We start from the raw sequence: 72,089 nt of genomic DNA on the forward strand, positions 1-72,089 counted from the left end.
TAGTACAGATGAAAACAACATACATTGAAAACATTCAAAGAATAGTCTTACAATATTCATGACATATGCATGAAAGCGTGTTGGCTCAACGAGCTTCTGAATTAAGTAAAAGTTCCAAGATACATTAAGAAAATGAACACCACTAGCCCTAATAGTGGAGCATTAGGGAAGTCACTCACTCCTCCAAAACAACTATCTTCCTCTTGAATGCCTAGTAGGAGGAGCCAACGTGAAAAGTCATTTTTCATGTAACATGAGGGTGTATATATAACAAATGGGGTTCCCATTAAGCTCCCTTGTGACTCTTGGGCCACCCTCATGACTGCTTGACTTCTCTTTGGCCTTTTGAATTCTTACATGGCTTTTCTCATTACAAGGATGACTCTTGGACTTCCACTTTACATTACATTTATCCCATATAACATTTACATAATCCACAAATTGATGTGGCACATGATGACTCATGAAACAACATGACATGATACTGATGACATGGACTTTGTGATGACATGGAAATATCAAGTCACCCTTTGCTACTAGTTTCTTTGTGTCTTATTGAAATATGGTGCATGTTCTTCTTCTTCCTCCTCCTCATGACTTGAAGATAAGGAGTCTTCAATGTGATCTCAATATTTTTTCTTTTGTTGTACTCTTGTGTTCATTCGTCTTCTTGCCCGATGATCGTATGGTCTCTTAAGCTCCATAGGTGTCTTCTAGCATGGTCTCCTTCTCCTTTTCCTCCATCATCATCATGTCATGATAAGATAGAGTAATTACGATAGAAAACCATTCATGATAGGATGACATTAGTCTGAAAACCCCTAATCTAACATGTTCCATGAAATCACTTGTTAGGGCTAGAACTAGTGACTGGTTGAGTTACTGACTGAGGGATTATGCAGTTCTAGAGGCCAAGGTCTGGGATTGGGGCTTAAGACTCTGCAATGCACAGCTCAGGATGGCGAAGGTCAAGGGATTACCTAATTGAGGGGATTCAGAGATCAATGTTTGGGCTTGAGGCTTGAGGTTACCCACTGCGCAATTTTGGAAGAGCAGGGTAGCTGACTGCGTAGTTGAGGAGATCAAGGGCTCAAGGTTGAGGCTTGAGGCTTGGATTTTCCCAATGCGCAGTTCCAACAAGGAATAAGCTAGGAGATTGCACAGTTGAGGGGTTCAAGGGCTCAAGCTGAGGGCTTGAGCACTGAGTTTTCCCACTTCACAATACTAGAAGGATAAGAGGCCAAGTGATTGCGCTGTTCAAGAACTCAAGATTAAGTCTTGATGCCTGAGACTAGGGAATGTGAAGTTTAGGCTAAGCTAGAGACAAAACATGCATAATTCTAGGATTCGAGGGCTAGGCTTAAGCACTGCGATTGTGGAGTGCATAGTGCTAGGAGGCAGTGACTGCACATTGCACAGTTACAAGAGCTAAGGTTGTTGCTTGAGGGCTGAGACTACGCAATGTGTAGTTCATAAGGGTTGAATGAGATTGAGTGGCCTGGTCAGGGAGTTTTCCCAATTTTGAATAAGTGTTGGATCAATGAGATGAAGTTGAACAAAAAGAAGACTTGACCATGATCACACACTTAGTTCACTTGATGAGACAACATGGAACACTCATAGCACATGAACAACATACTTTTCTCAATGTGATGACATTGTGATGGCTCACTCCAAGTGCAATAGTAAAGATACACTTTGCAACGACAGTGACAACACTTGTGTGACAATGCTTAAAACTTTGGCAATGAGTGCGAAGCATATCTATATGATAAGGAAAGCTCATTGAAACAAAGATTACCCCTTGAGACTAACCAAAACCACCTTTTTATAATGTGGGACACTTCTCATTCCAAAATAAAACACTTGCGACATGAAAAGAAAAGTGCGATCGACACTTGCGATGTGTGAAAGATGATGAAAGTGACACATGGTAGAGCGAAGAAACATGAAAAAAACTAATTAAAGTTAAAGAAAGCAAAATCGAAAGTTGAAAACATGAAAATGATATTCATGAAAGCGAAGGCATGCAAAAGGGACAGTTTGAAAACTCATCGAAATAGGAAGTGAGAGACTGTCAAGGAAAGCATGCATTGACTATCAACATAGATTGATAATTGCACAAGAACGGTCATGATGGACTATGCTATGCTTTTTCAAGCTTGCATTAGAGGAAATTTCAACCCGAAAGTGTCCATGAAATTTTCGCGTAATTTCCATGTCATGATATGTAAACCAATCAAAATCCTTTAAATCTAAAACAAGGCGCAAGTCCTAAATAATTTTAAATTGTTTAATTTGGGTATCCAAGATATATTTTATTATTAATTTGGGTATGAGTGAAATATTTTATTATTAACTTGGGTATTCATGAAATATTTTATTAATGTTATATACCTACCTTACCCATATGAACTAGTATATCGAAAAAGTTATTAATGCAATGTAAATATTTATATCAGTGAAAACACATAAATTAAAATGCAGGCACATTTGACATTGATAACCATGCCAAAAAAAACAATAAAAAAAGTTAAATATAAAATAAAAATATAGACAATTATAATTATATATAAAATTATTAAATAATTAAGAATAAAATATAACTATGGTTAAATATAAATTAGTTTAATAGTTAAAAATAAAATATAGTTATAGTTAAATATAAATAAGTTAAATAGTTAAAAAAACATATTAAGAAAAAGAAAAGTAAATGGATTCTGACCAAAAATATAAAATACATAGTTAAATATAAAATACTTAAATACTTAAAAAATAGTTAAAAAAACATATTATAAAGCTGACTAACTACTAGACCAAAAATGAAAAATACATAGTTAAATATAATTAAATATAAATGGTTAAATAGTTAAAAAAACATAATCGAGAAATGACAAATTATCGTATTCTCACCAAAAAATTATATTCCAAGCAAAACTGTAGCTTCAATATACAATGTTGAAAAAAACCAAAAAAATAGTTAAATATAAAAAACATATACACAGTTAAATATTAAAAAAATCTAGATAATTGAATTTAAATATAAAATATATATAGATAGTTATTTTAATAAAAGTGTTATATATTGAGGGAGTTCGATAAAATTAAAATAATAGAAATAATATATTAATTTTTTTATTAAATCTCATGATAATACATATTGTGGAACATAGATAAAAGTAAAGTAATATTTAAAAATTGTCTACATGACATTTTTTTATTAATTTCTTGATTTTTCCTTAGAAGGCCACTTTTAGGTTGAAATTTTCTCTAATGCGGAAAAGAATGCGTTCATGAACTTGTTGCAGACTGAGTACATGCGAACACGTGACCTCAACACTTAGAATATAAGAAGAGATCTCAAAGACTCAACAAAACATCAACAGACCAAGACGTGACTACGGAATGAATGATCACAAGATCCATAGTAGGCTCCAAAATTCAAGTGTAGGCAAAATTTTGGAGGGTGTTTGTCGCAGCGACAACACTTGGTGATAAAGTTGTAGAAATCCAACTTCTTTGCCTGGGTATTTCTCCATGCAAGGTCTAGTTCTTTAGGAAGTATTGATTCTTCATTCAGGTTACTCCATCTTCCCCACTTATCATGTATGTAAACATAGCCCCCTTCTTATGCTCTTGGCCTGCAGGAAATTCCAGAATACCAAATATGCGAAGAAATACAACCTAGAACAAAAAAAAATGAGAAAAACAACAAGTATTTTATTATTCATAGATGAAAGCAATGTTCACTTGCCTCTTCAAGGGGAAAACTTCTAGCAGAGCAGAGCTCGATTACAAAATAAGACTCGATATTTCTCAATGTAGAGTATCTAGCCTCTATATAAGACTCATACATACATTACCATGGGTCATTACCATGGTTCTCTCAATAGAATAAATCTAATACAATGACCTTTTTGCAACTAACTGTGGTCCCTTTCTTAAATGGGGGTCAAGCACTTACAATTATTAATACGGGCTTTATTGCCTCTTTAACTAACTATCACTATGACTCGACCCTATTGGGTTTATTACATAAATAAAGGGGCTAGGGTTGGACCCTAACATGCCCTCCCCCATCGAAAGAAGCCTTGTCCTCAAGGCTAAAACTGCGGAAACTGCTGAAGAATAGTGGTTGGTTCCCAGGTCGCATCTTTTGGAGAGGTGTCTTTCCACTTGACGAGGACTTCCTTGATCGTGCGGTCACGCATATGTCTTTCACAAATACCGAGGACCTGTTCAGGTTGGAGCTAGAGTGAACCTTCCTCATCCAATTCTGGTAGAATGGTTTGAATTCTGCAATTGTTCCCCACCACTTTCTTGAGGCATGATACATGGAAGACTGGATGGATTTTTGAAGTTGGTGGCAAGGCCAGCTTGTAGGCTATTTCTCCAATGCGCTGAATTATTTGATAAAGTCCTAGAATTTGGGAGCTAGTTTTTGGCAGCCCTTTTCTTTGAGCGATGTTTGATTATGTTGTAGCATTTTTGGGTTTTGGTAAGTTAGAATCAATTAGTAAAAAAATGAAAATATAATTCAAAAAATGTTAAGTTAGGATATGGACAAAAAGAAAATTGATTTAAAAAAATGTTAGGGATTTTTAATAAACAAGTCCATATCAAATAAAATGTTAGAATAGATGCCCTAAAAAATGAAGGCAAAAACACAATGTTAGGTTAGAAACAAAAGAAAAAACAATAAACTCTGGAAGTATTGCAAATATAAATGCCACTACTCTTAGTCTAGTTCAATTTTGCAAATAATAGTCGTGTGCAGTTTGTTTAGATGCCACATTAATTTATTTGATCCAATTATACAATGTAATCATGATTGGATTTGATTTAAATTTGATTGTAAATAGGTAGAAAATAAAATTGGCTCAACAGTTTAATCTGAGCTAATGGAGGAAATAAGGGATAGAGGTAGATTAGTCATAAAAAGGAAATATTGAGTTGCTAGCTTAAATGCACTCGAATAAATAAATGAAAATGTTAGGAGTAAAAGGGTAGGTAGACATCTGAAATGTAATTGGAGCATAAAATTGATTTTATCCTAAGTTGTAACATTGGAAAGCTATGCACTCATTAATGGGTTTTAATTAACCGTAAGTTTTAAAAGCATCCATGTTACTTCATAAATGTCTCCATTTGTTCATTTATTTGCCATAACCAACAACTGTCACATCCACCCTCAAAGTAGTGACCCCACCATCACTTCCGCCTCAAGTATTAACACCCGCACACCTTACCTTTCATCTCGCATACTCGCACAAGATTTGAAGGCCCATGTCCCTCCTCGGCCCTCATTCACCGTCCAAACTTTATCGGCGGGGGGGTCCAAAATGGGTAGTTTCCTAAACCATAGTCATAAATAACCTTTTCCACATTTTAGTGTTTCGGGACTTAAAATACTAAAACTAATTACCGCCTCACCTTGGTCCCGAACGCGGTATATAAGTGATTGTTCACCACCTCTCCACGTCCCGCTCCATGTCACACTCCACGTCACACTCCATCTCATGTCTACTGTCCAATAAATTGTCGCATATCCGTTATCCATTCAATTCCACTCCCACGAATTTATGATTCAAAGACCCATTAATTAATCTCGTTGGATAATTAATGAAAATTTTAACTGTTCATTGCCACCTGCTCCAATTTTTCCATTATAAACCCTGTTAATTCACGAAAATAGTTACACAATCCATTTATGTAACCAAACTGATCATTGAAGGTTTCTTCCCTACAACTCGACCATTGTCTGACATTAAGCAATTATTTTTCTTGTTCAGGAAACTGACATCTAGGTCCACTTGCTTCTTTTACAGTTATACTGTTTTGACTGTGATCACTCTGTTTCAAGCCTATTTCCATCATTCTTAGTCTGCAATTCGTTTGAAAAAATTCCTCCTAAGGGAAAAGAAATTGTAGAAGTCCCAAATCTCCTGATTCATTCACAAGCCGACTTGCATCATACCCCACTGGTCGACAGAGATTGTAAACTCGTTGAGACTTCTTCTCAATTTTCTTTATATGAAATCTATTTATGGATGGAAGATCAACTAATTTATCAGACATATGAGATAGGGCTCTGGGACTCCCAACTCCCTCACTATATTTTTCCTCAGATACACAGAGCACCTGAATTTGTGAGGAAATGCCATGAATCTTATGATCCCAGTCAAAGAGCAATTATTTCACCCACAGGAGAAATCCTTTGCTTAATCAATTCTGATTCCATTGAGAAAATGTTGCAGGCCCCTTCTACTACACCAACTCATCCTTTTTCCCATGAGAACCTGATAGAAGCCTATCAAAAACTAGACTTTACTAAAAGATCCCAGACCCTTGAACTTTTTCTAGTTGTTGATAGTCCTCTACCTAAAAGAAACCCTCCTTATGATTCATCCATGTTCCCTGATAGAACCAAGAAAATCACCTTTATTTTGTCCTATTTGCTTGGTTACAACTCTGATCAATATGTTAATGAAGCCATCCTTGGTTTCTTGTCCATATTTTCTGTTGATTCTAAACCCACTATTATTTATTATTTCAATCATTTCCTAGCTGAAACAATACACGAGAAATTTGTCAAGTTTAATACTGAAGAAGTATTCAAGTATGCTTCAGTACTTGTATACCTTTTTATATATTTTCAGGGAGACAAATTCCCATTTACTTTACATAAACTAGATGAGGAAGGAAATAAAAAATTAGTGATATTTTGGACTTCAATGGGAATGAAGGAGAAGGAAGAGTTTGCATATAAACTATTCATAGAATTTTTTATTCATCTAGCTATCACTCTTATGAGCATCACTCTAGTACCAAGGATCATTGAGGAGATTGTCAAAGAATTATAGTTGGTTGATCAAGCTATAAATAGGGGATTGGTATTTCTACCAAAAATATACAAAGATCAGGGTTTATGGTTATGAGCTTCCACCCTACAAACTGCCCAAGTACTTGCCTATCAGAATCTTTGCACTGGAATACATAAGACAGAGGTTAAATGCAGATGAAGTACACTTTGTGGCTGTAAAGAAGAAATCAAAATTCAAGTTGAAAGCCCAAGTTGGTTCATTCATTTGTAACTCTAGGGCAGCAGGAGAGGAAGCAGACAAATTATTAAAGGAGATGAATTCTGGTCTCAGTTTAACATGGTCTTATGACCCAATGGGAGTGGTTTTTAAACTCAGGCTAGAAAACAAGTTCACTGCATATCACCATATAGCTAGGCAGAAATAGATCAATATAAGAATCAGTTGGAATCGACAGAGAACACCCTCCAAGAGGTTGAAGAGAAGGCATTTTCTACATCAAATGTGAAAACTCCACTTGCACAAAAAAAGTCAGCAAAAAGAGGAAGGGAAGAACAATCTTCTCCTACAACTGAAGCATCAAGCCAAGGATTCAAAATTGTGCAGAGAAGGAAGAGACCAAGGATCTCTGTGATTGTTGGTGCAACAAATGAACCTTAGAAGACAACATTAGATGGACTTGGAGAAACTATGCTTTATACACAGTCTGGTGCACAATCTACACAGTCCCCAACTCATTCTACTACTTCTCATGAACAATAGGTAATTCAGACTAGTGGAGGCATTTTGAAGGATAAGGAGGAAGACATTTTTCATGTCTTCAATGAGATTAAAAGGAGGAATGAAGAATTAAAGTTGAACACTTATACATAATTCTGGAAGCATTCTTCTAGCTCTCAAGCTAGGCTTCTCTCAGTCTTTGACTCTGAGAAGGGAAAGATGCAAATGGATTTCTTACAAGCCCAAATTCCACAGCCTAGGATTTCTACTCACTATCAAAAACAGACTTCTTTTGAGTTCAATGTGAAGGATGTGCATCTAATTGACCAAATTGAGGTTTAGAAACAAATTGGATAGATGATTTATTCCACCTTGACTAACATTGCCATGAGTTTGTAAAAAATGCAGGTTACCTTGGCCAACACTTAGTCACAACTTAAGCTGGAGAAATTCTCCTCATTAGAAAAGGACACCATGATTCAATCCTTGGAAAATCTAGTGCTAAAGATGGGATATGATCCCTCCAACATAAACGTTGTAGAAGGGATTATTAAGAAGAAGAATGTTGAAGTTGAAACATTAAAGAAGCATCTCAAATTGCCAGCCTCTAAGGGCCCAATGGCTAAAGAAATTGAAGAAACAGAAAATCAGAAGTCTGACATGATGAAGCTCATCATAGAACAAAATCTGCAAATAAAACAAATGGAGGAGTAGATGGAGAAACTGGTCAAGGAAAAAGAGGAAGTTGTTAAATGTCTCAAACTCCAATGGATATAGTCCCCCTTGCAGCAATTCCTACCACCAAGCTTTCTACTTCGGCTAAAACATCAACTACAGGTACAACATAAGGAGCTGAACAACTTGCTGAAGCTATTCAGAACCTGTCTATCCAGATAGGAGAAATTAAGAAACTGAAGGATGAACTCAAAGTGTTACAACTTATGAAGTCAATAGAAGACAGTTCACATGTAGCTGTGTTGAACAGAGTCAAAGGTTAGATTGAAGTACTACAAAGGGAACTCAAGGAATCTTTCATTGGAAACAAATTGGGTTTAGCAAAGGAAATTCTGTGGGAAGAAATTATAGAATCAATCAAGGATATTTGGCCCTATATCAAGATAGTGTTTGATTAGAAGGATCTCTTGGAGAAATCTTAGGAAGCAGTTGAAACTATTACTAAGCAGCTTGAAGACATGCCAGAAATTGCTTCCGATATCATCAAGTTCCTGAATTCCAAAGACAGTTATGAGCTTGAGGAATTAGGCATAAGTGATAGAACAACAACTCTATTGGAGGTGAAGAAGATCATCACCAAGAAAAGCCTCATCCTTTAGTTGCAAGAAAAGTGCAGCAATGCCAATACCATAGTTCAGTTATTTTTTAGCAGGATAGAACCCTTGACCAACAAGGTTTTTCCCTCCATTCTTGTGATTAATAACAAATTTATGCCAATTGAGGATTATGTACAAAATCTGATAGAGGTGGGAAAACATGCAGCTTCAGTTTCAAACATAAGAGGTTCATCAACACCAACACTTATAATAAATTCACTCAGGGATACTTTCTTTATTTTGAATGAAATTAGACACATATTTTTAGTAAAACCCACTTTTACTAAATATACATAGATGGATGAAATTTACAGAAGAGTAACTAAGATATCTATCCCAAAAAATAAATATTGGGAAGAATTGACAGATTTACTTGACTAAATGGTGAACTAACAACATTCAGCTTTTAAGGATCAACATAGCTTCAACAACTTTCAATATTTCCAGCAACAACCATCAACAATGCAGCAAAAAAATAGTGCCACATCAACTAGAAGTTTATATTTCTGATTTTGTAATCATCAATTTTTGTAAAACAGTTTGAGATATTTTCTTAGTCCTATTATTGTATAAATAAATCTCTTTCATGAGTTATTAAGGGTTGCACCCTTGAAGAAGAATTTCTAGACATTAAATGTACTTGACTTTTCTGAAACATTAATACAAAGCTGAGGATTCTAAATTCTGGTTCATACAGTTTCGTTTTTCCTGTAAGTTTTTCCAGTTATATTCACAGTGTTTTTCTTCATATTCTTATGTTTTACAAAGATAAGTAGGTAGGAATAATTGAGTTTCAATCTATTCCTATAAGCTTTTGAAGTGATCATCTATAAAGAGAATGAATTATATTAACTGTCTGTTTAATTAATTCCCTCTTAATTATTAAATCATCAACATCTTTTGTAAACTTAAGCATATTCTGTTAAACCTTCTGAACATGGTTTAAAGGTTTTCATACTTATGGTTATTTGATGTTCAATTTGAATATTGTAAAAATCATATCTTTTCTCTTTTTCTGCTCACCAACATACAATCTATATCACTTTGTGAATTTTAATACCAACCCTCTCTTTTAATATTAATATTATTCAAAAGTATAGGCATCATTTTTTATATCTATTTCATACATTGGTCCTCCTAATTAAAACAAAACTCCCATAACAATTATCTTAGATGCCATGGCATGATAGCTGACTATTATCATCTCAAAGATATAACATCAATCTGGCGCCATTGCTGGGGAATCGAATTTTATTAATTTTTTCCGGGGCAATGATAAATATCCTATTCCTTTAAGGTGACTAAAGGTCTAGATAGATCAAAATATTTCACCTAGCGACTCCATTGTGTCAAACTGGCACCTTTTAAGCACACTAGATCCTATTCTGAATCTGGCATAGTTAGTCCTCTGTCAGATCTAGAGAAATTTTTGAGAAAGACCAGTTCCAAAAGAAGACATCAATCATCTTCTTCCACTTTAGCCTTACACACTGAAGATATAATCCAATTTGATCCCTATAGTAACATTCCATCCTGGTCCTGATTTGGAAAATCCTTCTGTGTATCAACAATTGATTGGGGCACTGATGTTCTTAGTGAACACTAGACAGATCATATTTTTTTGGTCAATACTCTGAGCCAATATATGATTAAGCCATCACATGCACACTGGATTGCTGCAAAGCATCTGTTGAGATACCTACATGGGACCATCAACCTTGAATTGAGATATACTGCCAGAGATGTAAGACTACATGGGTACTCTAATGTTGATTAGGCTGGTAATTTTGCTGATAGAAAAAGAACATCTAGGTGCTACTTTAGCTTGGGGTCTGCCATGATATCTTGGATGAGCAGAAAACAAAAGTCTATAGCCCTTAGCGCGATTGAAGTTGAGTACATTGCTGCTAGCATGGCTAACTGTGAGGCAGTATGGACGAGGAAGCTCTTTGGAGAGTTGTTTGAACTCTTAGATAGGGGAGTTGACTTCAAATCAGCTTTCCTGTTTCATTCACTTGAATCTCATTCAGAGCCCCCACTTCCACCAGGATCACCTAAATCGGAGTCTGACCTAGATGTTCATTTACCTAAATACAAAACTACAGACTTTATATCTCCCACTACTTACTCATTTCATTACACCTCTGAACAACCTGAATCTTCTACCTCTAAACAACCTGAAGGGAAATTTTCCATATATTCTAATCCACTCTTTGAATCAAAAAGAAGATATTCATTCTCAGGTCCACAAGTTGGTTATTAAGACTCCTCTGAAATCATCCAGGACTTCTCCACCTTCTTTATCTCCTCCTAATTCACCCCACATAGTAGTTCACCCCCTCTTTCACCATCTTCCTCTTCTTTATCATCATCCTCACAAACATCTCATAAATCATCTTCTACTATGGCATTCCAACCCATTGTACAGGTAAGATATGTAGCTTTAGTTTTACCTCCAATCCATGATGCTTTTCCAAATGGATATTTGAAACACCTTCTTAGGTATAATGGAGAAACAACTCCCTTATCTGAGGACCATGTTCAAGCATTTCTAGACTTTGCAGATAACATGAACATAGAACAAGAGAATGTTTACATGAGCTTGTTTGTTCAGTCTCTTGAGGGAAATGTGAGAACTTGGTTTAGGCATTTACCTACAAATTCCATTAGAAATTGGGAAGAACTAACAAATATATTTAAAAATAAATGGGGAGTGAAAAATGATGCTCTTTACTTTTTGACTGAGTTTCAAAAACTTAAAAGAAATTTTGGTGAACCTATCTTTTATTTTATCAAAAGGTTCAACAAACTTTATCATAAGATGCCCCCTGATTGCAAACCCCCTCTAGTAGTAGCAAAATCTAGGTTTTCAAAAGCTTTTGAAGATGATTTTGCTGTAATGTTAAGAGAAAGAACTTCAAGGACTCTTGAAGATATGCAAACTAATGCTATAGAGGTGGAAGAAAATAGGGCCGCCTCAGCCACCTTAAAGGCTAAAGAGGAAAAAGTACAAAGAAAACTTAAAACTAGTCAAGAGGGCTCAACCTCTTCTAAAATTAAAACTGAAGATTCTAAAATAGATGAACTAACTTCTCTTCTTAGTAATCTATCCAATAGAATTTCCAAGATTGAGACTCAACCTAGAACACTTCAAAAAACAGTTACTAGACCCTAAAATCAAAATCAAGGTCAAACAAAAGAAATCCACAATTACAAATTCTTCAAAGACCTAGTAATGATCAACAGATCCCAACTCCTCTGATGATAGTACTATGATTATCACTGAAGACATTAATAATATGGACACTTCTTCTGATTAGACTACTATTATTCCCCTCTCACAAAAAAAACAAGTTTAAGAAGATCAAGATTCCTCACAGGTTTCCAAATATCATGCCTTCTCTGAATTCCTAATTGCAGAGTTGAACAAAAGATATGATATTAGGCCTAGACCTAGCCTTGGAAGACCTTCTAAGGAACTTCTAGTAATTGAACCTCGTATGAAAGCTGTTGAAACTCAAACAACTATTATTCGACCATTAAATCAGTCAACTGATACTACTCAAAATGAAAGGAATGTTTTGACTACATTTAATGTTGAAAAGGAGTTAGAGAGAGTTAAAACCCCAATTCCACTTTTAGAACTTTCCAGAAACCTTGGGTATAAAAATCAAGTCTCCAAATGGATACAAAACACCTCGGTCGATGCTGAAAGTGACATCATTAGTCTTCAAGATGAAAAACCAGTAGTTGTCTTTGGTCCTACTTCAGATATGATTGTTGAAATAGTGCCCCCTTTCTATGTAACTCTTAAGACAAATGATTCCATGTTATACAATTGTTTGCTTGATTATGGAGCATCACATAAACTAGTGCCAAAAACTATCATGGACCATTTAAATCTTGACATAACTAGATCCTATCATGATTTGTACACTTTTGATTCCAAAAGGGTTCCTTGAATAGGATTGATTAAGGATTTAGTAGTCACCCTTGTCCAAATTCTAGTGAAAAGTGTGGTGCTTGATATAGTTGTCACAGATATCCCTCCCAAATTTGGAATGCTCCTTTTTAGGTGTTGCTATGCCAAATTAGGGGGAACTCTTCAGATGGACATGTCTTATGCCACTATTCCTGTTTATGGAGGAGAGAAATTAAGGTTATATAGAGAGGTAAGGTTTGTGCACACTGTTTTCAAAACAGATCAACCAAGGAACCATCCCATTTATGCAATTGATCAAGATTTTGGTTGTTTTCAACTCTCTTCAAACCAAACACATGAAACTCAAGTAAAAATTGAAGATTTAGTTGAAAGTCCTATACCAAATCAAACTAATGAATGGAAACTAATCTATGATGGTTCTTGTACTAAGGATGGAGCAGGAGTTGGGGTAGTTTTAATCTCACTAGAAAAAGAAAATATTACACAACCATGCAAACTTGATTTTGAAGTTACAAATAACGTAGCTGAATATGAAGCTTCCCTTTTAGGACTCCAATTAACAAAGAGCTTAAAGGTTCAAAACCTGAGCGTTTTCACTGACTCAGAGCTCATTGTTAAACAAGTTATAAATCTTTGCCAAACAAAACATCCTAGGCTTATATCTTATCGAAATGAGGTTTGGGATTCAGTTGAAAATTTCTTTAATGCTTTCAATTTGACTTATATTCCAAGAGATCAGAATATTCATGCAGATTCCTTGGCTATTTCTGCTAGTTCCTTTAAAATTCTTGATTAGACTAATGTTATCTAACAAATAAAAGTCAAATACATACCATCCATCCCAGACAATCTAAAATACTGGCAGATATTTGAAGATGATGAACAAATAAAATATTTTATGCAGGTTATAGATGAATTTTCAGTTCTACAAATCGATGAAGATAGAACAGAAGAAAATGAAACCATAAATGAAAATGATAATTCAAATTTAACTCAAAAGTTACTAATCATGATATCATTCAATTATCTAACAATTTCATTCCCAAAGGTCTAATTCCTTTAGAGAAGTTGTTTGATCAAAATGATGTCCTCAGAAACCCACAGTCAATTTCTTCACTAGATGACATAGAGGAAATTAACATTGGAACAAATGATGATATTAAAAACATCAAAATTTGTGCATCTCTAGATCCTGAAATCAAAACTCAATACCTTAAGTTACTTGAAAATTACAAAGATGTTTTTTCATGGACTTATGCTGATCTAAAGACTTATGACACTTCATTGATACATCATAAGATTCCTTTAAAACCAAAAGCAAAACCTTATCAATAGAAACTTAGGAGGATTAATCCTGCTCTTCTACCAACTGTAGAAAAGGAAATTAAGAAAATGTTAGGCGCCCAGATCATTATCCCTCTTAGGTATTCTAATTGGGTTGCTAATTTAGTTCTTGTTAGAAAAAAGAATGGACAAATTAGACTGTGTGTGAACTTTAGAAATTTGAACAAAGCATCACTAAAACATAACTATCCTTTACCCAAAATGGATCAGTTACTTCAAATGGTTTCAGGAGCACAAAGACCTTCTATGCTTGATGTCTTTTTAGGTTATAATCAGGTAAATGTCGATCCAGCAGACAAAGAGAAGATAGCCTTTACTACACTTTGGGGTACATTTATGTACTCTAGAATGACCTTTGGCTTATCTAATGTTGGAGAAACATTTCAGAGAGATATGGACATAGATTTTGTGGGTCAGGTAAATAAATTTGTAGTCATTTATCTTGATGACATAACTATTTTTCTAATTCCAATTAGAAACATCTTAAGCATTTGAGTAAGGTTTTTGATATGTGTAGGAAATTCAGAATATCACTGAATCCAAAAAAGTCTCTGTTTGATATCAAAGAAGGAAAACTATTGGGCCACATGATCTCAAAGGAAGGAGTGGTGATTGATCCCAAATGTGTATATGCCATTAAAAAAATATCCTTACCTAGAAAAAAGAAGGAGATTCAAGCTTTTCTAGGCAAGATTAGTTTTTTAAGGAGATTCATCCCTAATTATGCTGAAATTGTAAAAGACATAACTGATATGCTCCGAAAGGACCATGAAGTTAAATGGACTATATCTTGCAGATATGCATTTGATCAGATCAAGAAGGCTATCTTTGAAGCTCCAACCTTGGCTAGCCCTGATTATGCCAAACCATTCAATATCTTTTCCTTTGCCTCAAAAGAAACCCTTGCTTCTATTTTATTACAAAAGAATGAAGATTCCCATGACCAACCCATAGCATTTTTTAGTAAGGTTATGAGAGATGCTGAGCTTAAGTATGACATAATTGAGAAGTAAGCCTATGCCCTTATTCAAGCCTTGAAATCATTCAGGATGTGATCCAGGAGGATCTTGTCAGATCAGTTGTACAATTTAGTGTCGTCGTCAACAATTCAGTCTGGTGTCGTTCAGCTTCGAAAATGTTGGTTATCGATCAGGTTGTTTAGGTGATGTCTATGGTTTTTCATGGTGTTCAGTTGATATGGTGTTGTACCTGGTTGTCGACAAGTGTTCATCGTCAGTTCCGCCAGGGTTGATCATCGACATGGGTGTGTCGTTCGTTGCATGGGTTTGATATGGGTTCGTTGTCATATGATGTTGTCGCAAATGTCACTTTGTGACAATTTGATGTAAGTGGTTGATGTGGTCTTCATGGTCATCATGACCTTCTTCAGGTTCTTTTGACATGGTGATGGTTTCTGGTTTTACAACATTATAATACACCTATTCTAAATGTTGGATCCTAAAACCTAAACCCTAGAACCTATGTCTAAATACCTAAGACCTAACACATTAACCTAACACCTAATACATCCAACATAAGTCCTACACCTATCAAAACCATGTTTCAAATTTATAAACCTAAGTCTAAACCTATCGAACCATATTACAACCCTAAGTGCATCAAAATACATAAAACCTATGTATATACCCTCTCGGCCTATACATTACATATTTACAATACAAAACATTATAAACAATCCTAAACTGCCATCTCTAGACCATAACGGGACTGTTGTCATGTGAACAAGTGGAGAATTTAGTCTTAACCATAGCCCTAACCACGGATTCTGACCACGTTGGAACTGCAGTCACTATGTGATGAGTGTGTAAGTATTGGAGTTAACCACATCGCAAATGTCATTCGCCTGACCGCTAACCGTAACTGCGGCGGAAACTATGCCATGTGAGTAGCTGTGGGTATTAATCGTCAGGGTTAGCGCCAGGCAGTCAGAACCATTAGCATCACCGCTGTTGGATAGCTATCACATTCAAAATACAGCCGCAATGCTAGCTGAAACCGTCAGAGGCTGACTGCGGAATTGGCAGCCTGCGGTTAGACCGTAGTTATCACATGCCAATGGTTAAGCCATCGTGCGCATTTTATTGATAGTTAGCAGAAATGTTATAACATAAGGTTTATAATTGGGTTTTATTGTTGCAGTTGTTTAAAAATTAATTGAATGACCATGTTGTTAACCCTAAGGTGTCAAGACATGGTAAGACTGAGACCTAACCAAATCCTAAAATCAACTGATTCATCCCGAACTCAACCTAAGGAGGGTAGAGTGTACTTGGTGGGTTTTAAAAGGTTGTTTTGCACATTGAAGTAAAAGGAGTGGTTTTGGTTTTTGTATGTAGGTTCTGGAGGTCATAGTCGATTTTGTTTTCAATGTAATAGGAGCATCCCGAGTCAGAATTGGGAACCGTGAAAGGCATTGGAAAGCTAGTTCAGAGAGATTCCTTATGCAAGTGATCAAAAGTGCTTGCATGCACAATTAGTCTGGTCAATTCTTTGTGTAATCGACCTCCTTGGTTTCAATCCTAATAAAGCGGTTTCCCATCTTGAAAGTGGACCCGAAGACGTAGTCCATCAAGGAAGAACTCTGTAATCAGTTTTGTTTTTTGGTATTGCTGTTGTTTTCATTACTATTTTGCATCTTATTTATGATGTCTCATCTGTCATAAAGTATTCCTCTCGAGCAATTCTCACATTTTCTGCACTTTCAATTAACATTCAATTCATTAATGGCATAATTAATTCTACATCATTTTTAACTTATGATCATTTCAGATCATATATTTTGGTATCAGAGCAGGTTGCATTTGTAGAATTTTCCATTGAATGTTAACAAGGTCAAAGTCACAATGTGGAGAAGGAATCTTTGAGTAGATTGATCCAAAGATTGGAAAGCGACAAGTCGTTCATAAGTTGACCATAACAGGATCTGATGCAGGTGAAAATAGTGAAACTAAGATGAGTGATGAACAGTTTCAACAAGAATTCTTGACTATGCAGTAAATGTTGGGAGAACTCTATGAAGATAAGAAGGTGAGAGATGCGGCTTCTTCTTCAAAGACATCGAAGAAAGGTAAGGCCGATAAACCACCTTCACCTCCATCATCTCCATCATCATCGTCATCATCATCATCATTATCTTCTTCTTCTTCTTCTTCCAGTGCAGAATCTGAAACAGAAAAGAAACCTATGAAAACATCTCTTTTGAAACTTGATGTAAAATTTGAGTTACCGATTTATGATGGCAAAATGAATCCTGAAAATCTAGATAACTCGATTAAGCAGTTAGAAGTGTATTTTCACGTTCAGAACATTTCTGTCGATAAAATGAAAATTCAGTTAGCTACACTTAGAATGGGGGAACAATTTTAATTTGGTGGAAAAGTAAAACTGAGATAGATGTAAAGCGAAAAGGAAAAGTCACCTCTTCATGGTCTAAGTTTTTAAAAGCTCTTAGGAAACAATTCTATCCTTTAGGATACATGCAGCAAGATGTTATTGATTGGCAGTGTTTGAGGCAAGGTAAAGGGAAGAGTGTTCAGGATTTCACTTAGGAATTCAGAAAGAACGCATTAATGCTTGGTATTTCATTGGATACATGTGAAACTTTATTAAAATACTTCGACAATTTACATTCATATTTGCAGCATACATTATTGATGTTTAATCCTGATGATTTTGATGAAGTGTGTGTTCAAGCCATACATATTGAATCAAGTGGCAGATCATTCAAGTTTTCAGTTCAATCATCCAAAGAGTTGGAAATCAAAGATTCCAATGACAGTAAAGGGAAGAACAATTCAAAGAGAAAGAAATCAGCGATAGCTCAGAAGGAAAGACCTACTTGTTCTCATTTCCAGAGAATCGGTCATGATGAATCTAAGTGTTGGAAACTTCATCTAGAACTTAAGCCCAAAAAGTTCCTTAAGGAGAAGGATGAAAAGAAGGCAATTGCAGCAGTCCAACAAGATCTAGGTTCAGATTTAAGTGATGAAAGTAGGATAACTGCTATGGTTATGACATGTAAAACTTGTGACGCTGGTTCACGTTCGAATACTATTGCATCTTCATCATACATAAATCCTTCAAATAAGGATAAAAAGGTTGAATTATTTAAAATAAGGATAACTTCTAAGCACACAAATATAGATACAATGTTTGACAGTGGATCACAGGAAAACTTAATATCTGAATATTTAGTTAAGAATTTGGGTTTGGAGACTGTTGGGCATGGAATCCCCCCAAGTTTGAGGCTCAAAGCCCAAGTTTTGACCTGATATTGTTGTAAAGACCTTGTGAATTGCGGGTGAGGAGCACGAAATGTATGATAGAGTCACAAGGTTGTTCGCCCTAGTCTTGTAATGTAAGGTTGGCCTACCCATGGTCCACGCACCATGGGATTATATAAATAGAGTGAGGCTCTAAGTGTAAGAAAAAGGAGGTAGTAGAGGGAAGAAAGAGTCTAAGTGACTAAGTGTGTCTTGGGTCTTAGAGTAGGAGAAGACTCTATAGATGAGTGCACAGAGGCCTAGTAGTCTGCAACTGAGTGCGCGGACCCCTGCAGCTGAGTACGCAGGGAGGAGTCAAGTCTGTAACCAAAGAAGGGATTAATAAAGAGAAGTTTGATATCAATTTGTGTGTTTGTTCTTGGATTAATTCATGTTTGATATATTGTTTCTTTACTACACACACCTGTATGAATGATTTATGTTGTTAAGTATAACTTAAAGCACGCAAGTAGGCTAAAATAATCAACTAACATTGGAATACTAGTAAAGGCTTGGGTAATAACAGCATTCAGCCTCTGAGTAGGGTTGCACGAAGGAAACATCTTAGGCTGCAAGGTACAAGAAAGTGCGCGTAGTGACGTGTGCACAGGGTCGAACCGCGAAACACTTGAACTCATCAGACATCTCTAGGGTGCAGAAACCTAGTTCTAGCACTCTCCCATACTACTTCGGGTGAGACCTCAGTCCGCGCTCCACATACTGTTGCCAAAAGGGCCAGTAGTATCAGGATTTGTTTGGCTAAATCAACTCTGAACCTGGGTCAGGCCCCCATAAGCAAACAAATGGTTCCATTGTCGGGACCGGGATCTGCATAAGAGATGTCTGGTGTCGTGTCACAAGAATCCAACAAAGAAATAAATTGAAGAGTGGCTGGACAGAAAGATTCACGAGTTCGCGGTGTAGGAAAATAGGAATTCGCGAGTATCGAAGGAAGAGTGGTTAGAGTGCTACTTATATATGGAAATCCACGAAATTTTCTTTGCATCCTTCCCCTCTGAGTTGTACGAGTGGATTGCAAAGTTAGTAGACAGTCAGGGAAGGTGTAGGCTTGAAAAACCTATTGTGTGGATTCCAGATTTGGTGCGCAGACTAGAAGCATCGAAAGATAAGATCGCGCACGTTGTGGACCATTGGCTCAATCGAATTATAGGAGGATTTATCACCGAGTTCGCGGTAGATACTACAGTCAGATATAGCGAGGCAAAATGATGCTTCCTCAAAGGACCACGAGGTAAGTACGTTAAATCTTTGATCACTTGGATTAAGATGCTACTGTGTGAAAAGTGGGTTATGTGAATAAATTGATGTTTGGGGCTATGCAAGGTGGGAGGATCTACAAAAATGAAGGTAGCATAGAGATAGAAACTAGCCCCTTGATTTCACCTCTGCGAGAAAGTGAGGAAGAGCTCGCGAAAGTTTCACCAAGAAGTGCGATCAGTTTGATAAGGCAGCGAATTCTGTGCATACCACCCCCACCTACACCACCACCAATTTCACCATCTCCACCCCCATCTTTTCCCACACCACCTCTGCCACCACCACAATTCAATATGGTGAGTGTGATAAAGTTTCTGTTGTACAAAGGAGTAGGGAACAAAGATCTAGACCAATTTTGGTTTGTTGTAAAGGCTGTATGGGAAGCACAAGGAGTCACAGATGACAATATAAAGAAGGAAACGCTGGTAAGCGCATTGTAGGATCGCGCACTGGCGTGGAACATTAAGCATTCCAATGAAAATCCAAATGTAGGGATCACAAATATCCAAGCTACGCTAAACAAGGAATTTAGCAGGCCAAAATCAGGGACACAGTCGATTATCGGATTTAAGGAAATCATAATGCTTTTAGGTGAGACCCCCTAGGAGATAGATCAAAGACTGAAGGGTATTATTCAGGAATCCAGCATGACCTTGATGAATGGGCAACACCGCACATGGTTTGTAGCATTGCTAACGCTGCATCTAAGGAACACGTTGTCACAACAAAAGCTGTCAACTTAGGCTGAGGCCTTGGAAATCGCAATGAGACTACATGAGACCCTGATACAAGATCCTAACCTGAGAGTCCAATAGATCCACGCACAATTGAAAAACTTGTGTCTTGAGATGCAAAGTTTGAAACAAGACAGGACAACTCACCCAGAAGCGCGCGAGGAGGTATGGTGCATAAAGTGCAAAGGCCAGGGACATGACAAGGACCATTGTCCAGTCTTCGTGAACTACCTGGTGGGAGGAGGGCCAATGCCATTGAGACCAGAGGCACAAGTAGGACCGAGCACATTGCCTACGTTATGGTGTGCAATTTTTTCAGATAGGAGGGAAGCATGCTACAGATAACTGCCACTTATTACAGAAGCATACGCAGACGTTCCAACAATTGTTCTGTAATTTTTGCAGGTCAGTAGGACATGATGAGCATACCTGTAGAAGTTATGAACTGCTGATGGATTGGACTCCTACCTGCAAAGTTTATACCAAAATGTGAGCCCTCGATCAAAATGCGGGGATGGCGCGCACTAGATTTCAGGGGCATAGATGAGGTCAAGGTGGAATAGGGCTAGGAAGGAGTCATAGAAAACTGATCTGTTACAATTGCGGAGGGCCAGGGAATTATGCCCACGATTGTACAAATCTTACGAGAGAATCATGCTTATATTGTACCCAGTTTGATCATGAGATAGAGGACTGTCCCATGCTGATAGCAAGGTTGTGTGATAAAGGAACACTCCAGCCTCCCCCAACTCAGAACCTACAAATGATGAGGTCTGAGCCGCACGAGGAGGACCCGAATGTAAACATCGTGCTTTGAAGCGATGTCATGACAAGAGATGACAAGGGAAAGTAGCCCGAAGAGAGTGCCTGGGTTCGCAAGGCTCCAAAAAAGGAACTAAAATTTTATTTGGAGCGTGCTAAGGAGACATTCATGGAAGCTAAGAAGAGCTTCACAGAGGCCTCCACTTTAGGTAGTAAAGACAAACTGGAACTAAAAATGGACCCATCAATGCTCACTACCTTTCTAGAGACATGCATGAAGCTACTACACGACAACAAAGAAGTGAAGGGGCTACAAGAACTCATCAATAGATGTGTTGGACCAGGAGAATCGCGCGTAGTCCGGAAGCTCAGGAAGCACACAACGTGAACAAGAAGGGAGATGAGATTGACTGCGCAAATCGGGGAATATGAAATGGATCAAGTGATTTTGGATCTAGGATCAGAAGCAAATGTCCTGCCAAAGCAGACATGGGAATGCATGGGCAGGCCTGCGTTGCAATGGTTTCCTGTTCAATTGCGAATTGCGAACCAGCAAAAGGTCCTACCGATGGGAAGATTGCTGGGAATAACAGTAGATATCGAAGGTGTGAGTGTGCTTGTAGATTTCGAAGTGATAGAGATTATTGATGAAAACAATCTCTATCTAGTGAAACTAGGAATATATTGAGTCACTGGCATGAATGGAGTGATAAATCTAAATAAGCGCAATATGATTTTTGAGAAAAAGTCACTACTTATAGTGGTACCTTTAGACCCTGCAGAAGGATCGCGTTACACATAGCCGGTGCACGGATGCGACAACAACGACGATCTAGACTGTATCTACAAAATAACCACACAAGAGTAGGACTGGGTGAATCCAATAGCAGATGGCAGGATTTCATGGGAGCACGAAAGCTCCTGCACCTTAGATTCAGACAAGGAAATAGAACAATGGCAGAACTGGTTACATGAGGTAACCACGCTCAATTGTAACATGATGATAAGCTCACTGTGCTACATGACAACAGAGGTAAGAGATATGCCTATGTATGATGGGTTGAGCAATGTGGATGATTTCTTGAAAAAATTTGAAAGAGAAGTGCTAGAACAACAACGGTTCGATGCTCGGAAATGGGTACTACGCGCTACACTCACAAGATGGTGGGGTACGCATCAAAGAAGTTTTGAGGGTTGGCGTGAATGCAAAATATGATGTTTATGCGGTTTGGAAAGTCTCAGATGCGGATGAAAGCTAGGTATGATGGATGAAACAGCCTGCGCTCCCACCTTTCCAAATTGGTACAAGCGTATGGTACACAACCTGCACGAATGCACACCGTCCTCACGTTAGCTAACAGGACCAACAAGCAAGAATGGGCAAGACAATGGTGTGAACGCCGAAGTATGATAAGACCAAGCGTGTTGCAGATTATCCGCATGGAAACCTTTGACAAAGTATACGAAGTACTGAACACGGTCCACCAGGTGAGACACACCGACTGGGACTTGCACGTACCAACGGTTCTATGGGCTTATAGGACCATGTGAAAAACCATGACCATGCAGGCACTTTCGATGTTGAAGTATGAAGTAGATGTTGTAATCCCTATGGAGCATGAAAAGCCTAGTCCGCATGGCAGCACCCGTAGATACCAAGGTTTACGAAGCCCAGAAAGAATGAATCACACAACTAGAAGAGACAGAACACATGAGACTTGAGGAAGAAATCCAATAGGGAAACCTTAGACTTCATGAACTTGAAAAAGAAAGGGTACTATTAAGAGATAAAAGTGCTTTTATGGACGTCGAGGTCAAGAAGCTGGAGGATGAGATAAAGGAAGAGTTTCTCGCTGAAAACACTAGAATGGTAAGGCAAGGTGCGTATGATCATACTAACAAGTTTGACAACTATCATCGTGAATTGGTTAGTCTAATGTCGTGGCTTGGACCGCATATCGCCAAGCGTAGTGACTAGGGTAGCGTGTTGCAAATGGTGAAGTGCGTGATGCTGAACACAAAAATAGAAGGCAGGGATTATCTAAGAACCCTGATGGAGGACAGGATGGAGCTCTACATGGGTGGTCCGACCACCTGACTAGGTAAGGGAAGGACAGTCTTAGCGCTCTAGGCAGTTGGAAGGGAGCGCGAGACTATAAACTATTCTTCCCAAGAGCTGTGCGATATTGGAGATGTGTGCAGAAGAAGAGAGTCACAAGGTCTGCAAATGCACGCGGAGGGTTGCGCTGCCATGCGAGTTGGCCAGAAAGTGATCATTGAAGTCACTATTCATGATGGGATGCTCGACTTGAGGCCAAATGGAGCAGGCGGTAGGCATTTAAGACGCGATTTATGGGCAAGATTTGGGAAAATTTGCCACCAAGAAAGAACTAATGACCCGAAATTGGTGGGAACGATCGAATTCGAACTCAAAAGTGCTATAAAACACAAAGGGATACCTAGAAAACAACACTTGGTCATTTTCGAATTGAGCGATTGAGCAGAGCCCTGAGTATTATGAGCCGAGCATTGATTAAGCCCCTAAATTCGCGAGTAACAAATTACAACCAAGATACAATGAAAGAAACTAAGGATGGTTTGGGAATAGAAAAGGTAACCGCTGGTGAGGCCACGCAAGCCCTAACTATGGAGGATGTTCAGATGGTGCTGAGGTTGTGGCAGAAATCTAGAAATCACCATGTACGATGAGACCCAAGAAGGATAAACAAGCAATGGCTCCCGTAGGCGTGTCCCTGAGGAACCCGTTGCGCAACAAACTATCGATGAAAGAGAAGGGGAAAGCTGTCACGATAGAAACAAATGAGGAAGAAGAAGATTTGCAGGCCCTTATCATTGCAGAGGAAGAAGATGAAGGCATGAAAGTGGATATTCAAGTTACACACTCTGTGACAAAACTGCCTGCATATGTCCCCCCGCGAAAAGGGAAGGCCAAAGTGCCCAAAGACCAGGACGAAACCAAGAGTTCATTCTAGACCCCGCTCCTCCCAGATGACATTATGTTTGAAGGCACGCACCTGGGCTGTGTGCCAACCATGAAATGTGAATATTGGGACCTCGTTGACCATGAGAAGTTCCCTCACCTGGAGACTGGGAACCTCATGAAGCATAACACTGCGGGGGTGGTGACAACGTTAGAGCCGTAGAAGTGGCTGCGTGGAGTGGAAAAGGATAGGCTACTAAACCTACTATGGGTGCTGCATTTCCACCATGCCCCACTAGCCATTTTCGTCATCAAGCAACTACTCTGTTTAGTGCATTATGTTTATCTATGGCTAGAGGAACCCATCCCCATCATGACAAATCTAATTCATCACATTTCCTAACTACCATACAAAGGAAATGACCCTGCGACCATATTGGAAGGGAAGGGTAGTGATTTGGCCCTCGCGGAGGCCATGGAGATGAAGTAAAAGCTGGAGAAGAAGAAGAGGGCCTACACCATCTCCAGCATCAAGGAAAAAGTGGTACGCATAGCAACCCAAATCCTGGCTGGCAAAGTTATGCAAAAGTGTCGCGCAGACGAGGTACCTGCACCAGTGTTCGCACTAGCCGAGTAGTGCGCGGAGGGGGTCCATTTTAACTGGGTTGAATTCCTCTGCACGGAATTCTCAAAGAATTGTCATGAAGCCCAGGAGCAGGGTAAAACCTTCCACTATGCATGGTTGTTGCTATCCATAGTGCTCGTAGCAAGGGAATTACTGGAGGATAGTCAATTCCGCATAATTGACAGAGATTTACTGGAGGCAGAGAAGTACGCTTCGCTCTGGGCCACGAAGGATGCGAAAAGTATATGCGATGACAAAATATTCTGGGTGCTTATGGAGATGAACATATGAATGGGGATCAACTGGAAGTCATGCTTGTCGCCCATGGTGTACAACAGTATGCAGAGTTTTACATAATTCAAAGAAGACATGCATAATATATACATCAAGGCACGAAAGGATCCAACGAAGCAGTGGACGAAGCTAACTTTTGTAGCCACTGACGATGCCATTTTCACTATCTTGGAGGCATGGCCTTCAGAATTGCGCTCCAAGGATCTTTCAGAACTCAAGAGGGTGGCAGCGCAAAATAAGAAAGATGATGCCAAGCTGCGCATCACACAGTTGGCCGAGAAAAGGCAGAAGGAAACAACAATAGCCAAGGTATGAGCAGCGCGAGAAGCAGCACAGAAATTCACCACGTAGAAAAGGGTCGCAGAAGTAGTTGCAATAGCACAGGAAGCAACCATGAAGGTGGGTGAGGGCCAAGCAATGCCCTCACAAGGGCAGGAGGCAGAGGAAGAAAAAATAGAAGAAGGAGGCGCAGACCCATGAAATGCGTCCACATAGTTGAAGCACCGATACACGACAGAGCGAGCAGGCTCGAGTAAGAAGGTTAAGGCCTCGAAATTGGCCATTGACCCAATCACCCTAACCGAGGGTGATCTGCATGACATCGGAAAGAGAGTGCGTGATGTCACCAATGACACTCTTTAGGATTTTATGCAGGAGCACCAGACTGTGTTGGGGGCCCTTAGAGTGTAGTTGCAGGAGTTACAGGTGCGCCCCCCTCAAGTTGGTACCCTTTCAACCCACCTCGTAGCAGGATCCTCGGCAGAAGAGCAAATGTTACGCGCACGGATGGCAAACACAATAGTGTTGCCAGGAGGGGCTCTAGTGACATCGAATGAGGCCGATAGATTTTTGATTAGCATGATGAAAGGCCTTGGCCTTAATCTGGCTGCCCTTCCATGTGAGACATTATATCTGGTACAGGATGGGATAATGGCAGATCTTTGTGCTAGGGAGAGCCGCGCGATCCAAGTCCTCAGCAAGAAAAAGATAAACATGGAACAAATCAGCTTGAAGCATGACGAATTGGTGTCACAAAATCAATAGTTGGTGTAGGTGGTAGACGACACTTGTCGAAGCATCTCGGAATTGGCCATCCTAGTAGATCTACCACTGGAGGTGCGGATCCATAGGTTAGCAATAGGAGTCCGCGAGGCCAGGGAAGAAACGACCAAGGTTCAGCTGGAGCTGAATCTTCAAATTGCTGAGTTGTGGTTAAAGGTGCAACCATCACTCCCCCAGAAGTCAGAGAACATATCACTAGTGCTATCACAGTGGGACTGGAGGAAATCGAAGGTGCAGTGCTAGACTGTACGAGCATGTTGGAACAAGAACTTGAGGTACTCACAACTTTGCAGGAGGACCCCAACATCCAGTGCTTGGAGACAGAAGCGCGAGAACTCCAATAGAAATTGACACTGTCCGAGGAACTACAAAGACAGTAGTCCTCACCCAGAGGATTGCGAGGATGTCGTAAGATAAAGCGTTGAAGGAGCAGGTGGATGTGGCGTGACACAAGGAGGAAGTTCTCAATCACGCATTTAGCCATAGATCGATAAGGCCTTCACTATCACGGAAAACATCGAAGGAAAGCCTGCGTGCATACAGGGGATGCACACATTAATTCAAAGAAGAACCCCAGACACAGAGGTCTTAGAACAGCGGATGCAACATATCCAACAAGCAGTAGCTCAATGTGCTACTAACCTCAGCACAGTTCGAGAACAATTGGAGGGAGTCCGTGCAAAGATCGCCGCAGTGACAGAGTGGCTCAAGGGCGAGTCACGATGTTTGTGTTGGGGGCCTGTTGGGCATGGAATCCCCCCAAGGCATGTTTTGGGGCTTGAAGACAAAGTTTTGACCCGATATTACTGTAAAGACTCTGTGAATTGAGGGCACGGAGCGAGAAATGTATGATAGAGTCACAGGGTTGTTTGCCCTAGTCTTGTAATGTAAGGTTGGCCTACCCATGGTCCATGGACCATGGGATTGTATAAATAGAGAGAGGCTCTAAGTGTAAGAAAAAGGAAGTAGTAGATGGAAGAAAGAGTCTAAGTGACTAAGTGTGTCTTTGGTCGTAGAGTAGGAGAAGGTTCTGCAGCTGAGTGCACAGAGGCCTAGTAGTTCACAGCTTAGTGCACAGATCCCTGCAGTTGAGTGCGCAGGGTGGAGTCAAGTTTGTAATCAAAGAAGGGATTAATAAAGATAAGTTTGATATCAATTTGTGTATTTGTTCTTGGATTAATGCATCTTTGAAATAATTTGTGAATACACTGTTTCTTTACTATGTGCACCTGTATGAATGATTTGTGTTGTTAAGCATAAGTTAAAGCACACAAGTAGGCTAAAATAATCAACTAACATTGGAATACTAGTAAGGACTTGGGTAATAATAGCGTTTGGCCCCCGAGTAGGGCTGCACGAAGGTAACATCTTAGGCTGCGAGGTACAGGAAAGTGCGCGTAGCGAAGTGTGCGCAGGGTTGAACCGCAAAACACTTGAACTCATCAGACATCGCCAGGGTGCGGAAACCTGGTTCTAGCACCCTCCCATACTACTTTGGGTGAGATCTCAGACTGCGCTCTACGGATTGTTGCCGAAAGGGCTAGTAGTACCGGGATTTGTTTGGTTAAATGAACTCTGAACCTGGGTCAGGCCTCAATAAGCCAACAGAGACATGGAATCATCCATGACCTTACCCATTAGGATGCCTAAATAAATAAACTCAAATAAAAGTAAAAAAAAAGTGTCGATTAAGATTTGCCATTACAGCTAATTACATTGATGAAGTGGAATTAGATGTGGTTCCAATAGACATATGTGGAGTTGTCTTAGGAAGTCCTTATCTTTATGATCGTGATGCAGTGTTTTACAGAAGAGAGCATAAATATCACCTTAAGAAAGATGGGGTTGAATTTATTGTTAGGGCACATTAAAACAAAAATCACTTGAATATTATTGCTAATCAGATGAAGTGATTAATAAATTCAAATAAAATATCTGTAACCATGTATGTAAAGGAACAACATAAGAAACAACATGATGTTTGTTCAGATTATGAGACTCAACTTAAAGATAGTTTGATCAAAGAGGTAGAAACTATTCCAGTTCTATGTAAAACCAAACATCTTACTCATAAGCAAGGAATACAACATTAATTACAGTTTATGCCTAAGCTCCTCTTCCTAATGTCAGAATGAATCAATTCAGTCCAAGTTTGGAAATTATTAGTTACAGGGATGAAAGTCAGTATTGGGGAAAGTCAGTGTTAAATTTCTCTTGTATTGTGTCACCAATTCATGTTTCAAATAGTTTGGAAACCTATTTTCAAGTGGAGAGGAAGCCTATTTGTTTTCATATCAAAGCCTTTTCTAAAGCAGTGTCAAAGTATCTAAGGGAAACTTATGCATCAGGGGAAAGTGCTAATCAATGGAAACATCATTTAATGAATAAGGAAAAAGTGATTCAAACAATTCTACAACTAATTCAATACTTTCAAAATCAAACTAAGGTGCAACAATTTTCACCTTATAGTTTGATGCGTTATTTGCAGCAAGTTCACTTAGTAATCAGGCATCAGGAAAGTATCACAAGTCAAGTAGCTGGTTTGATGTCAAAAATATATTTGATTGTCTTTGTCATTCCGAAATCTAGATTGCTAATACATATCAATAGTATTGAACAATAGACTGTAGAGATTGTTTTCAAATATGATTATGAATCACTAACTCATGGTATTTCATGGAAAGAAATCATTTTCCATGTTCATAACAGGTTATTTAACTATCTTCACAAGTTGTTCATACTGGAGATGGATGGAATAGATCACCAACTCAAAATGTGTCAGGGTCAACATCATCAGGGTCATCACTTTCAGGTGATTGATTGAATGTATTGGCACATCATCAGGGCAAGGTGGAAAGTGAGGGAGCTCTATCCTCATCGACTATTTGTTTAGTCAATTTTTTTGGTCCAAAAGCTTTCAAGTGGAGAGGATTGATCCAGGAGGATCTCGTCAGATCAGTTATACAGTTCAATATTTTCGTCAGTAATTCAGTTTGGTGTCGTTTAGTTTCAACAGTGTTCATTATGGATTAGGTTGTTCAGGTGATGTTTATGGTTTTTCATGGTGTTCAGTTGATATGGTGTTGTACCTAGTTACTGACAAGTGTAGAGCCTCTAACTTGCACTTGATTATCCATCATTACCTACAGTTTTCCCTCACTCATCTCTCTCTTTCGCCTTATTTTCCTTGTAAACCTACCCAGATCATTACATTTGATGTCTTTAAGCATGATTAAGTGAAATTTGCTAATGTGTGACTGTTTTGTTTAGATTTTGACATATTTACAGAGATTCCGCAGCTGTCTGGCAATTCCGCAGCCATTCAGCAATTCCGCAGCCATTCAGCGATTCCGCAGCCATCTGGTGATTCCGCAGCCTTTTTGTTAATCTCAAGGTTCCACGTGTCATTTTGCAAAACGAGCCACATGGGCACGTGGGAATAAAGGTGCTCAAGGTTCCTGTGCTATTGGTTCGGTCAGCCACATCATCTACACCTCCGGTCAACGAGGGTCAAGCCACGGTCAACAAAGGCAGCTTAAACGGTGTTGCGTAAGCTGTTGGGTCACGTCAATGCAACTGGTGATTTGTCCGTGTTACGTAGGTTGTGGGAAACATAATCCAACCCTGGATTCAATTCCCATAACGACCAGAACCTCCAGCTCATCCACGAGGCTCATGACGTGTTGCTGAACCTTTATTACGCATGACAGATTAGTTAATTTTCAGTTTCTAGCTTTACGCATTAGGCAATCGTTTAGATGCCTATAAAAACTAGCGTCTGTGTACGCTTAATGTTACTTTTTAGTTGCTGTGTTTTATGAACTTGTTATAATTTTAGTGCATTTCAAGTCTCTGTTTTGATAGTGCTGTTCTAGCACTCTTGACTGTAATTTTCTGCATATGGAGTAATAGAAGACAGTGCTGTTCTGACGTTTTCAAATCCTTGAGTCTTCTTTGGGTTTTATGAATGGAGGGCCCCCGTTCATGACAACCCTTGTATAGTATTTTATGTTCATATTCTTGCTATTTCCTTATTTTCCATTCAGCATTTCCTTTTCTTTGAAACATGTACAGCTTGATTCACTTTCATTGTCATTTCATTTGCAGCATTCACTTTGACTGATCAGATTTGTTTTTCTGCAGGTTTTTAACCCGGGATTGTTTTTGTCTTTATGTATTTGCTTTATATCTGATGGTATTTTCAGTTGACAGATTCAAAGTTGCTGCCTTTACTTTATTTTCATAGCTGATTTTTAGTTTAGTTTCTCAAAGTTGTCTGCTAACATATTGATGGTCGCTTTATCACAAATTGTTCATCTTTTAGAGATCAGAATACTAATAAATTACAGCTGGCTTTGAGTACTTTTTAGACTAATCTTTAACTACTTTCTAATCGTGCTTTACATAGTACCATATGTTGGAAGCAGAGAGTTAGGAAGAGCTGAACATTATAACTAGTCTTTAAAGTAGATTTTTCTCATTTTTTTGATCACTTTTTAAACTCATCTCTAACTACTTCCTAATCGTGTTTTGCACAGTACTATGTGTTAGAAGCAGAGAGTTAGGAAGAGATAAACATTATCATTGGTTTTTAAAGTGATTTTCTTACCTTTTATTTGCAGCAGCATGAATGGTGTCTAGTGCCATTAGAAAGTGGTTCTTTGCTTTCAGTTCATTTCAAGTTATTTATTTCTTTCAAGCTTTTCCTTTTCAACAAGTAGTTAGAAACCACCAATCACACACCTTCACTCATCTAGAATTCACCTTACACACACTATCACTCATCTGTTTATAAAATCATCACTCCATCTTAGGAAGATAAATTAACCACAAACAACACCCCAAACGACAAAAAGCTCTAAGAGGTTGCTTAAGTACATATAGTACACCTTCACTTCATCAGCTTACGAGCCCCGGGTTGACAATTAATGACATCAATTTAGAAACACTAAATTGACTAAACATTTTGGCACCGTTGCCGGGGAAGTGAAATTAAGTAGCCATATTCTTAGAAAAAAAAACATAAAAATTTCAAGGAAAGAAGTTGATAACCTATCAAAGTATGCTCTCCTCTTGCACTTCAAGGTGATCTGGAGGATCAGAAAAGAGAAAGTTATTGATTTGGTAGCTTCTTGAGTATGCTCTCTTCTTGCACCTAGAGTGAACTGGAAGATCAGAAAAAGAACTATTAACTTGACTTGAAGAAAATAATAAAAAATGACATGCATAGAGCTAGAGATTCTAGAGGAAGGTTTTTAGCTAGAGCTCGAAGTTCAATTTTTACAAGTCCATCTGCTTCAAGGGATAGACAAGAGACACCTCCCTTATCTCCAACTAGCACTCCTAGTCCTAGAATTCCTGGAATTCAAGAGCCAAGAGTTGACTCTCCTACACCTTCTATTGAATTTGAACCAGGAAGAGACTCTTCTCTTTCTCCTACAGAAAGACCAATTGTAATTGAGGAAGTGGAATCATCTGAAGAAGAAGGAGAAATCTCTTCTCATTCACCTTTTGTAGAGGAACCAGAAGATTTTGAAATCCCTAGGAGAACCATCATGGCAGAGGAAGAAGGAGGTGGTAGAGGTAGAGGTAGAGGTAGAGGAGGAGGAGGAAACAACAACAATAATGGAGGTAGAGGTCCCCTTGGAGGAATAAATAGAGATGGGGATAATTCATTTGGGTTTCCCATTGTTAATGAGGATTCCCGAGCCACTATGAAAAACATATCACCATCTGTGCTCCCAAATTTCCATGGGTTAAGGACTGAGGACCCTGAAACATTCTTATTTGAGTTTGAAGTGGTGTGTCGAACTTATGACTACCTAGATGACTCTCAGAAACTCAAATTGTTCCCTTCAACACTGAAGGATCAAGCCTTGAAATGGTTCATGGGGTTACTCACTCAATCCATTAGGTCTTGGGATGAAATGAAACAAACATTTTTGGATAGGTATTTGGACTATTGTATGCCTACTAATCACAAGGACGAGGTTTTTAAAATGATACAAAGAGAAGATGAGAGCTTAGAAGATTTCCTTGAAAGATTTCAATATAACTTGAAAAGAGCAAAAATGAGTAGCTTGGATGAAGAGACCTTAAAAGCCCTCTTATTAAAAGCCATTAGGGATGAATGGATAGATATCCTAAACATGATGGGGAAAGGGGATATTTCTCAACTTTCACTCAATGATATAGGAGAACTTTGTATCCATCTCTCAAGAGGCAAATCAAAAACTCAAAAAGGGCCTAGAGATCCTTCTCTCCTAAGAGCAAATAAATGTGCAACAGGATCAGTGAGTAGGGCTGAAATCGGCAATATGCTTGATGAATTTAAAACTGACATCTTAGGGAGTCTTAGTGAACAACTTGATACCCTTAAGATTCACAATAAACAAAAAGCAGAAGCTGAGGCTTTGGCTATCTTTTGCCCGAAATGTAGAAAGAAACATGCTTTAAGGGAATGTCCCTTAGATGCACACGTTGTAGAAACATGTGTAATTTGCTCAGAAACTCATGAGACCAAGGATTGTCCTTCAATTCCTGGCCTCAAAGCAGTCTTTCAAGAGGATCCAGATACACTTGAATCTCTCTGTTTTATTGCAAGGAGACCTTGGCAAGGACAACAGAATCAAGGGTTTAACAACTCTATGAATTCTCAATCCCAACCAAATTGGAATCCTTGGCAACAACCTTGGCCTTAACCTCAAAATGCTTTTCAAGCATGGATGCAAAGCATGCAAAATCCTTATGGGAGATTTGCTCAATTCTATCAATATCCTCCATCATTTCAGAATCAACAGGCTCCACAACTTCCAAATCAAGGTCAACAACTATCATTGCCATATCCTCAACAACAACAACCTCCTCCACAAAATCAAAATTCTCAATTATCGCTTCAATCCCAGCAGAAATCAAATCAACTTCCCTCTCAGCCATTACCAAATCCAAATAATAGGAACCCTCAAAATGCTTACATGATGGAAGGTCAACCATTTCCTACCTATATGGTTGTTCCTCTCAATGAAGTACAACTCAGATCAGGTAGAATCTTAGATCAACCTTCTACAAGTGTTCAACAACCAAGCATTTCTGAGGAAGAATCTCTTAAAGTCAATAAGGGTTCTGAAGTATCACTTCAAAACCAAAATATCCAAAAAGAAAAAGAAAAAGAATCAACCTCCACAACTCCCATAGTTGAGCAACCTACACCTTTAGCTACACCTCCTTTTCTTGAAAGATTACAAATTGACAAAGGGGTGGAAAAGCAGATATGGGTGCTTGACTATAGTTTCCTAGATGAATTGAAGAATGTCTGTATCAAGATTCCCTTGTTACAAGCCATTAAGGAAATTCCCATTCTAGCGAAGACAATAAAGGAGTTGAGTTTGAAGAAAACAGGAAAGAGAACCAGAGATACTAAAAGGATACATCTAGTTGGAAAAATTGCAGACATTATGATGGGTAAGATTACCATGCAAAAATATGTGGACCCTGGTAGCCCTATTGTCAAAACTCATATTAATGGGGTTGAAATCCCAAATACTTTGATTGACTTAGGAGCCGTTATCAACATCATGAGTAGACAGACCATGGATCAGTTAAAGCTTCCTAACCTTCTCTTTACACCTACTTTACTGCAACTTGCAGATAGATCAATCATTAAACCTGATGGTGTATTGGAAGATATTCCAGTCTCTCTAGATTCTTGGGAATATCCAGTTGATTTTATGATTTTAACTCCCAAGAACAATCTAGGAGGACATCCTCTTATTTTAGGAAGACCTTGGCTAGCAACAGCTGATGCTTTCATCAGTTGTAGGTCTGGGGACATGTATATATCAGATGGTAATTCCACCAAGAAATTCAACTTGTATCCTCCAGCAAAGGCAATAACAGAAATAGGAGAAGATGAGTGGGTTGATGATGAGGATACTATTCAACCTGTTCTAACCATCTCTGAAATCAGTGAGGATAGTCAAATTCTAAATACATTAGAAAATTTTGAAATACCTTTAGAATATGACTCTACACAGTTTCAGTTAGATGCAGACATTGAATATCTCTCCTCTAGACAGATGTCTCTCTTCTCAATGGAAGAGTTTGGTAGTTCTACAGTTGAAATGCTTCCAGGAAAAACATTGAACATTAACAAAAACTTGGAAAGACCACAACAAGAAGAATTAACTAAACTGTTGCAAAAACATTCCACTGCCTTTGCATGGGAATACACTGACATGAAAGGAATCGATCCTAAGACTTGTATTCATCACATCTATATTGAAGAAAACAGCAGACCTATTAGGCAACCACAAAGAAGGATGAATCCAAACCTTAGGGAAATCGTGAAACTCCAGAAATTGCTCAAGGTAAACTTCATTTACCCCATTTCAGATAGCCAATGGGTTTCTCCCTTGGTTATAGTGCCCAAAAAGAATGGTAAATGGAGAGTTTGCATTGATTATCGAGAATTGAACAAGGCAACCTTAAAGGATCATTTCCCTCTACCTTTTATTGATCAGGTACTAGACACTTTAGCAGGTAACAAGTATTTCTCATTCTTGGATGGTTTTAGTGGGTATAATCAAATTCAGGTAGCACCTGAAGATCAAGACAAAACCACATTTACTTGTCCTTGGGGAACTTTTGCCTACCGAGTACTCCCTTTTGGATTGTGCAATGCACCCGCTACATTTCAAAGGGCTGTACTAGGAATCTTTTCAGATCTGATTCATGATTGTGTAGAGGTATACATGGACGATTTCACAGTTTATGGTAATACATTTGAAGAAGCTTTGGAAAATTTGGAAAAAGTACTGGTAAGATGTAAGGAAACAAATCTTTCTTTAAGTCATGAAAAGTGTTTTATGATGTTTACTGAAGGGATTGTTTTAGGAAATCATATTTCAGGAGATGGGATTAAGGTTGATAGATCCAAAGTTGAATTCATCTCTAAGTTACCTATTCCAAATTGCCAGAAGGATGTTAGAAGTTTTCTTGGGTTTACTGGGTATTACAGAAGATTTATTGAAAACTTCACTAAGATAGCATCCCCTCTTTTCAAATTGCTTACCAAGGACTGTGAGTTCAAATGGGAGCCCGAGTGTCAATCTGCTTTTGAAGCTTTAAAGACTAGAATATCTGAAGCACCCATCTTAAGGGGGCCAAATTGGAAACTCCCTTTCCACATTTCTACTGATGCTTCAGATACAGCTCTAGGAGCTGTTTTGGGACAAAAGGATTTGATCCCTTATGCCATTTATTACACAAGTAAGAATTTGACTCCCACTGAGTTAAATTATACTGTTGCAGAAAAAGAGTTCTTAGCTGTGGTACATGCGATCAATAAGTTTAGACACTACATAACCGGCTATGAAACCTTTGTCCATACTGATCACTCTGCCATAAGATATTTAATGAACAAACCTGTTACCAATGGTAGAGTTACAAGATGGCTTTTACTCTTACAAGAATTCAACATTGCTGTGTTAGATAGACCTGGAAAACAAAACACAGTAGCTGATTTCTTGTCTAGAATTCAAAACACTAATGAAGATTCTCCAGTAGAAGATAAGTTTCCAGATGAATACTTGTTTGCAGTGACTACCAAGACTCCTTGGTATGCAGATATGGCTAATTATCTAGTTACAGGGAAGCTTCCTCTACACTTATTTCCTAATGAGAAAAGGAAAATCATTCAGGAGAGTTCACATTATTCTTGGATTTCTAATGAATTGTTCAAAACAGGGCCAGATTGTATAATCAGAAGGTGTGTTCGGGAAGATGAAATGCCTGACATCCTTAAGGCATGTCATGATGAACCATGCGGCGGGAACTTTGCTGACAAGAGGACAGCCTATAAAATCCTTTCTCTAGGATATTATTGGCCTTCTCTCTTTAAAGATGCAAAGAAGTATGTTAGAAGGTGTGACAGCTGCCAAAGAGTTGGGAAACCAACTCCTTCAAATGAAATGCCACTACAACCTCAGGTATGCATCGAACCCTTTGAGAAATGGGCTCTAGATTTCGTTGGACCAATTAATCCACCATCAAAGCAAAAGAAGTATATACTGGTTTGTACTGATTATGTTACTAAGTGGGTAGAAGCCAAGGCATTGCCTTCTACCACTGAAAATTCAGTTGTTCAATTTCTTTTTGAGGATATTTTCACTCGTTTTGGTGTCCCAAGGGAAATTGTAATAGATCAGGGTAGCCAATTTACATCTAAATTGATGGAGAAGCTGATGGAGGAATATAAGATCAAGCACAGAACATCTACTCCATACCATCCACAATCAAATGGCCAAGTGGAATCTACCAATAAAGTTCTTGAAGGCATTATCACCAAGACTGTTCATCTTCATGGAAGAGATTGGGCGGAAAGGCTCCCTGAAGCCTTATGGGCCTATAGAACTACATGGAAGAACACAACAGGACATTCTCCCTATGAACTTGTTTATGGGAAGGAAGTCCTGCTCCCCATTGAGTTCCAAATCAAGACCTTCAAGATGGCAGTCCAATTGGGAATGAGCCTCACAGAAGCCCAAAGACACAGAATGGACCAGCTAAATGAGCTAGATGAAATAAGGCAAGATGCAATTCTAAGGACCGATCTAGTTCAGCACCAAAGATCTAAATGGCATGATCGTCATATCAAAGAAAGAAAGTTTCAGAAAGGAGATTGGGCTCTATTGTTTGATTCAAAGTTCAAAGACTTCAAAGGAAAGTTTCAAACTCATTGGCTTGGGCCATATGAGATTGATGAAGTCTTTAGCAATGGAGCAGTTCGAGTGAAAACTATTGATGAATTTCATACTCCTCTTATTGTGAATGGCCATCGCTTGAAAATCTACCAAAAACCATTCTCAAAAGAAGAGTTTGTCAAGTTGTTTAAAGAAGATTCTGCAATCAGGTTGGTGGAGAAGGATTCTTCTCCTCCATCAGCCTAATCTTAGGTTTTTGAAAAAAAAAAAAAAAAAAAAAAAAAAAAAAAAAAAAAAAAGAGAAAAGAAAAAAAATAATAAATGTATAAGCCTGAAAACCAATCTCTGATTGGCAGTCTTATGCAGAAAACCTGAGGTGAAAATCAAGGTCACCTGACACCTCATGTTTTCCAAAAAAAAAAAAAAAAAAACTCTCTTTTTCCTCCTTATTCCATCTCATTTCATCATTACAACCATTTCATTCATCATCTCATTCATTTAATCACTCTCACTCCACCTCATTTCTTTCCATCCATCCATCCATTCATTACATTTCATTCCATCAATAAAGTTATTTTTTTTAGATAACTAAAGTTGTTTTGTGCAGCCGGAGGGTACCACTGCAGTTTCCGCAGCTGTCTGGCAATTCTGCAGCCATTCAGCAATTCCGCAGCTCTCTGCACCTGCATAAAAGAAACACAGTCTGTTTGAAAAGAAATTTACAGTTCAGAAGTCATCAACAATAAGTGGAAAAGAGTCATGCAACAGCAATAAAACAATGAAGGGTTAGTGGCAAATGATCAAAGGCAATCCAAGCGCGGATATGAGGTATGATCTAAATCCTAAACTTACGGTTATCTCATTTTGCAAAGTTTCCGGGTTATGTTTCTTGCCATTTAATGTAATGATTACCAGTCTTTCCCATCATGCGACCAAAAATCCACGTATCCCCCACACTTATCGGTCCTGTTCATCACGATTTTGAAACTCAATTGCGGCTGCTCCTCCATTAAGGTTTTCGTACCTAAGTGACGTAGACTACTGTACTACGTCTCTCTACGTCATAATCCCGCAGCCAAGTGTAAACCTATGACCGAAGCCTAAAGACCTAACCGTTTCTACCCATCATTTCATAACCCTCCTACTCTCGTATCATTCCATTCACGCTGTTTCATTTCCACAGTTCCCTTATTCCGCTGTGCTCACTACGCTGCTACCTTAGCCATACTCTGTTTTACTTCTTCCTCTCTGCTAATTCTGATTATCAGTGAAAGTATGTTACGGCTGTTACATTAGAGCCGTAAATTTACTGTGTTAAGGCCACTGTTGAAGCCGTGTAACCCTTTTTCCAAAAGTTTTAGAACAGAGCCGTAGAGCCAATGGGTAAACTCTTAAGAGCAGAACCAGAGGGTTCAAAATTTCTGGAGGGATATCCTCAAGTTAAAGAGGCTTTGCAGAAAGCAAACTGGCTCCAATGCATCCAAAAATTCAGAGGTTACCACAAAGAGGTTACGAAGGCCTTTGCACGTTCCTTTAGAGACAAAGACAATCAAGTGGAGATAGGGGACCTAAAGTTTACAGTCACTGAGAGCAGTATAGCACATGCCACTTCACTCCCACAAACTGGAGAAAGATGGTTTAAAAACAGATCAGTACAAGACCAACAGTGGAAGCAAATCTTAAAGAATCCAGGTATGGATACCAGCATTTTTACAAAAGGGATTCCTGTTACTTATGTCAAGGAAGAATGGACAACTTTACTTTTATTAGTGCAAAAATTCTTTACTTGTGAGGGAAGGTTTGGAGTTTTATATGTTTACCATGCCAAAGTCATGATGCATTTCTTAGGAGATGATATTAACCTTCCATATTTTCTACTCTCAAGTCTTAGAAAAATGTGTTCAATTGTCCAAAGGAACCCAAGAAACATTGAACCACATCTGTATCATCATGGTCTTGTTAAGATGCTAGTTGAGGAACAGTTGAAAGCAAAAAGAGATACCTGGGAGAGATTTCTTGTGAGAAACCATTTCGAAGAGGCAGGAGAAGCCTCTGTGCCTAGAAAGAGTAGAAGAAAAAGAGAAGAGGCTACCCCTGAAACTGCTGTCCAGGACCTTGTTGAAGAAGAAAATGTTGTCTATCATTATGAACATGAAATTGACCCTGAACCTGCTGTAGACATTGATCAAACAGCCCAAGGAATAATTACAGAGACCCTGCAAGAAATTGTACAAGAAGCTGCTCAAAAGAAAAAGGAGAGTAGAAAGAAACAAAATAAAGATAAAGGAAAAGCCATAGCCCAAGAAACCTACCTTACTCCTGAGAATTCTAGTGAAGAGGACACTCAGCCATTGGCACATAGGTTGGACCAACTTCATGAGGCTGCCCTTTCCAAAAAGATGCAAAAACAAAAACAGAAGCAACAAAAAGAAAAACAGAGCATCACCACCGTGAGAAGGAGCAGCAGGTTACAAAGAAAAATGGGGGCCACCGAGAACAAAGAGTCATTCTTTATTGACTTGAGCACACCCCAAAAGGTTGCTACAAGACTTGACTTTGAGAAAAGCCCTCCACACGCTGAGTATGTTGAGACTAGTCCTCCACGTGAGGAAAGTCCTTTTGAGCATGAACCTGAATATGAACATGGATCCGAATTTAAGTATGAGCCTAGTCCAAAGAAGTCACCAGAGGTTGACCCAGATCAGCAGAAAGTTTATAATTACCTGAAAACGTTAGAACAAGCAGCTGCTGGTCCAAGCACTGTTCAACCTTTGGAGCAGCAAGTTCAATCACTGAAGCAAGAAGTATTTGAGCTGGAGGTACTAAATCGCCACATCAAACAAGAAAATGAAAAACTGAAGGTACAGAGCAATGTGGACAAGATGGTCCAAGATAATACCATGCTTCATATGGGCCTTTGGCAAAAGGAAAACAAAAAGCTCAAGAAGAGATGCAAGAAGTTAAATAGAGCTTTGATCAATTTAAAATTCAGATGTTTGATGAAAAGACCAAGAGTCAATGTGGCCACACAGAGGAACAAGAGAAGGCTAGATGTCTTAGCAGAGGCATCTCAGCAGATGGATTGAACAATGTTTTCTTTGCATGAGGACATGCAACACCCTCGTAGTGGGGGTATGTAGAGCCTCTAACTTGCACTTGATTATCCATCATTACCTACAGTTTTCCCTCACTCATCTCTCTCTTTTGCCTTATTTTCCTTGTAAACCTACCCAGATCATTACATTTGATGTCTTTAAGCATGATTAAGTGAACTTTGCTAATGTGTGACTGTTTTGTTTAGATTTTGACATATTTATAGAGATTCCGCAGCTGTCTGGCAATTCCGCAGCCATTCAGCGATTCCGCAGCCATCTGGTGATTTCGCAGCCTTTTTGTTAATCTCAAGGTTCCACGTGTCATTTTGCAAAACGAGCCACATGGGCACGTGGGAATAAAGGTGCTCAAGGTTCCTGTGCTATTGGTTCGGTCAGCCACATCATCTACACCTCCGGTCAACGAGGGTCAAGCCACGGTCAACAAAGGCAGCTTAAACGGTGTTGCGTAAGTTGTTGGGTCACGTCAATGCAACTGGTGATTTGTCCGTGTTACGCAGGTTGTGGGAAACATAATCCAACCCTGGATTCAATTCCCATAACGACCAGAACCTCCAGCTCATCCACGAGGCTCATGACATGTTGCTGAACCTTTATTACGCATGACAGATTAGTTAATTTTCAGTTTCTAGCTTTACGCATTAGGCAATCGTTTAGATGCCTATAAAAACTAGCGTCTGTGTATGCTTAATGTTACTTTTTAGTTGCTGTGTTTTATGAACTTGTTATAATTTTAGTGCATTTCAAGACTCTGTTTTGATAGTGCTGTTCTAGCACTCTTGACTGTAATTTTCTGCATATGGAGTAATAGAAGACAGTGTTGTTCTGACGTTTTCAAATCCTTGAGTCTTCTTTGGGTTTTATGAATGGAGGGCCCCCGTTCATGACAACCCTTGTATAGTATTTTATGTTCATATTCTTGCTATTTCCTTATTTTCCATTCAGCATTTCCTTTTCTTTGAAACATGTACAGCTTGATTCACTTTCATTGTCATTTCATTTGCAACATTCACTTTGACTGATCAGATTTGTTTTTCTGCAGGTTTTTAACCCGGGATTGTTTTTGTCTTTATGTATTTTCTTTATATCTGATGGTATTTTCAGTTGACAGATTCAAAGTTGCTGCCTTTACTTTATTTTCATAGCTGATTTTTAGTTTAGTTTCTCAAAGTTGTCTGCTAACATATTGATGGTCTCTTTATCACAAATTGTTGATCTTTTAGAGATCAGAATACTAATAAATTACAGCTGGCTTTGAGTACTTTTTAGACTAATATTTAACTACTTTCTAATCGTGTTTTACATAGTACCATATGTTGGAAGCAGAGAGTTAGGAAGAGCTGAACATTATAACTAGTCTTTAAAGTAGATTTTTCTCATTTTTTTGATCACTTTTTAAACTCATCTCTAACTACTTCCTAATCGTGTTTTACACAGTACTATGTGTTAGAAGCAGAGAGTTAGGAAGAGATAAACATTATCATTGGTTTTTAAAGTGATTTTCATACCTTTTATTTGCAGCAGCATGAATGGTGTCTAGTGCCATTAGAAAGTGGTTCTTTGCTTTCAGTTCATTTCAAGTTATTTATTTCTTTCAAGCTTTTCCTTTTCAGAAAGTAGTTAGAAACCACCAATCACACACCTTCACTCATCTAGAATTCACCTTACACACACTATCACTCATCTGTTTATAAAATCATCACTCCATCTTAGGAAGATAAATTAACCACAAACAACACCCCAAACGAAAAAAAGCTCTAAGAGGTTGCTTAAGTACATATAGTACACCTTCACTTCATCAGCTTACGAGCCCCGGGTTGACAATTAATGACATCAATTTAGAAACACTAAATTGACTAAACAACAAGTGTTCATTGTCAGTTCCGCTAGGGTTGATCATCGACATGGGTGTGTCGTCTGTTGCATGGGTTTGATATGGGTTCATCGTCATATGATGTTGTCACAAATGTCACTTTCTGACAATTTGATGTAAGTGGTTGATGTGGTCTTCATGGTCGTCACCGCCTTCTTCAGGTTCTTCTGACATGGTGATGATTTCTAGTTTTACAACATTATAATACACCTATTCTAAATGTTGGATCCAAAAACCTAAACCATAGAACCTATGTATAAATACCTAATACCTAACACATTAACCTAACACCTAATACATCAAACATATGTCCTACACCTGTCAAAACCATGTATCAAATGTATAACCCTAAGCCTAAACATTTCGAACCATATTACAACCCTAAGTGTATCAAAATACATAAAACCTATGTATATACCCTCTCAGCCTATAAATTACATATTTAGAATACAAAACATTATAAACAGTCCTAAACCACCATCTCTAGATCGCAACGGGACCATTGTCATGTGAACAAGCAGAGAATTTTGTCTTAACCGTAGCCCTAACCGCATCGAACCGTAGTCACCATGTGATCAGTGTCTAAGTCTTAGAGTTAACCACCAACCGTAACCGCAGTGGAAACTACACCATGTGAGCAGCTGCGAGGATTAACCATCAAGGTTAGCGCCAGGCAGTTAGAACCGTTAGTAGCACCACTGTTGGATAGCTGTCACATTCAAACTGTCGCCACACTGCTAGCTAGAACCGCCAAAGGGTGATTGTGAAGTTGGCAGCCTACGGTTATAACATGGTTATCACATGCTAAAGGTTAAGCCAGCGTGCACATTTTATTGACATTTAGCAGAAATGTTATAACATAAGGTTTATAATTGGGTTTTGTTGTTGCATTTGTTTAAAAATTAATTGAATGACTATGTTGTTAACCCTAAGGTGTCAAGGCATGGTACGACGAAGACCTAACCAAATCCTAAAATCAATTGATTCATCCCGAACTCAGAGTAAGGAGGTTAGAGTGTACCTCGTGGGTTTTAAAAGGATGTTTTTCACAATGAATTAAAGGAGTGATTTTGGGTTTTGTATGTAGGTTCTTGAGGTGATAGTCGATTTTCAGTGTAACAGGAGCATCCAAAGCCAGAATTGGGAACCGTAAAAGGCATTGGAAAGCTGGTTCAGAGAGATTCCTTATGAAAATGATCAAAAGTGCCTATGTGCATATTTAGTCTAGTAAATTCTCTATGTAATCGACCTCCTTGGTTTCAATACTAATAAAGCGGTCGCCCATCTTGAAAGCGGACCTGGAGACGTAGTCCATCAGGGACGAACTCTGTCATCAATTTTGTTGTCTGGTATTGCTGTGTATTTTCTATTTTCATTACTTTTTTTCATCTTATTTATGATATCTCATATGTCGTAAAGTCTTCTTCTTGAGCAGTTCTCACATTTTCTACACTTTTAGTTAACATTCAATTCATTAATGGCATAATCAATTCTACATCATTTTTAACTTATGATCATTTCAGATCAGGATGTATATCCTACATTCACCCATTACTGCTTATGTTCCTAACAGTGTTGTGAAGGTTATTTTAATCCAACTTGGATTTGATGGGAAGAGAGGTAGATGGATCACTCAAATTCTGGAGTTTGATCTGACTATTAAAACCACAAAGCTAGTAAAGGGTCAAGGATTAGTTAAGCTTCTAGTTGAATCCAATTGTAAAGTGCTCGAAATCAATCCTGTTTTGGAAATACAAGGGAAGAATCCACAAGGACCTTCTCAAAGTTCAGATAAGAAGAATACATAAGAACCTTATGTTCTTGCAAAAGGGGAGAATCCTCAAGAACCTTCCTTTCATCCTGAACAAAAGAATCCACAAGAACCTTTACCTTTAGATCATATCAGCCCCATACACATTGATGACAAATTTCTATTATCAAATCGGTATCAAGCCATTGTAAATTTCTTGATCCATTTTGAATGTCAAGCATCATTCTCCAAAATTAAGTGTAAAACTCTCAAATTGAAAGCAATCAAGTACTGTATCATAAATGCAAATCTATATTGGAAAGCCCCACTTAATATTTTTCTATTGTGTTTAACGGAATCAGAAATTGAAGGAATCATTGACCAGTTTCACACAAGATTTTTTGGAGGACATTATGCTTGGAGAGAAACAACATACAAGATATTAAGGGTAGGATTTTATTGGCCCACACTATTCTTACAGGTAGTAGAAAAGGTCAGAAGTTGTGTGCCCTATCAAATGTTTGATGGTAAGCAAAATTAGCAGCTCTTCGACTGATCCCAACAATAGTTTCAACACCTTTTCTCCAATGGAGATTATATTTTATTGGAGAGATTCATCCTACTTCAAGTAATTAGCATAGATGGATCCTCACTGCAACAGACTACTTCACTAAATGGGTGGAAGCAACCCCAGTAAGAAATGATATTGATTCAGCAGTAATCAAATTCATTGAAGAAAACATCTTATCTAGATTTGGTTGGCCAACTCAAATTTTTACTGATAAAGCAAATTTTTTTTCGAGTGTCAAGATGATTGAGTGTTGCCAGAAATATCAGATTCTGTTGCATCATTCAACTCCATATTACCCTCAACGTAATGGCCTTACAGAATCCTCAAATAAAAGTCTGGTGAAGGTAATCAAAAAGACTTTGGCAAATCATTAAAAGAGCTAGGATTCTCAACTAATTTATGCAGCATGGGAAAACAGGATTACTCCAAAGAGATCTACTAGAAAATATCCTTTTTAGTTAGTCTATGGGAAAGATGCAATCTTCCCTACCAATTTGGCCTTCCCTGTTTTAAAATTCCTGTAGGATTCAACAAATGAACCTGATGATTTTTCACGGAGAATAAATCAAGTTATTGAACTAAATGAAAACAGAGATGAAGTTAAATATAAATTGAAAATGTATCAGAATAAGATGAAGAGCCTGTTTGACAGAAGAGCCAGGGAAAGAGACTTCAAGGAAGGTGATCTAGTTCTTAGATGGGATACCAGAAGAAAAGATAAGGGAAAACATGGCAAGTTTGATAACCTATGGTTTGTAACTTTAGCTATTGTTGAAGTAAAGGGAAAGAGCACTTTAGTGCTACAAAATCTTGAGGGACTATATTCCACTTATCCTGTTAATGGAAGGTTCCTCAAGCATTACATTCAGTACTGACAAGTTGAAGTAGATTTCATTACTATCACTGTAAAAACTTTGGTTTGTTTTACTTTTCAAGATGTTAGTGTGAATTTTTACAACAAAGACTCTATAGCTCGAGGAGAAGGCACATGGATCTGTAGGTTCTCTGCATTCTACAGGAGAAAGCAGTCCCCAGCTGGAGCCGATGCTGTAGCATTTTTGGGTTTTGGTAAGTTAGAATCAATTAGTCAAAAAATGAAAATATATTTCAAAAAATGTTAAGTTATGATATGGACAAAAAGAAAATTGGTTTAAAAAAATGTTAGGGATTTTTAATAAACAATTCCATATCAAATAAAATGTTAGAATAGATGCCCTAAAAAATTAAGGCAAAAACAAAATGTTAGGTTAGAAACAAAAGCAAAAAACAATAAACTATGAAAGTGTTGCAAATCTAAATGCCACTACTCTTAGTCTAGTTCAATTTTGCAAATAATAGTTGTAAGTAGTTTGTTTAGAGGCCACACTAGTTTATTTGATCCAATTATACAGTGTAATCATGATTGGATTTGATTTAATTTGATTGTAAATAGGTAGAAAATAAAATTGGCTCAACAGTTTAATCTGAGCTAATGGAGGAAATAAGGGATAGATGTAGATTAGTCATAAAAAGGAAATATTGAGTTGCTAGCTTAAATGCACTCAGATAAATAAATGAAAATGTTAGGATTAAAAGGGTACATAGACATCTGAAATGTAATGGGAGCACCAAATTGATTTTATCCTAAGTTGTAACATTGGAAAGCTATGCATTCATTAATGGGTTTTAATTAACCGTAAGTTTTAAAATCATCCATGTTATTTTATAAATGTCTCCATTTTTTCATCTATTAGCCATAACATGCAGTTGTCACATTCGCCCTCAAAGTCATGACCCCACCATCACTTCCACCTCACATATTAAACACCCCCACCTTACCTTTCATCTCGCATACTCGCACAAGATTTGATGGCCCACATCCCTCCTCGGCCGTCATTCATTGTCCGAAATTTATTGGTGGGGGGAGGGGGTCCGAAATGGGTAGTTTCCTAAACCGCCGTCATAAACAACCTTTTCCATGTTTTAGTGTTTTGGGAATTAAAATCCCAAAAGTAATTACTGCCTCACCTTGGTCTCGAACGCGGTATATAAGCGATTGTTTACCGCCGCTCCACGTCCCACTCCATGTCCCACTCCATCTCATGTCTATTGTCCAATCAACTTCTGCCTATTCGTTATCCATTCAATTCCACTCCCGCGAATTTATGATTCAAAGACCCATTAATTAATCCCGTTGGATAATTAATGCAAAATTTAACTGTTCATTGCCACCTCCGCTCCAAGTTTTCCATTATAAACCTTGTTAATTCACGAAAAATGGTTACACAATCCATTTATGTAACCAAACTGATCACTGAAGGTTTCTTCCCTACAACTCGACCACTATCCGACATTAAGCAATTATTTTTCTTGCTCAGGAAACTGAAATCCAGGTCCACTTGCTTCTTTTACAGTTATACTGTTTTGACCGTGATCACTCTATTTCAAGCTTATTTCCATCATTCTCAATCTACAATTCGTTTGACAAAATGCCTCCTAAGGGAAAAGAAATTGTAGAAGTCTGAAACCCCCTAATTCATCCACAGGTCGACTTCCATCATATCCCACTGGTCGATAGAAATTTTAAAATCGTTGAGACTTCTTATCAATTTGATTTATATGAAATCTATTGTTGGATGGAAGATCAACTAATTGATCAGACAGATAAAACAGGGCTCTGGGACTCCCAACTCCTTCACTATATTTTCCTTTAGATACATCGAGCACCTAAATTTGTGAGGAAATGCCATGAATCTTATGATCCCAGTCAAAGAGCAATTATTTCACCCACAGGAGAAATTCTTTGCTTAATCAATTATGACTCCATTGAGAAAATGTTGCAGGCCCCTTCTACTACACCAAATCATCCTTTTTCCCATGAGAACCTGATAGAAGCCTATCAAAAACTAGATTTTACTAAAAGATCCCAGACCTTTGAACTTTTTCTAGTTGTTTATAGTCCTCCAACCCTCCTTATGATTCATCCATGTTCCCTGATAGAACCAAGAAAATCACCTCTATTTTTTCCTATTTTCTTGGTTACAACTCTGATCAATATGTTAATGAAGCCATCCTTGGTTTCTTGTCCATCTTTTTTGCTGATTCTAAACCCACTGTTATTTATGATTTCAGTAATTTCCTAGCTGAAAAAATACATGAGCAATTTGTCAAGTTTAATGCTGAAGAAGTATTCAAGTATGCTTCAGTACTTGTATACCTTTTTATATATTTTCAGGGAGACAAATTTCCATTTACTTTATAGAAACCAAATGAGGAAGGAAATAAAAAATCAGTGATATTCTAGACTTCAATGGGAATGAAGGAGATGGAAGAGTTTACATATAAACAGTTCATAGAATTGTTTATTCATCTAGATATCACTCTTATGAGTAGCACTCCAGTACCAAGGATCAGTGAGGAGATTGCCAAAGAATTACAGTTGTTTGATCAAGTTACAATAGGGGATTGGTATTGCTACCAAAATTATATAGAGATTAGGCTTTATGGTTGTGAGCTTCCACCCTACAAACTGCCCAAGTACCTGCCTATCAGAATCTTTGCACTGGAATACATAAGATAGAGGTTAAATGCAGATGAAGTGGACTTTTTGAATGCAATGAAGAAATCACAATTCAAGCTGAAAGCCAAAGTTGGTCCATTCATCTGTAACACTAGGGCAGCGGGAGAGGAAGCAGACAAATTATTAAAGGAGATGAAGTTCGGTCTCAGTTTCACATGGTCTTATGACCCAATGTGAGTGGTTTCGAGTCAATTTAACGTCTTAAATTGTTCTACATAAATTACCAATCCAGGTATCGTAAACTGATGAAGTGTAGTGCACTATATGTGCTTAGTTAACCTTTTCCTTACTTCGTTGTTTTATAGTATTTGTTGTTTTTGGGGGTTTTGTTTCTTATGCTTAAGGAAATTAATCTAAGAAATAAGAGTTATGCTTCTAGATGAAATCTCTAAATGTTAATGGACAACTAAATCTAATTAATTTTAATGTTAAAATCTAATTTCTAAAGAAGGGAGAAAAGGAAATGAACATTAGAAAAAAACAAATCAAAACTTTGAATAGTTAGATTAATTTAGGCTGGCAAAATGTCTATGAAATGAAAGAAAAAATGATAATGCTAGTTTAAAACAATACAAAAACAACTATGATTTATTGCAGGCTCAAATACCATTAGGAACATTCAATATAGGAAGATGTTGAAATCATCTTCTTGAAATGACTTAAGCAATTAAGTATACAATAGATGTGATCTTAAGAAAGCATGGGAAATGATTCTATCACTTCTGCGCGAACAAACACTCAATTTTAGTCCAATTGGAAAATGGTAGAGCCACATTCTTGAGATGATTTAGCGAGCATAGGAAACATAATCAGTTATGCTAGTTTGAAATGGAAAGCAAATGCAAAACATGTAAAGGAAAACTAATCTATTGTATGCTCTAATGCTCCAAGCACCAATTGGAAAATAGGAGGACTACGTTTCTTGGACTATTTTGTTAAGCATATATCACACAGTTAGATAAATCTACAATCAATTGGTTGAACACACTTGCATGAATTAAACTTGCATGAATGGAAAATCTAAACTTGAAAACTTGAAAACAATCATAAAAATAAAATGACATACTTGAATGAAATCAAAGCAAAATTACAAAATAAAATATACTCTACCTTACATTCTAATATGCTCCATGACATCTCCCACTTCACATCTCCTTCCATGTTGAGAACCTCAAAGCTTTATTAAAATTCTTCAAAATTACAAAGTACAAAGTAATGACAAGTTGAGCTAACAAAGTTAACAAAATCTTTCAAATAAAGGAGAGAGATCTCCTATTTATACAAAAACATGAGAAGTTATCTCATTAATGGGAGTCCATGAATCTCTCCCTATATCTCTAGAGCTATAATCAAAATAGGAAATGATAAGACACTTGTTTTCTTAGAGTTTCAGTACAAATAGGAAATGTGACACATATCCTCATGATCCCATGATCTTCTCCACTCAAATTCGAATTTGGCCTTAGAATTCCACATAAAGGTCTTTTAGAAACTTCCTTTTGACCTACACATGTCAAAAATCTCATCCCACTTGTTAGGTATAAGCATATGCACATTATTTTCTAATTTTTAACCACAAATTCATTTAAAAATGTTAAGAATTAATAAAGTTTGGAAAAACATAAATGTGACCCAATAATGATGAAAGTGAGATGAAGGTAGTGACATGGTAGTGAAATGAAGGTAATATGGAGGTGATATAATGGACATGATAGTGAAAGTGTAATGGAAGTGAATGACAATTTCAAGACCCAACATACCCCCCAACTGAATCTATTGCATGTGCTCATGCAATAGCTATTACATTAATTATTTTGATCCTTGAGCTTTGGCTTAACTTTGCATGATATCATTTGATAACTTCATACTTCTGCAAAGTGTTTTACTTGAATTGCGACATGGTTGGTTCTTGTGTTACAATCATATTTTGTTGTTGCATTCAATTTTGATCTTTGAACTTTGCATAATGATAATTTGATTATTGTTGCAAAGTATATCTTTATTGGATTGGATCATGGTTGGTTCTTGTGTGACAACCATGATTGTGTTTGTATCCAATTATCTTTTAAGCACTTTTGAAAATCCATTGTTTGCTCATAATAATAATGTAATAGATAATATATTTTGGAAGTATGTGGGCTTCTAAATATGATATGAAAATGGAAAGATATGAATATGAATGTATTCCTCCGCCCCCCTAACTGATGGTATTGGAAATTTTATAAAATGAGGAAGAGAAATGTTTTTCTAACAATTATCATTCTAGCTTTTTAAGGAATTCTATGGTAAAAAGTTAGAAAATGATGTACCTTAACTTACCCTTTGGAAATGGATGAATTATATGTGTGGTAGCTACAAAATTCTAATCATAATCTCTTTCAAGTGGATGGACAAAAATATTCACGGATAAAAGAGTCAAGATGAATTTTTATTGCTTCTACTAAAACTTGCTAAATTTGCTGCTGAATGGTGCAGATCTATTGCAGCTAGATATCTTTTATATCTGCTCCAAAATGCTGGAAATAATAGTCTTCATGTCTTCAAAACTCATTGACACAATTCTTGCTATGTGAATAGATGTTCTGATGTCGAACATAGTAGGAAATTGTTGATTTAGTGGCCATTAATGGATGCCACTAGTCAACACGAGAACTCTCACTATTGATGACAATGAGAGTCAAGATTCCCAAACACATCTTGCTAGGTACGAATAAATTTGCCGATGTCGAGTCACCTAGAAGATCTAATGAACAAGGGACATTAATGTATTCCTATTGTTTGTCGGCATGTGGACTTGCCATTAAGGCATGCAAGCCTCAAGGTGTTTTTGCAAGGAATTTAGACTCAAAAGACTATGGACTCAATAATTTGCATTGAAGCAGGGTTTATTTGCGAAATGAAAATGATAGGAAAGGGAAAATGAAAATGGAATATGGCAATGGAAAGTAACAATGGAAATGGGAAATAAACATGTAATTGAGCCTCTTGCTTTTATTTGTGGGTTAGGAGTGGACAAAAAGTAATGGAAAGTGTATGTGAATGTAAATGGAAAATATGAAGGGAAATGAGGTGAATGGTTTATTATGAAGTATGGATGTAATGGAGACAATAGTATCTGAAAGTTTTGCAAGTGCTTGGATCTGATTTTTCATTAGCATGTGTTCATGCATTGATGTTTTTTCTTTGTTGTTGATCATCCTCTTATGAAACAAATTGGTCTCTAAGAGAGACACTATTCATTTGTAGTCATCTGTCCTTCCTCCTGGAACTTGTAAAAAAACTAATACTTCTTCTGCAATGAAATGTAAGACTATCAAAAGAGAGAGGTGATCAAGATATCTAGTTATGATATTTACACACAAAACTAAGAATTCGTACTAATGAAACAAGTTCACGAAGGAAAACCAAAAGAATTTATACCTGCTTCAAAATTAGTGCCTCAAGTTAATTGTTATATCTTTTGAGAAATTTCTTCATTCTTCACTATTTCAAACTCTAATGATGGATTTATAATTGTGTAGATCTCGTCGATATCTTTCCAACGACACTTGAATCATCGAAATCCGATTATGTATGATAAAGTTAGACTGATTTGAACAATGAGGTTTCTCAGCTACATAATTGATGTTTAGCTGCGGAATGGCTTTCTAGCTATAGAACGTGCACAGTTTTTGTAGCTAAAAATATTGAACAGAAAGTTAGCTATTCATTTTTCATCATTAGTCCAAAATTAATCAATACCTTCCAGAAAAGTGATCAAATAATCTACTTATTTCATTGATTCAATTTTTTTTTTTTTTTTTTTTACCTGTGAACCTTTTGTTTTGTTTTTCATTTTGCTCCCTGAATTCAGGAAGAACATGCAGCGACATAGTGATAACACACAACAAATCAATACTCTATGAAATCTTGAGGACAAAGTAGTTTTCAGAATTTGCACAAGAGTACCAAAATTCCTTTAATAATATTTGATGCACAGTAGAAAACCAGTCGTTGCTATGCTTGTTTACATTACCAAATATAGTAAACTAGGGTACCTCAATGGTAAAGGTAGCCAAGACATCAAATTTCTGATTAAGTTATTGGAAAAGAAATTTTATGCAGGCAAGTACTAGGAATAAAGTCCAAGACCGCTCATTTGATTCAGCTAAAGCTAGTATGGCATCTACCTTCGCAAGATGGATATCGTTAAAAACATGAGCTTGCCTAGCGTAGAATATTGTCAACTCATGACTGATGTTATACATTTCAGGCTAGTTGGAATGCTAGATTCTTGAACCCCATTCTCAAGCAAGTATTTTGAACTACCGATAGAAAGGCTTTGCCCACTTGTGTTTTTGGCAGCTGGTGCACTTGGACCAATCATTCATGAATCTGAATCGAATTGGATTCTTAGATTTAACAAAATATCGTGCCATATGGATTGAGTGCCATAGCATGATTAGTTTTTAAATTGACTTTTTCTTCCTGGAGCTGCCATGTTCAAACAATGCTCTGTTCATTTAATGAAAATCATTTTTTTTTTCTCATGCAGCATGCTAAATAGGGCTCCAAAGAACTGGAAAATTCTCCAAAACCCTTGAAAAATTCTCAAAACCGCTTTAAAGTTATCTAACTGACCATGTTCCCAAAAAAACCCATGTTTTTTTTTACTAATTTGCTTCAGTTTGCTCAGGAAATTTGTTTTAAAATCAAGTGTTTAAAATGCTGCGTTTTCTGTCAATTACATCTTCTGTAAAAAAAGATCAATTTCAAATTTGATTGCTATCTGTCATGTCGTTGAATTTTTTTATTTTATTTCAAATATTCTTTCGCCCTTCACTAAATTCCCCTTTGAATTATGTTTAATGGAATATGATTGCTGCTGCAGGGAAGAGCAATGTTGAAATAGATACATTTGTGTGATTGACAGTAATACGGGCAGAGGTGTTTGTCCAATAACTCATGCAGTAGATGGAAAGAAAGTTGGGACCAATTGGTTTGGGTTCAAAGAGTTCACTGATTGAAGATCTGACTGTCTAAAAAAAAATTGAAATGAAGGTTCTCCTGGGAAATCCGTTCTTCACCATGCTCCAACTATTTATTGTCTCAAAAGAAGGAATGAGAGAAGAGGGAGGATGTATGTTGTGGTAAAATTTCCAGATCTTCTTTCTCCAATTCGATAATCTCAACCTAGAAGAATGGATCACGTGGCTGAATTTTGACTGAGAAATTGATGAATGATTGTTGCCTGAAGTAGATTGAGAGTTTGAAACAAATGCTACAGCTGCAAACTGAATAACGTTTCAGGCTTGCTATCAAATTTTGAAATTGAAATTGGCTTGGAAGTATCTAAATTTGCGTTTTCATCAAGAGCGCATCTTCGCTTTCTGCAAATGATGTATTTTTATTTGTTTTATTATGTGAAACGTGGATTTTTTTTTTTTTTTGTTTAAATAAAATTACATATGTTATATTTTCAAAAATTAAAAATATACATATATATTTTATATAATATATATATATATATATATATATATATATATATATATATATTATTAAACGAAACAATTTATTGAAATTAAAGTTTTTCATTAAATCAAATGAAATGATAAAAATAATTTTTTTTTAACATAAAAATTCTTTTTTCTGATCCTCCAGATTACACATAGTGCAGGAGGAGAGCATACTCGAGAAATTATTAATTTTTTTAGATGTAAGAAATAAGGTTTCCTAATTACACTTCCCCGGCAATGATGCCAAAATGTCGAGTCAATTTAACATCTTAAATTGTTCTACATTAATTATCAATCCGGGTATTGTAAACTGATGAAGTGTAGTGCATTATATGTGCTTAGTTAACCTTTTTTCACTTCGTTGTTTTATAGTTTATGCTGTTTTTGGGGGTTTTGTTTCTTATGCATAAGGAAATTAATCTAAGAAAGAAAAGTTATGCTTCTAGATGAAATCTCTAAATGTTAATGGAAAACTAAATCTGATGACTTTTAATGTTAAAATCCAATTTCTAAAGAAGGGAGAAAATGAAATTAACATTAGATAAATCCAAATCAAAACTTTGAATAGTTAGATTAATCCAGGCCGGAAAAATGTCTATGAAATGAAAGCAAAAATGATAATGCTAGTTTAAAACAATACCAAAACAACTATGATCTACTGCAGGCTCAAATACCATTGGGAACATTCAATATAGGAAGATGCCAAAATCATCTTCTTGAAGTGACTTAAGCAATTGAGTATACAATAGATGTGATATTAAGAAAGCATGGGAAATGAATCTATCGCTACTACGTGAACAAACACCCAATTTTAGTCCAATTGGAAAATGGTAGAGCCACCTTCTTGAGATGATTTAGCGAGCATAGGAAACACAATCAGTTATGCTAATTTGAAATGGAAAGAAAATACAAAACATGTAAAGGAAAACTAATCTACTGTATGCTTTAATGCTCCAAGCACCAATTGGAAAATAGGAGGACTACTTTTCTTAGACTATTTTGTTAAGCATAGATTACACAGTTAGATAAATCTACAATCAACTGATTGAACACACTTGCATGAATGGAAAATCTAAACTATTAAACATGAAAACAATCATAAAAATAAAATGACATACTTGAATGAAACCAAAGCAAAATTACAAAATAAAATCTACTCTACCTTACATTCTAATATGCTCCATGACATCTCCCACTTCACATCTCCTTCCATGTTGGGAACCTCAAAGCTTTATTCAAATTCTTCAAAATTACAAAGTACAAAGTAATGACAAGTTGAGCTAACAAAGTTAACAAAAGCTTTCAAATCAAGGAGAGAGATCTCATATTTATACAAAAAGATGAGAAGTTATCTCATTAATGAGAGTCCGTGAATCTCTCCCTATATCTCTAGAGTTATAATCAAAATAGGAAATGATAAGAGACATGTCTTTTTAGAGTTTCAATACAAATAGGAAATATGACACATATCCTCATGATCCCATGATCTTCTCCACTCAAATTCGAATTTGGCCTTAGGATGCCACATGAAGGTCTTTTAGAAGCTTCCTTTTGACCTACACATGTCAAAAATCTCATCCCACTTGTCAGGTATAAGCATATGCACATTATTTTCTAATTTTTAACCATAAATTCACTTAAAAATGCTAAGAATTATTGAAGTTTGGAAAAACATAAATGTGACCCAATAATGATGAAAGTGATATGAATGAAGTGACATGGTAGTGAAATGAAGGTGAAATGGAGGTGATATAATGGACATGATAGTGAAAGTGCAATGGAAGTGAATGACAATTTCAAGACCCAACAAGTGGTTTCAAAACTTAAGCTAGAAAACAAGTTCACTTCATATCACCATACAACCAGGCCTGAAATAGAACAAAATAAGAATAAGTTGGAATGGGCAGTGAACACCCTCCAAGAGGCTGAAGAGCAAGCAGTTTCTACATCAAATGTGCAAACTCCACTTGCACAAGGAAAGTCAGCAAAAAGAGGAAGGGAAGAACAATCTTCTCCTACAACTGAAGCATCAAGCCAAGGCTTTAGAACTGTGCAGAGAAAGAAGAGACCAAGGATCTCTGTGATTATTGGTGCAACAAATGAATATTAGAAGACAACATTAGATGGACTTGGAGAGACTATGATTTATACACAGTTTGGTGGACAATATACACAGTCCCCAAATCATTCTACTACTTCTCATGAACAACAGGTAATTCACACTAGTGGAGGCATTTCGAAGGATAAGGAGGAAGACATTTTTCATGTCTTCAGTGAGATTAAAAGGAGGAATGAAGAATTAAAGTTGAACACTTATACACAATCCTAGAAGCATTCTTCCAGCTCTCATTCCAGGCTTCTCTCAATCTTTGACTTTGAGAAGGGAAAGATGCAAATGGCTTTCTTACAAGCCCAAATTCCATAGCCTAGCACTACTGCTCACTATCAAAAGAAGACTTCTTTTGAGTTCAATGTGAAGGATGCATATCCAATTGACCAAATTGAGATGCACAAACAAACTGGGCAGATGATTTCTTCCACCTTGACTAACACTACCATGAGTTTGTCAAAAATGCGAGGTACCTTGGCCAACGCTCAGTCACAACTTAAGTTGGAGAAGGTATCCTCATTAGCAAAGGACACCAAGATTTAATCCTTGGAAAATCTCGTGCTAAAGATGGGATATGATCCCTCCAACATAAACACTGCAGAAGAGATTATTAAGAAGAAAAATGTTGAAGTTGCAGCATTAAAAAAGAAGCTCAAATTTCCAACCTCTGAGGGCCCAATGGCTAAAGAAATTAAAGAAACAGAAAATCATAAGTCTGACATGATGAAGCTCATCATAGTACAAAATCTGTAGATAAAACAAATGGAGGAGAAGATGGAGAATTTGGTCAAGGAAAAAGAGGAAGTTGTTAAAATGGCTCAAACTCCAATGGATATTATCCCCCTTGCAACAATTCCTACCACCAAGGTTTCTACTTCAGCGATAACATCAACTACAGGTACAACAGAAGGAGCTGAATAACTTGCTTGAGTTGTTCAGAACCTGTCTATCCAGATAGGAGAAATTAAGAAACTGAAGGATTAACTCAAAGAGTTACAACTTATGAAGTCAGTAGTAGACAGTTCACATGCAACTGAGTTGAACAGGGTAAAAGGTTAGATTTAAGTACTACAAAGGGAACTCAAGGAATCTTTCATTGTAAAGAAATTGGTTTTAGCAAAGGGAATTCTGTGGGAAGAAATTATAGAATCAATCAAGGATATTTCGCCCTATATCAAGATAATGTTTGATCAGAAGGATCTCTTGGAGAAAGCTCAGGAAACAATCAAAACTATTACTAAGCAGCTTGAAGACATGTCAGAAATTACTTCTGATATCATCAAGTTTCTAAATTCCAAAGATAGCTATGAGCTTGAGGAATTAGGCATAAGTGATAGAACATCAACTATATTAGAGGTTGACGTAGGAAAACTAGCGTATACCCACAGTTTGCATGGATTATGCACATAGCATGTCTGTCCGAGGAATTTTAACTCTCTGCTGAGTTAAATATTCAATATTAAGGTTAAGGCCCCATTAATCAATTCCTATGTGGAATGATTTACTAATGCTCAACATAGGCTAACCCCTAGTCCATATACACTATCAGGTCTTAATCACCCCTCAAGCCTTCACATATGACTTTATTTAACCTTTCATTGTAATCCATCCTATCCATACTCATTCACCCTTCATTAACCCTTATTAAATCTTCGCTAACCCTTTAACTGTATATATATATATATATATATATATATATATATATATATATATAAAACCTTCCCTCTTTAACATTGGTTACATATATTTTAACACATAAAACCTTCCATCCTTTGATAACATTGGACTTATATATAAAACCTCATATATCCGTGCTTAATCCTTTATAAACCATTTACAAAGGAAATACCCACAAAACATACATTTTCCACCTTTAGACGGTCTCTGCATAGATATCGATGCTCCCTTTATTCCAATCACTAATCGCTCCTCCACGGGTTTCATTAACAAACGCCTCTATCACATTAGATATGTGATAATGCAATATCGGATTTCAAAATCTATTAACTATGCCCATATAACTCCATCAGGTCTACTTACTTCGCATGTCGCATTCTCCTCCGATCTCGATACCCCGATTGCCGATACTTACAATCATCAATCGCGCTTTATCGCTATCGGTGTATCGACCCATCGCACGTTGCATTACTATGGTCCACTGTCACTTGTCCTTACGATCTCCAATTTGCGATTAGACATGATCATTGATCTGGTCCCGATCCAATGGTCCATGATCAATCGGCAGTCGCTCATTGGTCTTGTCCAAGGCCGATTCCAATAACTCCAAAAGAATTCTGTTGATGCGATTTAATCCTGACCGTTGATCATCCAGATCCAACGGTTACTGTGCATCGATACTTCACTTCTCCACTATTCCTTTCTACTTAGATTTTATGCTATTTTTCAGTGTTTGCTATGGTTCTCGGGTTTCTTCAAAAGGTTTTGGGTATTCGCTATTCCGTTGCGCACTCTCTCTTTTGAGCTTAAACTCTGCACTCTCCTTTGATCTCTGTCTTTACAGAGCTCTACCTTGTCTTCTAATGGATTCAATGATTCATCATGATCCTTTGTCTCACTCTCCTGTTCTCTGTGTTTCGCCGATTTCTGCATGCACACATCTATTACAGAATTCTGATTCACTATAATTCAACACTCGAAACACACATTCGAACTCAGAATTGAGTTGATTATATTAATAAATATAAACAATGATTATAGAATGAGATCTCTGTCTCTCTGCCCTGATGTTCTAATATCAGTGGCCTATGTTTACATTCTTCCCATAGGCTTACAATCAAACCTATCTCACCTATCTATCTAGCCTCTAACATTCTAACCTCTGACTAACTTTTGTTCATGCCTTTTAGGCTTTCATTTATACAAAGGGATTCTAAAACCAATTTCTGGTTTAGATCCATAAACTCCTCAACAAAATTCCTAAATCTCTTCCTCATTCCTAAAACTCTTCTCTAATCCATAAATTCATGAACTAACTCCTAATCTCAGTTTTACAATTAATTCTCAAACCTCTCATCACTCAACTATCCTAAATCTCTCATGTTCTCCTACATTCAAGAACATTTACAATTATGCCTCACAATATTCAATTAAATCCTATTCTCATTAAAATCACTCAAAACCCTTAATAATTACATTAATTCAAAACATAGGAACCCAACTTCCTTAAAAAACAAGACCCCCTATGTCTACTAAAATATAATGATTTTTTCTGAGCCAAATGCCCATGCATCAGAGGTAAAGAATATCATCACCAAGAAAACCTCATACTTTAGCTGCAGGAAAAGTGCAACAATGTCAATACCATAGTTCAATGGTTTTTCAGCAGGATAGAACCCTTGACCAGCAAATGTTTTCCCTCCATGCTTTTGATTAATGAAAAATTGATTCCAATTGAGGATTACGTTTAAACGCTAACAGAGGTGGGCAAACATGCAGCTTCAGTTTGAAACATAAGAGGTTCAACAACACCAATACTTATAATAAATGCACTCTGGGATACTTTCTTTATTTTGAATGAAATCAGACACATATTTTTAGTAAAACCCTCTTTTACTAAATATAGAGAGATGGATGAAATTTACAGAAGAGTAACTAAGATATCTATCCCATAAAAGAAATGCTGAGAAGAATTGACAGATTTAATTGAATAAAGGGTGAACTAACAACATTCAACTTTTAAAGGAACAATTATCATAGCTTCAATAGTTTTCAATATTTCCAGCAACAGTCATCAACAACTTAGCAACAATATAGTGCTACATCAACTAGGAGTTTATATTTTTTATTTTGTAATCATCTATTTTTTTAAAACATGTTGAGATATTTTCTTAGTCCTATTATTGTATAAATAACTCTCTTTCACAAGTTATTAAGGGTTGCACCCTTGAAGAAGCATTTCTAGACATTAAATGTACTTGACTTTTCTAAAAACTTAATACAAAGCTAAGGATTCTAAATTCTGGTTCATACAATTTCATTTTTCCTGTAAGTTTTTCTAGTTATATTCACAGTGTTTTTCTTCATATTCTTATGTTTTACAAAGATAACTAGGTAGGAATAATTGAGTTTCAATCTATTCCTATAAGCTTTTGAAGTGGTATAAAGAGAATGAATTATATTAACTGTATGTTTAATTAATTCCCTCTTAATTATTAAATCATCAACATCTTTTGTAAAATTAAGCATATTCTGTTAAACCTTTTGAACATGGTTTAAAGGTTTTCATACTTATGATTATTTGATGTTCAATTTGAATATTGTAAAAATCATATCATTTCTATGTTTCTGCTCACTAACAAACAATTTATATCACTGTGTGAATTTTAATAGCATCCCTCTCTTTTAATATTAATATTATTCAAAAGGCTAGGCATCACTGTTTTATATTTGTTTCATACATTGGTCCTCCAAATTAAAACAAAACTAGCAAAACAATTATCTTAGATGCCCTGACATGATAGCTGACCATTATCATCTCAGAGATACAACAACTTATATGGTTGCAGCCGTAGGAATACCTGATCCCCTTATTGAAATGTGCATTTTGAATGATGTTGGTCTGCCTATTGCTTCATTCGATTCTGAGCTTGATGGAGATTCTCTTTGAGACAAGCTATCATAGGGCCATGGTTCTATAGGAGTTGATCAACTTCTTGCACCTTAGAGCATCCAGGGATATAAGAAAGAGGTGAAGGTGGGAGTTGGCCATACACTGCTTCATATGGAGTCATCTTGGTGGCTTCATGATAGTTAGTATTATGCCACCATTCAGCTAAAGGTAGCCATTGTACCCATTGTTGTTGCTTTTCTGAAGTGAAGCACCTTAGTTATGTCTGCAAAAATTTGTTCACTGCTTCAGTTTGACCATCAGTTTGGGGATGATAGGCAATACTTAGTTGGATTTTGGTGCCTTGTAACTTGAAAATTTCTTGGCAACATTTGCTGGTGAAAGTCGGGTCACGATTAGACACAATGGAAGTTGGCATGCCATGCAGTTTGAAGATATGGTCCATGAAAGATTGAGCCACCAAAGTGGGGGTAAATGGGTGGGGTAGAGAACAAAAATGAGCATATTTAGAAAGTCTGTCCACAAAAACCATGATGACTGATTTGCTGCCCGAATTTGGTAGACCAATAATGAAATCCACAGAAACATCCGTCCAGATGGAGGCAAGGATTGGCAATGGTTGTAAGGTTCCTAGTGACTTGAATGTTTCTCCTTTGTGGCATTGAAACATATCACATTCAGCTACAAAGGTAAGAATTTCATTCTTCATTCCCATCCAAAAGAAAGAACGACGAGTGCGATCATAAGTCTTCTAAAAGCCTGAATGTCTGGAAGTGGGAGATGAGTGAAATTATACCAAAATGCGAGTTTTGAGGATGGATGTCAGTGATATCACGACTCGATCCTTGTAGCAAAGAATCTCATCCTTCCAAGAGTAGAAAACTGAGGAATTAGGATCTTCTCATCTCCTATCAAGTTATTAATGAGTTGGGAGAGAGAGAGGTGCGAAAACCATTCCTTGAGGGCTTCTTCAATCCAATCTGGTATGGGAAGAGAGATTGATAACAGGGTGTTTTCATCCTCAAATTGGCATGATAAAATGTCCACTACTACATTATCACACCCTTTATTATAAATTATCTCATAATCAAATCCCAACATTTTGGTCAGCCATTTGTTTTGTTGTGGCGATGATAAACGTTCCTCCAAAAAATACTTGAGGCTTTGATGGTCTGTGTGAATTTGGAAACGCAGTCCCAATAAGTATGGTCATCAGGTATCTACTACATGGAAGATTACCATCATCTCTTTCTCATAGGTAGATTGTCCTAGATGTTTCCCACTCAGTTGTTCACTGGTGAAAGCCAAGGGTTGACCTTCCTGCATTAAGATAACACCAATACCAGTACCTGAAGCATCACATTCAATCACAAAAGATTTGGTGAAGTTGGGTAGTGCCAATACTGGAGTGGAACACATGGCCTGTTTGAGAGCCACAAATGCCTATCGTGTTGAATCAGTCCAAAGGAATGAATTTTTCTTGAGAAGGTTAGGGAGGGGTCTAGCATTATGACCATAATTGTGGAAAAATTTGCAATAGTGGCTAGTGAGACTCAAGAATCCCCTCAGACTCTTCAAGGTTTTTGGTTGGGGCCAGTCTTACATTGCATGTATCTTTTTGGGATCAACCTTGACACCTTCATGACCCACAATGTGTCCCAAATACTCAACTTCTTCCACAAAAAAAGAGCACTTGGACAATTTGATAGATAATTTGTGATTCAAGAGCAGTTGCAAGATCAAGTCTACATGATGGAGATGTTTTTCCTAGGTTAGGCTGTAGATGAGAATGTCATCAAAGAACACGAGGACAAATTTTTGGAGATATGGCTTCAGCAGGTGATTCATGAGGCTTTGAAAAGTGGATGGAGCATTACAGAGACCAAATGGCATGACCAAGAATCCATAATGGCCTTCATGAGTGCAGAAAGTAGTCTTGGGAATGTCTACTTCCTTCAAGTGGATTTGGTGATAGCAAGAGCGAGGATCTAGCTTGGTAAAGAATTGAGCACCATGTAGTTCATCAAGAAGATCATCAACAACTGGGATAGTGAATTTTCCTTTGAGAGTTAGCTTATTGAGGGCCAGAAAATCCGGACACATGCACCATTCCCCATATTTCTTGAGCACCATGACCATTGGTGATGAATAACGAATGATGCTAGGATGAATAACACCTGCTTCAAGGAGTTCCTTGATGATTTTTTTAATTTCATTCTTTTGGGTGAAAGGATATCGATATGGTTGCACATTAGGTGGTTGGGCCCCTGGGACCAAAGTGATGTTATGATGATGTTCCCCTCTAGAGGGTGGAAGCTCTTTAGGTTTGTCAAATAACGGTTGGTGGAAATTTAAGACTTGTTGCATCTCAGGATGAATATGAAGAGTAGTGGGTTCTATGGCTTGGATGGCATTAAATTGGGCGATAACTCCATGATGGCCCTTTTTCAACAACTTTTCCATTCGATGTGAGTTGATGATAGAAGGAGCACCTACTTGGAGTCCACGAAGGGTATGCATGTGGTCATTCTACTTAAAGCTCATATATAACTCCTAGAAATCCATTGTGATTGGGCCTAGTGTGCGAAGCCATTCAACACCCAAGACAATGTCACAACCACCCATGTTAATCGCAAACATGTGGATCTTTAGGTGGTAGTCTCCCATCTAAAGTTTAATTTTTTTTCCATGGCCTTCACATTTCATTGTCCCCCCATCGGCAATCAGAACCTGTAAATTAGAGACTTCTCTTACAAAATAATGAACAGCTTTGGTGACTTACTAATGGATAAAGTTATGAGTGCTGCCACTATCAATCAATACTACTATAGGGCGATGTTTAATAAAGCCTCTGATTTTGAGAGTTTGGGGCACAAAAATGCCTGCCAAAGCATGTAGTGAGATAACTAGTTCCTTTGGTGTAGCTGTGAGCTCATTGTCCTGTTGGGTTTCCTCAACTTTTTCCTCTAGTCCCCGAAGGGGTGGGGCTTACTCAGATCAGCTGTGATCAATGACATCAATTTGAAAGAATTTTAGTTCCTCATGTTTATGACCCAGGGTGTATTTGTCATCATAGTAGTAGCACAACCCTTGTTTTCTTCTTTTAGCCATTTCTGCTCGAGACACCTTTTGAACCTTAAGTGTTTGGGTAGGCCCATGAGCCTGGGTGGGGCATCCCTTAGATATGAAATTTGGATGAGGAGCCTCGGAAACTAAAGCATCTTCCACTTCGATAGCCTTTGTGCAAGCGTATATCCATGTAGGTGGGTGGTGCATCCAGAAATAGGCTTGGATGGCTTCTTTGAGACCACTTATAAAAAATTCCAAGTAGAATTCATATGCTAGACCTTTTGTGGAGATGGCCAATGTCTCAAAGGATGTAATGTAGTATTTTACTGTGCCTGTTTGTTGGAGCTCAGTAAGACGACCCAAAAAATTAGATTCTTTGTCAAAGTGGTCACAAAGAGATTTTGAGAACACCTGCCAAGTTATGTTCCCGGGATAGCATTTTCGATGCCACTGCCTCCATTTCCATCTCTCTTGGTCCAAGTAAAGGGCTCCCACACGTAGTTTAGTTTGATCATCTCGGATATCACACATAATGAAATATTGTTCTATTTGTGCTACCCATACTGCCGGATTAGAGCCATAAAATTTATACATGTCCAGCTTGGGTGGCCGAGGGTGGGAATGTTGGTGATTTCCATGGAAGTGAATATGATGGATAGATTCTCCTTCAAGGTCTTCATTAATACGATGTGCCTTCGGATGCAACCCCAACGTGCTCATATTGAATTGTGCCATGAATTTCTGCAACTGTTCTTGGAAAGACGCCATCTTTTGTTCAAGGTGCTCGATCTTCTCGTTGTCCATGACTTGAGCTCTGGTTTCTACCATACAAAAATCTTGGTCACTTGATGTCATGTTGAAAAAATTTGGGACCACTCAAAAATTGAAGCTGACAAGTGAATGGTACCACTGCGATCAGCGCGTCATCCTGAATCTTATGGGCTAAGTATCTTGTAAGAGTCCCAGGAAGGCCTATATATATATATATATATATATATATATATATATATATATATATTAGTACTCCGAACAGAGTTTTACTCCCCATTGATTAATAATGTAGTGGCCAAATTCTAGAAAGCTTAATCCTTCCCAATGTTCTACAAAAATCAGTCCCAGACTATAGGAGCCACAAGCCTCATTGCGCAGATGGTCAGATCTGCCTGTGAAATCCAAATGGATGAATGTGATGCAGCGGCGACAAAACTCCAAACGCTAGATCTGAATCATATTGCGACGGTAGAACCCCAATTGTGGATCTAATCTGGCAAATAAGATAATGGGCGATCTTGAGAGAGTCGAGGGAACTATGGTCTCAAAGGAGTGTTAGGTTCCATAGATCGCAATATACATAAGGGTCCAACAATAGTACTTGACCCAATCTTTCAGGGCACTAACTAAGGAGGATCAAACATACCCTTAGCCATACTACCCAACTACCCTATCGTACGTGCAAGTAATCTCCCCGAGTGCTATTCTCAGTGTACTGTAGCAACAAGACGACCGACGACTTATCTAAGGTGAGGTTTCAGGTGAGCCTAGGGGGCTTCCAATATACCTAGAGGGTACGTGGAAGGCAGTCCATGTGTGGTTCTGTCTAATGCACTAATACTCGAAGGGGTACCCACAAGGGTTACAAGGGAGTCCAACAAGTGTGACCACCTCTTGTATTTCCCACGTGCATGCCTTTACAAATCTACAGGTTTACGTGCTCAATGACAGATCTCGTGGTTTAAAGACGTCGGAACACATCTCTAGCCTAAAAAAAATTCTTCCAAAAAAGGAGGTACCACTGGCCCTGGAAAGTGCTCTGATACCACTTGTTATGCTCTTAACTTGCGGGAAATTACAGAATACCAAATATGCGAAGAAATACAACCCATAACACAAAACAAAATGAGCAAAACAACAAGTATTTTATTATTCAGAGATGAAAGCAATGTTCACTTGCCTCTTCGAGGGGACAACCTCCAGCAGAGCAGAGCTCGATTAAAAAATAAGACTCGATATTTCTCAATGGGGAGTATCTAACCTCTATATAGGATTCATACATACAATACTATGGGTCATTACCAGGGTTCTCTCAATACCATATATCTAATACAATGGCTCGTTTGCAACTAATTGTGGTCCCTTTCTTAAATGCGGGTCAACCACTTACAATTATTAATACGATATTTATTGACTCTTTAAATAACTATGACTATGACTCGAACCTATTGGGTTTATTACATAAATAAAGGTGTTAGGGTTGGACCCTAACACCCCTTCATACCTTCTCAGTTGAAAATAAATATATGACCAACGATATCACAATGTTTCAAGATAAGAGCAGGGTAATTTAGCGCGTGAGATTTAGATTTTCAGAGTATATTTTTTCATCTTTGGTGTTGCTCTGCTGGCAGTAGGCCTGGATAGTACCCTGGCGAAGTCACTTCAGGAACACAAACATTGCTCCCTTTCCAGTGAGCCTAGATAGTACTCTAATGGAGTTGATTTCTTCACCTCCCTACGTAGTAAGCCTCTCTCTCCTTTCACCCTTTATTTATTTATGTTATATAGAATTGTGCATCGACACTTATTTATTTCATGAGTGGAAGAGGGATCCCAGCTTATTGAGAGTATAAGAGGTTTTTCTTTCAGAGAAGTGTATCTAAGACCTCTGATGTTGGTTTTCTCCTTTATATTTTTCCCTTCTTCCTTCTCTACTTGATTAGATCAGCATGGAATACACCAAAACATAAAGAACCGAGTGTAGGCATGAGGTTTCTAAAATACACATGGATATCATGGTTTGACAAAAACATTTCCTCATGCAAGGATTGTATTTTCTCTTAGAACATCATCAACCAAAGGATAACCAAGATGAGGAAGAAGGACTGATGGTTAACCAACTATTGGAATGTCACAAATCACTCTTCTACTTTGCCACATTGTCTTTCAAGCCAAGGGGAAAATCCTTCATGCAAAGTCTTATTAAAAAAACATAAAAGAAGAGACAAAACCCAACCAAAAGCCAAAATGAAAAAGACAAAGAAAATGGGGGTTAATTGAAAGGAGGATGCAAGGCAAATGTTATAAAACACAAGAGAGACAAAAAAAAATGAGTGCATGATGAGTGGAAGAGGGGGAAACTAAAATGCAGCTAGACCTACTCCTTACCTAACCAGCTACAAGGTCAGGGTCAAGTGTAATGAAACTTCCAGAGAAGCCACCGTAGTTGTCCCTGATATGCAATCACAAAGATACGACTAATTAAAACTCATATAAAGAAATGTGCAATAGAAAAGATAAGAGCTTGAATAATTTGCATAACAAATAGAAGGTCTTGCATGTCAACAGAAATATGTGTGGAAACAAGAACCTATAGCCATTTTAGAGTATTACCTTTTCGAAGAAAGCCATAATCAAACAAACCTTGAAGAATTCTTGTGAATGCCTCTTCATCTGCATTTTCTTTCTTAGCAAGCATGAGAAAAGGCAAAAACTTGTTATTAGCAAAAGGGTATCTTAAGTAAGATGCTTTCAAGAAATCATAGATTGGATCATTAAATTCAAAACAATCCTCTTGAAAACCCCACAATCCTTGAAGAGATGAATTTTCAATTAGAAGCACAAGGTCAAGATGAGAATCTTGTGAGGGAAAATGGATATGATCATATTTAGTAGACATGCCAAGATAGTGAGGACCTAACATAATCATCAATGAAGGCTGAAGTGCCTGAACTTCTTGACAATAACTCGAATACCGAGATGTTAAACCATAAATATCAATGGATTTAAAAAAACTATCATATGATGTGCATATGGGAAAATGGTAAGTTGAATGACAATCATCAGAGCCGGAATCATGCTTATATGGGATGATTAAAGCATCATACTCCTAGTTTGTAATTAACAAGGATAAATCAATTTGAACAGTTTCGTGAATGATCTGAACAATAGAACCAACTTCCTCATATGATAAATGTGACAAATCATCTTCCTGTAATTGGTTACAAACTATAAAAGCATTTTAATCATTGAAATAATTGAAGAAGAATGCTAGTATAGAAAATATACGAAACTAGTCAGTGTGTAATGTATGAAAAAGAGGAACTTGATTCAACAAATAACTCAAGAACTTGTTAACAATCAATAGGATTCCTGTTGTCATCAATACATCCACAAGAGAGACTAGGAGTTGATTATCTGCCATAACACTCCATAGATATGAATTCTTTAGCTAAATATAATCTTCAAATTGATCAGCTTCACAATTTTGAACATTCACAAAGGGTATACACTCCAAACCCAGATTCGATATAGGATATTTGTATGATCAGAAACTTGATCTCGAGAAATAGGAAAATTGTAATGAGAAATCCTGAAATCCATCAAGAATGAATTTGCGTCCAACATAAAAATACAAATGGAAGTATTCTGTGAGAAAATCCAAATAAGACATGGTTCATGAATTTCAACAGGATCACGAGAACCTGACATAGCCATCAACGAGAGTTGAAGTTCCTCGACTTCCTGACAAGTTCCATAACTTTGAAAATAAAGATAACAACATTTTGTAAACTGAGTTAGATCACAGATTGCATGTGGACAACTGCCATCAGTTAAGTTAACAGGAACATCATTATGTGGATGGGAGCTATCTTCAAAATTGGTTTGATCAAATTTTATAACTTCAAGAAACATATTACTCAAGCCGTAAGATTCTTTTGATCGCAAATATGAAGATGTATGAATCAAAGAAATCTCACGAGCCAACTGATTTGAAGAGTTTCCCCCAAGAAAAATAGGAGATGATAAGGAATGGAATGGATTCTCTATAATTTCATTTCTTTCTTATTCCTCATGGATAATCTCACTACCTTGTGTCAATTGATAAGTTAACTCATCAGATGAAGAACTTGAAGAGCATGGAGTATCTTCATTGCAAGTTGGTGCATTAAAAACCGTAGAGCACAAGGGATAGAGAGGTAAAGAGCAAGAAGTGTTCATAAGCAAATCTTCTTTTACCAAAATAGTTTTAAATATAAACCTTTTGAAACAAAACATTCTTGAGAAATTGAAAGATCAAATGGTGCACCTAAGAATTAATCATCATATATGTTAACATAGTCATCCTCATCAAAATGATTATTTACCAAGAATTTAGATTTCTTATATTTGATTGATGATGAAGATTATGAGATTCATTAGTAGCTAAGAATGAGGAAACACCATCTTCACACAAAGGATTTCAAAAAAGAAAAGAAATATTGAAAGAATCCTCACCTTCTTGATCCTCTACCTATGAAATGTGGCTACCCACACTTGATCACTTTTTGGATTTGGAATAGGTTGCTCAATAAAATATTGGGGCAAGGGATCATTGGAAAGATCTGATAGAGGATCACAAGAATCCAAATCAAATACAAGACTACATTTATGAGTGTTAATACCAACATGAGGAATGGAAATATTAGTCTTCACCATAGGCTTCATGAACCATTATGGGATTTCCTTCATGGGATCTGAATCATGAAAAGTGGAAGGATGATGAGAATATGGATTAGGAATTTGATTTGTAGATTTCCCAACTTTATTATCATCACAAGGGGCAGCTGCATCAGAACTAAAAAGGGAGGAGGACAAGGAACAAAAGGACTAGTATGCTCATCCAAAATTAGGGGTGTCTCAAGACTTACAAGAGTTGGGGAAGTAGAGACATTAGGTGGTTTGGGTTCACCGTGTAAAGATATATGAACCAAACACTCAAACTTTTGCTTAAAGAAATCTCTATCCATGTCGTCTTCAGGAAATTCATAACAAAGGTGAAGGAATTGATCAAATAAATCCTCAATTCATTGATTATGATTCATTATTAGTTGATTAATACTTTTATAAACATCTCAGTAATAATACTTATCAAATGCTAAATGAATCTCCTTAATGAGGTGTTCAAGAGAATGAATGGAAGAAGGTGGTAAAGTGTGACAACATCGACTAACTTGACTTTAAAGGGCAAGGAAAAAGAGAATACAAACCACATATTCACAATAAATTTCATATTATTCATAGAACTTAAGTAAAGGAGATGCATGCTCGGAAATGGATGTATCACCCTCACCATCAAACTTGAATTGAGACATGTCATGGAGAGACTCATCTGGGATTGAAAGTTCACTAGGGGAGATGTTAGAAAAACACCCCAGGAGTATGATTTGAGGATGATCCATTTTAGATAAGAGGTTCAAAACAAAATCAACAGGCAGAAATTGTCACAAGGACCTCCTTCTAGCGCCATTTTTTAACAGTGTTGGAAATCTATCAACCACGGGGGTCTCCTTGATGTGAGGTCCCAATTAGACTTCACACTGTTTGGAGTAGAAGCCCCATTTGGAGTATCAACCCGACTGCCGTGTATCCTTGTATATTTTACTTGGCTACAAAGTTCAACAGAAGAGAGTAATACACAAGTATGTTTGGATCAACAAGTGAGTATGCCTTGTGAAATATCTAGCTATGGAAATTATCAAGGCCCTTCTACCAAAAGGGAAGAGAAAAGTGGACCCTAAATCACAAGTAATAGTACCGATCTAGAAAAGGCACACAAGCATATACATATGAATGAATCATTGATCAACCAACGAAATAGTTCACAAGGAAGCAATGATTGTTAAATAAAATACAACACACCTTCAACAAGATAAGTACCAAATCCACCGAAATAGTTCAATTTCCTTAGTACCAATGAAAACAAAATACATCGCAAACATTCAAAAGAATGGTATTACAATATTCCCAACATATGCATGAAAGAATGCTACCTCAACGAGCTTCTGAATTTAGTAAAAGTTCCAAGATACATCAAGACAATGAACAACACTAGCCCCAATAGTGGAGCATTAGAGCAATCATTCGCTCCTTGAAAACAACTATCTTCCTCTCCAATTTTTGGTAGGAGGAGCCAAGGTCAAGATTATTTTTTCACATACCATGAGAGTGTACATATAATAAATGGGGTGCCCATTCACATATGTTGTGACTCTTGGGCTACCCTCATGATTGGTTGAATTCTATTTGGCCTTTTAACTCCCTAATGACTTTTCACATTACATGGATGACCCTTGGAATTCCACTTTACATTACATTTCTCCCATATAGAATTTACATAATCCACAAAAATATGTGGCACATGATCACTCATGACATGACATTACATGATACTGACGAAATAGACTTTGCACTGACATGGAAATATCAAGTCACCCTTAGCTGCTAGTTTCTTTGTGTCTTCTTGAAAGATGGTGCATGATCTTCTTCTTCCTCCTCCTCATGACTTAAAGATAAGGGTTCTTCAATGTGATATTAATATTCTATCTTTTGTTGTACTATTTTGTTCCTTTGTCTTCTTTTCTGATGATCATCTGGTCTCTTCAACTCCACAGGTGTCTTCTAGCATAGTCCCATTCTCCTTTTCCTCCATCATCATCTCTTCATGATAAGATAGAGTACCTGCGACTGAAAATCATTCATGATAGGATGACATCAGTCTTAAAACTCCTAATCTAACATGTTCCATGAAATCACTTGTTAGGGATGGAACTGGTGACTAGTTGAGTGTCTGAATCAGGGATTACACAGTTCTAGAGGATAAGGTTTGGGACTGAGGCTTGAGACTGTGCAATGGATAGTTAAGGATGGAAAAGGTCAAGGGATTGCGTAGTTGAGGGGATCAAGAGTTAAAGGTTGGGGCCTGAGGCTTGAGGTTGCCCATTACATAGCTTTGGAAGAACAAGGAAGTTGAGTATGCAGTTGAGGATCTCAAAAGCTCAAGGTTGAGGCTTGAGACTTGGAGTTTCCCAATGCACAGTTCTAGCAGGGAAAAAGCTAGGAGATTATGTAGTTGAGGGGTTAAAGGACTCAAGCTAAGGGTTTGAGAACTGATTTGTCCCACTGTGTATTACTGGAAGGATACGAGGCCATGTGATTTCATAGTTGTGTAGTTCAAGAGCTCAAGGCTGATTCTTAATGACTAAGACTGTGCAATGCACAGTTCAGGCTAGGCCGAAGACAAAAATTATGTAGTTCCGGGGCTCAGGGGCTGGGCTTGAGCACTGAGATTGCACAATCCATAGTTCTAGGAGGGAGAGATTGAATATTGCACAATTTCAAGAGTCAAGGTTGCTACTTGAGGACTGAGACTACACAATGCACAAAAGTGCTGAATGCGACTGACTGACCTGGTTAGGGATTTTCCTAGTTTTGACTAAGTGTTGGATAAATGATATGAATTTGAACAAAATAAATACTTGAAAATGATCACACACTTATTTCATTTGATGACACAACATGGAAGACTCATAACACATGAAAAATATACTTTCCTTAATGCGATGACTCACTCCAAGTGTGACAGTAAATATACACTTTGCAAAGATAATGATAACACTTGTGTCATAGTGTTTAAAACTTTGGAAATGAGTGTGAAACATATATGAATGATAATAAAAAATCATTAACGCAAATATTACCCCTTGAGACTAACTAAAACTACCTTTATATAAAGTGTGGCACTTCTCATGCCAAAAGACGACACTTGCAATATGAAAATAAAAAGTGTGAATGACACTTTCAATATGTGAATGAAGATGAATGTGACACATGCTAGAGCAAAGAAAACATTAAAAGAACACTAATTGAAGTGAAATAAAGCAAAAGAGATAATCAAAAACATGAAAATGACACTCCTAAAAGCAAAGGTGTGTAAAAGCATCAGTTTGAAAAGCTCACCGTAATAGAAGTACAAACACAGTGAGAAGTGAGAGATTGTCAAGGAAAGCACACACTCACTTTCGACATAGGTTGAGAATTACACAAGCATGGTCTTGATGGACTTTTCTATGCTTTTTCAAGATTTCATAAAAGAATGCACTCATGAACTTGTTACAGATTATGCATTTGTGAGCACGTGTCTTTGACACTTACAATCCAAGAAGAGAGATCAAAGACTTAACAAAGAATAAACTGACCAAGAAGTGACTATGGAATGATTGATCACAAGATACATAGTAGGCTCCAAAATTCAAGTTTAGGAAAAATTTTGGAGGGTGTTTTTTGCAACAACAACACTTGGTGACACAC

This window comes from Pinus tabuliformis, chromosome X (assembly GCF_031772625.1).
Source record: "Pinus tabuliformis cultivar Carrire ecotype Pingquan chromosome X, CPIR1, whole genome shotgun sequence".
Taxonomy (NCBI): domain Eukaryota; kingdom Viridiplantae; phylum Streptophyta; class Pinopsida; order Pinales; family Pinaceae; genus Pinus; species Pinus tabuliformis.